Source organism: Pseudonaja textilis, chromosome 7 (genome assembly GCF_049901715.1).
Source record: "Pseudonaja textilis isolate UNSWEBS1 chromosome 7, rPseTex1.2, whole genome shotgun sequence".
NCBI classification, from domain to species: Eukaryota; Metazoa; Chordata; class Lepidosauria; order Squamata; family Elapidae; genus Pseudonaja; species Pseudonaja textilis.
This window is the reverse complement of record NC_141996.1, coordinates 40650805-40722893: the sequence shown is the minus strand read 5'-3', so window position 1 is coordinate 40722893 and position 72089 is coordinate 40650805.

Here is a 72089-nt window from a genome sequence, read left to right as displayed (position 1 = left end):
TTCTTATACCAATCTTCTTTTTAAACCCAATCAGGACTCTATGCATACTCAAAGCAATGATTTATTAACTTTAGAAAATCTCCCTATCTGGCCCCCTGTTCCTGTTTCAGAAATTAAATCCATTATTCGATCATTAAAAGCTAATAAGGCATCTGGTGAAGATTTTTTGCCCCCAGAATTATTTAAGACTTATATGGACTGGTGGGCGCCTTTGTTAGCAGGGCTATTTACCTTTATAAACAATACTGGCCGCATACCTGTGGGTTGGGAAGTGGCCATTACTGTTCCCTTACATAAAAAAGGAAACAGAGGCAATCCAAATAATTACAGACCAATAAGCCTAACTGGAATTGTTGCTAAAATGTGTGCAAAGCATTTGTTGAGCAAAATTGAAATCTGGGTTATGGAGAATAATCTATGCCTAACTGAACAGTTAAATAAGTTCCAATTTAACTCCTGGGTCAGTCAACTCCACAGAACCATCTTAAGACATGGGTTTTCTACCCAATTTTTATTGACAAGGGTTTCCCAGGCAAGGGAAATTTTTAAACAGAGTCTTGGATATTAGTGCCCAGACTGACATGGAATTTTTAGCAAAAAACAGATCTATAAGGTGATTGGCTAAGAATAAAAACATCTTCCAACCTGAAAAATACCTTTCAATGGGTATGCCACAATTACAGAGAAGAGCCTATACCAGAGCCAGATTTGAGTTACTGGATTCCATGTCCAGACATGGGCGCTTCCACCATGTACCATACCATGAGAGAACCTGCTTATGTGGTTCATCTGCCATTGAAGATATTTCCCACATCTTGTTCAACTGCCAAATATATGCCCCATTAGGCTTAAATATCTATCATTTCTACTGGAAAGAACAGCCCATTGGGAATCAAACCACAGATTGTTATATTTCTTCTGGGTCTCTAATGTACACATCATCTGTAGGACTGCTAAGTTTATAATCAAGGCAGCGGTCCTAAGAACCCAATATATTGAACAAATTGGTGTATCCTGCAAGGGTGATCTATTATCCGATTTTTGACTCCCTGGTTTTCCACATATGTTTTATTACTGTATTCTTATATATCTAACATCTGTATTTTGTCTTGTTATATATTGATGTTATGCTACTGATAAGGTCTTATGACTATTCAATAAACCTCTTACCATATTTTATTTGTCAATCGCTTACAAGATAATAGGTATAAGTATAAACATAGTTATGAATACATGAAATGGATACATATAAGAAAAATAAAAGAAACAATAGAACAGGGACGGTAGGCATATTGGTACGCTTATGCATGCCCCTACAGACCTCTTAGGAAAGGTGTGAAGTTTTATATCTTATAATTGGGACCAGAATTTCCATTGCTAAATTTGTGGTCTTTATACAAAACATCCTGTGATGTATCATTTAGCAATGACAGTTCCACTAATCCCATTTGTGATTGTTAGAACAGAACACCATTGTTACAAAAGAATGTGATGCTTCTGCTCTGCCACGTTATTTTTGCTTCAACTCCCCTAACCCACTAACTTCCCTATATCTCTGCACTTTAGGATGCCCTGCAATCTGCTGCATACCACTGCCACATAACCTTGCTGTTCCCTGCTACTACATAGCTGATTTTTGTTATCCTCTTCCTCCAGGTGCTGGGCAAAGGGATATACATAGTGGGAAATACACAGTGAGTGCAGAGAATGGCCAACCCTGTGATATACACAGTGAGTGCAGAAGGTGGCCAATCATCATTTGCCAAAGGGAACCTAGTTAGACCCAGCCAGTGAGAAGACAATAGAACAGCAAGGCATGGGACTCTGCATTCAAGGGTGAGCCAGGATAGTTGCCAGCAAAGATGGAGGTTGTGTGGGAAACACTGTTTGGGTGGGGGGGGGGGACTGGTAGAATTAGAAGAAGTGAAGGGACTCATACTTTGTGGAGGTGCAGAATGCACTCTGCAACTTTTGTTGCAAGTGTTCCAGGAGCAAATGGATAATCTCTGCTCTGGACTTTAGTGCACCTTTATGAATCTCTCTCTGGGTGTCTATATATGTCATCATCTTGTTCTTCTCTGAACTTCTATCCAGATTTCTAGTATGTTCTAAACTTCCATTAAAGAATCACCTTAATGGTACATTTTGTTCCTGGTTATAAGCATATCTCAAATTTGTATGCAGTTCAAACAAAAGAATATCTTTATACATGACCACCTCAATGAAATTATGCAAATTTAATATTCTGTTCTGAACTTGCCTGTCAAAGTTATAAAAATAACTACAAAGAGGAATGAAAGATACCTTGTTAAAAGAAGTTATTCTTATCTTGTAATAATGTGGCATGCAACTGCATTACTATGTATTTCCATATAACCACTATTGTTTGCAATGGAGGTACTATTTCATTACATGAAGTTATTTTGAAATAACATGCTATATCTCACAATAAAAAAAGAAATATTCATCATTTAGATACTGAGAACAGTCAAGTTTGGCTCTTATATATCATAACTCATACAACTGCCCAGATTTATATTGCTTTTTAAATAATCATTGTTTTAAAAACAATGGATAATAATTACTTGATTAAAAAGATGTTAATTGTTCCATATATTTTGTAAGTCTAACTGTGCAGTGTATTTTAGGGTATCAGTTGGAAAAGAACACAAAGTAAATATAAACTGAATTTTCTACTAATTTCAAATATATAAAAATTTCCTTAAATAGAAACAAGTTATATAAATTGGGAAATAAGGAAATATTCTTATTAAAATGATATTTAATATTGCCAAACCTGGTTTATATTGCTGTTTATATGAGTTCTGCTTATTTTGAACACAACAATTTTTGCATGATTATGAAATTGCTTGATAGATAGGAAAAATCATAACTATCTATGGGGCAAACATGGCAAAGGATGTGTCATGCAATAGTAATGTGATCCTATCTCTTTAGTACTTATGTCACAATATTGCATATAAATGTGTCTCTTTCCTAATATTTATGTAACCAAACATTCAGGATATTTATCTTAAATATATATGGACTTAAGCCTGCATTTAACTGGATCTGATTGACATATTTTTTCTGTGTATAAGATGCTCCCATGTAAAGGACACCCCACCCCACATTATTTTATCCAAAATTTATAAATCAATAGTTTAAACATTAAATAGAAACCATTTATTTTGAAGAGTAAGACATTTGCTACTGGTACCGGTATTTATTTTTTTGTTTACTGACATTTTTATGGGCTCAGGACACTCTAACATTACCACTCCCTGTCGCATCTGGGCACTGGCTACACGCTCTCCATAGCATCAGCAGATGTCAGTTACCTAAGGCTCATAGAGGAAACTTGTAAGCTTATCTCTGCAATCGGGAGTTTTGCTTATGAGACTAGTTTGCAGAGATAAGGTATCAGCAGTTTTACAACCACGGTTCTGCTCTTGACCCCCATGTACAAGGTGCCTCTCCATTTTTAGGTAAATGTTTTTAAGAAAAAGTATCGTTTTATACATGGAAAAATATGGTAACTAATAATAGTGTACTATTACATGAATAGTATAGTATAGTATAGTATAGTATAGTATAGTATAGCATAGCATAGCATAGCACATGGAGTACAGTATATTATTATATCTTTGCATTATATACACAGTGGAATAATTTAATCCATCGTAAGTAGAGACTCTAGTATTGACTTCACCTATTAGTTATATTGCTTACTTAGATTATTAGATTACTTGATTATCAATAAGGAGATGCAACGACAAAACAATGATAATCAGCCAATACACACACATACACACACACGCACATTATTTATAGAAATAGAATACTAGAAAAACATGAAAAACAAAGACTTTCATAGTCAGGAGAAGTATAGCAAGAACAATATTTGGTTATAATGTATTCAATGATCAAATAATATCAAACAGATTTTCTGGACATCCCATTAATATGACAATTATGCAAGTATATGCTTCAGTCATTAATGCAGAAAAAAAGAAGTTTTCTGATCAAGTTCAATTTGCAATGACAAAATATGCAACCAACATGTGCTGCTTGAAGATTGAAATGCCAATGCTGGAAATATCAAGGAGAAAAATGTAATTGTATGGCTTAAGAAAACAAAACGAAGCAGGAAAATGGCTTATCAACTTCTGCCCAACCAATATTTTTTTTTGTTATCAAACAACCAAATCTATGCCTGCATATTTAAGAATTGTGGTGGCGCAGTACTGCAAGCTACTTCTGCTAACTGCTAGCTGACTGCAATTTGGAAGTTTGAATCTCACCAGGCTCAAGGTTGTCTCAACCTTCCATCCTTCCGAGGTGGGTAAAATGAGGACCCATATTGTTGAGGGCAATATGCTGACTCTGTAAACCACTTAGAGATGGCTGTGAAGCACTGTGAAGTGGTATATAAGTCTAAGTGCTATTGCTATGCTATTTATATGGACTTTATCAGATATCAAATTGACTTTATTGTTGATTGAAGGAACTGGAAGACTTCAGTTGTAACAGCTAAGATCTAGACAGCTAAGACTTTGCATGTGAACAATCAATAACTGTTCACAATCACTAATTGTTCACATGCAATTTCTAGGTTATACTAAAACAGTAGCAAAAACAGTTCATGTGATATGATCTTGAGAATATAAATCAACATTTGTAAGGAAAACATCAAGAACAGTTTTGAAGTTCTGAACCTCTTTGATTGTAAACTAGAGGTTCTGTAGAATGAAATCTAAGATGTTGTTCAGGAAGAATATAAAAAGAGACTGCAAAAGATCAAAAAGCAGAAGAAAGCAAACTGGATAAAAGAAACTATGGAAATTGCCAAAAAGAGAAAACAAAGACAGAAGAGAGAAATCTGAAAGCAGTTTCAACATGAATTGGTTAATTAAAGGACATCAATGGGCAGTTAATAACTGATTCATAGACGATCCAACAAAATTGGAAGAAAATTCTGTACAATAGAAATGTCAACCTCTAAAATAGAAGATATTTCCAACTTAAAAGAGCTTCTATTATTGAAAAAAAATGAAGTTACAGCAATATTCTGTCAATACCATCTGGTAAGGAATTGGTGTATTATCTACAGAAATATGGCAAGCAGAAAAAAAAGAATCCATACAGGTTCTAATCAAGTTGTGCCAGAGATTGGCAAGATGACAATTTATATCCCAAAGAAGAAGAGTTAACAAAGAATACAAACTATTGTTAATTTCATATACTAGCAAAATAACATTTAGGACCATCCAACAGTAGGAATTTACATAGAAAGGGAGAATCCAGATGTTCAATCAGGATTTAGAAAAGATGATGGAACAAGATATTTATTATTGATGCATGATAATTAAGAAAGCCAAAGAATATGAAAAGTCAGTATTGCTTTGGTTATAAAAATGTCTTTGATTGGGAAACCTATGCAATATGTTTTAACAAATGAAAATCTCAACACATCTCATTGTCCTCATGCAAAATCTATGTACAATCAAGAACATGACAGCATGGACAGATCATGTCTCTAAGTTGGTAAAGGAGTAAGATAAGGCAATATACAGGGGTGGGATTCTACTGGTTCAGACTGGATCTATAGAACCGGTTGTTATGATTCTGCACAGTTTGGAGAACCAGCAAATCGTGCCCCTGGCTGGCCCTGCCCTTCTCCACCCACCCCACCCTTCCCCAGCCAGCCCGTCCCTAATGTACATGCATAACATCGCTGACTTCAGTTCCCACTCCCACTCACTCTTTAAGATGTTTCTTCCCCCCCCCCCCGATGACCAGCTGTTTGGATGATCAGCTGTGTCGGGATTCCATTCGCTGTCTTACTGTTTCACCAGGAAACTTCCCTGAGGCCCAGGAGGCAAACAGGGGTGAAGGGAGGGTGGGGGGAAGCTGTGCCCCCTGCATTCCAGTTTTTGCCTTCCTGGGTCCCAGGGAAGCCTTCTGGGAGCAAAAACAATCCCCCAGGAGGCTTCTCTGAACCTAGAAGGCCCAAAAACAGAGTGTGGGAGGGTGCTGTGGCCCCCAGGCTCCATTTTTTGCCTTCCTGGGTCTTAGGGAAGCCTTCTGGGACCCAGGAGGCTTCCCTCAGGCCCAGGAGGCAAAAGTGAGGGGAGTAGTGCTGCAAAAAAAGAGAAGAAGCTATGCCTACCCAATCACATGGCCATACCCATCTAGCCATGCCCACAGAACCAATTGTTAAAAAATTTGAATCCCACCCTTGGCTATATACTGTTCTTTTGTTTATTTAGCGTGTATGTGCATATATTATTTAGTCTGTACTTACCCACTAATCACAATCTCATAGTATCAACTGAGTTTAATTTACCTGTTATGTTAAGTACAATAGCTTTCTCAAATATTTCATTACTTACATGCATTGTGCTGCATAGTGGTGTTCAACAACATTCTGTGAGATGAATTCCACTGTAAAGTGCATTATGCATTATGATATAGTACAGATATAATGTAAACCAAATGTAAAATATGTTCATGTGTATATGTGCACATATGAACACATTTTATATTTAGTTTAATTTTATACAAAAAGTTAAGCAATATTTTTAACAAAAATTACTATGCCATGAATTTCATTAAGCCTTTGTTACACAAGTATGGTTCTATTAATCTACACATTAATAGTTTATTGTATTATATTAATGAAAACAATTAAGCATTTACTTAATTAAAATTGAAATTAGTATAACTTCAGTGTGATATGTTTATTGACTTGGATAACATATTTAATAAGTAAAATGTTAATCCTAAATTTCTACAGTATCAATCTATGCCACTAATACAACATTGCAATTAAGATATGCATATGACTATAATACTATGTTTATATGCCATTCTCTTCCTTTGGGAAATATTATTGGGGGTCCAATTGCATATGCTTTTAAGAGAATGGGTGGAGATCAAATATTGTGCCTTGTCCATAGTTTATTCCTCAAGCTTTGAAACATTTACATTCCAAGATTTTCTTGTGTTTTTACAGACTATTTTTGTCCTTACTTTTCTCCTGAATGTTGGGATTCTTAGTCTGAATTTTCTCTCTATTTGAATGTGCTTTTCCTAATTTTATTATTTACAGGTTTCCTATTTTGTGAACCATCTGAGTGCTGTGGAAATGTGTGGCTTGTAAAACTGTGCAGTCAGTGAATAAATGCTATCTATTGCACGACAGATTAACATTACATTAATTGTAACCAAATAATTGCTTCATCCAGTTCAAAAATAAGACTCTAGATTTCTAGAGCAAAGAGAATAAAAATCAAAATGCCACCAAAATTGATTTCTAACTGTACTGTAATTCTCAATGAACAAATCAATATAATTTGCTTCTTCATAATGATGCAGTACTACGTACATCTGGCTGAACTCTATGCTCATTGAGTTTCAATGATCATTTAAAATTGTCAGAAAGTATAAAACAAGTTAGATCCTTGACATAAATATTGATGCCAATTTTTAATTTTAGTCACTTTTTAAAAATACTGTGTGTGTGTGTGTGTGTGTGTGTGTGTGCTTGTGTGTAGGAATATGTGCCTTCTTCTTAAAAAAGCTATCCACTGCCATAGCTGAATCTCTAAGCATAATCTTTGAAAAATCTCTCAGGACCAGCTCCTTGTCTAACCTATGGTCACTAGCCACAGTCATCCCCATCTTCAAAAAGGGAGACCCTAGTCTAGTTGAAAATTACAGACCAATCTCCTTATGCTGCGTCACCTGTAAAGTCATGGAATCAATTATTAACCAAGCCATTACCCTCCACTTAGAGACAAACAACATACTCTCTAATAAATAATTTGGTTTCAGAAAAAAACTAACCTGTAATCTGCAACTCTTACATTGCAAAAACATATGGACTACACAACTCGATCAGGGCAAAGCAATAGACGCAATCTACATAGACTTCTGTAAAGCCCTTGATTTAGTGGTACACGACAAACTTCTCCTAAAACTAAAATCTTATGGTATCTCTGGACACCTGCATAACTGGATAGAAACATTCCTGTCAAACAGACAACAAATGGTCAAACTGTGAGCATCCTATGAAATTCTGTACCTGTCAATAGTGGTGTCCCCCAAGACAGTGTTCTAGGACCAACTCTCTTCATACTCTACATAAATGACCTCTGTGATCATGTTACGAGCAACTGTGTTCTCTTCGCTTATGATCTAAAGCTATTCAACACCAAAGACAATACTGCTACCCTTCAAAAAGACCTTGACGATCAGAATGGTCAAACAAATGGCAACTTCAAATCTCAACAAATAAATGCTCTGTCTTACATATTGGCAAAAAAAAAATCAGAACATAAAATACAAGCTGAATGGTTAAGAACACTGTCAAGGACCTTGGAGTACTCATCTCTAATGATCTAAGTGCTAGAGCACTACATAGCCAAAAAGGCATTAAGAGTTGTTAACCTAATCCCACATAGCTTTTTCTCTGGTAATATCACACTACTAACTAGAGCATACAAAACATTTGCTAGACCAATACTTGAATACAGTTCATCAGTCTGGAACCTGCATTACGTATCTGACATTAATACAGTTGAGAAAGTCCAGAAATATTTCACAAGAAGAGTTCTCCACTCCTCTACTCGTTGCAAAATACCTTATGCCACCAGACTTGAAATTCTAGACCTAGAAAACCTTGAATTATGCCATCTTTGGTCTGATCTAAGTATAGTACATAAAATTATATGTTGCAATGTCCTACCTGTCAATAAATACTTCAGCTTCAACCATAACAACACTAGAGCACACAATAGATACAAACTCAATGTTAATCGCACCAAACTTGATTGCAGGAAATACGACTTCAGCAACAGAGTGTTCAATGTCTAGAATACTCTACCTGACTCTGTGATTTCTTCCCCAAACCCCAAAAACTTTCACCTTAGACTGTCTACTATTGACCTCACCTCTTTCCTAAAAGTTCTGTAGGGGGCGTGCACAAGTGCACCAATGTGCCTACCGTCCCTGTCCTATTGTTTCTTTTTATTTTTCTTATATATATCCATTTCATGTATTCATAACTATGTTTATACTTATACCTGTTATCTTATAAGTGCTAGACAAAATAAATAAATAAATATTCAGAAATGTTCCAGAAGCAAAAGGTTGACAAATGTAAAAATGTATTGGTTTTTATTCAAGTGAACAGGATTTATTTCAATGGCAATGGATAAAATCAAAATATTATTTACTATGTACTACTAAAATTATTGAGTCTATTTGATACTTTGTAACCTTCAATTGTGGGAACTGGTACATCATAGAGAAACAATATATCACAAATGGGCTAACTGAGACAATGAATTCAATATATGGGATCCATTAAAGCGAAATTGAAATTTGGCAAACTTATGGCCACTTTAGAATCATCACAAGTTACAACTACTCTTCCCAGAAACCAATAGGTTGTGTGGTACAAGAGAAGATAAGAAGGGCACATCCCCATTCACTTCTCTCTGTGTCCAATTGGCCAGTGGCAGTGTGGTAGGTAAGCAGTAATTGGCTGCTTTGGAACAATTTGAAATTTATTTATTCTGGTGGATGGTCAGGAAATAACAAGGGAGTGACCCTGGATATCTTTTGGCAAGGTTGGATTGGCCATTTTCCTCTCTGGAGACAGGAAACCCTTGAGGATACACCAGAATGAGCAATGGAATACAGTTTTCCTTTCAGTCTGTGAATCATTTGGTTCCCCTTTCTCCCACAATAGTGATAGGAGTTCTGTAAGGCAGAGGCAGCAACTGAGGGGAAAAGCAAGAAAGAAGAGGAGGGGAGGGGGAGAAGGAGGTGTTTTCACTGGGGTTCTTGATCAGGTAATTCTCTGTTAGGAGAATGAGTGCAACCAGGGAAACGTAGTGAGAGTAATGTTGAATAACACACACACAGCACACAGCTACACTGTATAGTAAAATGCAGGTTTTACTTCCAGTAAACAGTTAAGCAAAGTCCAAACACAGTCCAAGTCATCACAGTTAAAGCAGTCAGTTTTCAGTCCAGGGATAATCCAATAACAAAGTCCAGTATCATAAACAGTTTAGTAACAGACTTACATCAAATCCAGGAAGAACTATGATCAGCAACATTCAATAGGGAAAAAATTCAGGAACCAAAAGCAGCAACATTCTCAGCAACAACAGAACAGAACAACCCAGGTTTCTGGCTCCATCTTATGGCCGTTTGAGGAACCACACCCAATTACCATTTTAGCATTCCCTTAAAGAGACAGTATTAAAATATCTATCCTGGTTTATATATTTTCCAACCCAACTGTGAGGTGACTTACATTCCTAACATTCTCCCCTTTGGGTAGGACAATATATACAACCTTATATTCTAAGTCGATAATCCTCATAGCAAGTCTTATGCTTTACAGCAGTGGCCCCCAACCTTTTTTGAACCAGGAACCGGTTTCACTATTATTTATTCTTCCACGGACCAGTACCTGAATAACGCGAGACTCCACCGCCATCAAGACAGCTCTTCATTTGAAGCCGCCCCCCCTTCAACGAAACTAAGGCACGAGCACACAAACGCCGCCTTCCAACCGAAAACCCGGAAGCATCGCCTGGTGGCAAGTGCCGCCAACCACCGCCTTCTACTACTAGTCCCTAAAGCAGCGTGGAGCTGCTTTAGCCGGGCTTCTCTCTCCCTTCTCAGTCTCTCTTACCTTCCTCAGTGACCCGTCACCCTTTTTCTTTCCAGCCTCGGGCAAAAAAAGAGAAAAAGACTTGACACAGCCGGCTAGAAAGCACACCCGAATTCCTCGCAGCTTCCCGCCCCCACCTGCAAGGAAGTGGGTGGCAGGGGGGGCGAGGGGTGCAAGCATGGGCCGGGAAGTGCAACTGGTCAGGGAATGACCTTCCCCGGGAAAGTCGGAGGCGCAGACGTTGCCGCTGCCGCAGCTGCTGCTACTTCCTTGCGCTCTGGCGACCAAGCCTGTGGCGCTCCTTCAGTGGCTGTGCTCAATCTGTTCCTCTGGGTTGTGGTGCAGCAGCAGCAGCAACAGCAACAGCAACAGCTTTATCTACGCCCGTGTGTGTGCGTGGTTGATGGGAGAAGGAGAAGGAGAGGAAAAGGGAGACTAGCGCTGGGCATACCGTAGTGCTCTTTTCTCCCTCTCTCTCCCTCGTGGCACCCAAGCTTTGCGGCCGGGTAAAAAATGATCCCCGGACTGGTACCGGTCTGGGGACCGGTGGTTGGGGACCCCTGCTTTACAGAGCCTTGGGCTTTTCTAAAATGATCTGCGATGTTATTTTCTGACATACAGTATTCCAGCTTAATCATCTTAATTTGCACACACTGTCTCACATTTAAATATCTTAAATCTGTGTGTTTTGATCTTGTCTTAACAGCAAGATTTGAAGCCATCTGTATTGCTGATTGGTTATCTTCATAAACAACAATAGAATCTCTTACATCAATTTCCATATCAATTAATAGTTGCTTATAACAAATTAAATCTGTACATAGTAAAGACAAACATGAGAATTCAGCCTCCATTGTTGACAAACTTAGATGTTTCTGTCTAATAGACCTCCATCCAATAAACAATTTTCCTAATAATACTACAGTACCTGATGTAGATTTATGTGTATTTATGTCTGTAGCAAAACTTGCATCGGCATATGCAGTTAGATTTAGTTCATCTTTAGGTTCCAAATACAATGCATAATGCATTGTTTGTTTCAGATATCTTAACACACATTTAGCAGCTTGCCAGTGCCTTTCAGTTGGCTCAGCATTAAATCTCGCTAATTGGTTAACACTGTATGCAAAATCTGGCCTTGACCAATTACTGAGATAAGATAAGCTAACAATCAAGGACTGATAAATATTCTTATCAAAAACAGGACTTTGAACATCACTGTGGCTAAACTCCTGGCTCATCGGTGTTTGAGCCACTTTACAAAGTTCCATTTTAAAATTCTTTAGTAATTGGTTAATTTTATCTGCCTGTGAGATTTTGTATCCTCCCCTAGTTCTATCTATCTTTAAACCAAAATATTGTTAATTTTACTTAACTGTTTTATTTTAAATTTCTTGTCTAATAGTGAAATTATTTCAGTAGCTTCTTGTTCAGTTTTGGTGATTAATGCTATGTCATCAGTAAACAATAGCAACAATGAAACTACACCATCACTTTCCTTTTTAAATAAACATGGATCAGCCATGCGAGCTACAAAACCTATCTTAGTTAATTCCTTAACTATACACTGGTTCCACTCATATCCTGATTGCTTCAAGCCATAAAAATTCTTTTTCAATCTCCACCAATCAGCTGTATTATCATTTTTGATACCTAAAGGTTTCTTTAAATAAATAGTGTGTTGCAACGGTGCATGCAGATATGCCTTCTCTATGTCTAAATGATTTATAATGTATTTCTCCTTAGCTGCCCACACTAATGTTGCTCGTAATGTAGTACCCTTCACACTAGGCGCAAACACCTCATCATAGTTGTTTGCTGTCTGATTGAATCCTTGTGCTACTAACCTGGCTTTATGGGTAACAGTCCCATCCACACTTGTCTTAAGTTTATAAATCCATTTACACCCTATGGCATGTTTACCTGGTGGTAACCTAACATTTTCGTATACCTCCAACCTTTTTAAGGATTTTAGTTCCTTATCCATAGCTTCCTGCCAAGCAGCCTGATCCTTAGCAGGATACAGTTTCAGTTCATTATAGTTACCAGGAACTGTATTCACTTGGCATACAACACTAGCCTGATATCTATCAGGTGGTCATGTTACACAGGTTGAACATCTTGGTAATACAGGGCTTACTGGTGAACTCATCTGTTCCACCTACTCCTGTTCTACCTCCTCCTGTGCCTGTTTTTCCACTTTAATGGCTATTTGTGGTTTACTTATTTCATCTTTAGGTACTACTTTGGTGTTAATAATAACATCATTGCTTGATTCCTGTTCCAGTTTATTCCACCCAACATGCTCAAGAAATTTTGCACTAGCGCTGCAATAAACATGAGCTGTGTCTAGATCCCAAAATCTAAACTATCTATGATTGGCTTCATAACCTACAAAAAAGAATTTCTTAGCTCTATGTTGCCCTTTCAGTCTTACTTGTGAGGGAATATACACCCATGCTGGAGCTCCAAATGTGTATAGGTAACTTAAAGTTGGCTTTCTGCCATGCCAACAAGTGAATGGCAATTCTCCAGTTGTGTTCACTACATTGCTTAAAACATGGTTACTACACATTATGGCCTCACCCCCACAGTGTTTCAGGCAAACCTGAATCAGATAACATAGTGCGAGCCATGGCTTGTAATGTTTGCCCTCTTCATTCTACAGAGTTGGGTTGTGGTCTGTAAGGTGCAGAACGTTTATGCTCGACACCAGCCAATTTCGACATAGTTTGGAATCTCTTGTTAATAAACTCAGTCCCGTTATCAGTAACTAAAGTAATTACTTTACTCCTCATTTTTCTCTCAGCAAATCTTAGCTAGTTAAGGAAATGTTTCTGTTTTGTTTTTCATGAGATAGCAGAAACTACTGTGAGTAATGGTCCATTATGCTCAAAACATAGCAGGCATCTCCCAAATTAGGTTTTTTAGGACCAATTACGTCAGCAAACACAACCTCTAAAGGTTCCTTGGTCTTAAACCCATTTAGTTTGCTGGAGTAACCTTGCTTTTCTCTTTGCTACAGGCATTACAGTTTAAATACTTGCTATAGGGTTTCAATTTTACTCCCTCTGACAATTCAACAGTTTGTTTCAACATTTTGAAATTAATGTGCCCTAGACGTCTATGCAGGAAATGTATACATTCATCATGTGGCATAACATTGTTATAAACTGAGTTAGCCATCTTCAGCTGGTCATCATGTATCACATATAAATCATTCTCTAAAGTAGCAGTAACACTTTTACCCTCTTTCTCTATTATACAGTTATCTCCCCTATAGGTTACTACATAACCAATATTAACTAAAGCCCTTACTGATAACAAATTAAATTTCAGTTTAGGTACATATAACATAGTTAAATGCTCATTTACACAAGAACAATATGCAGTACCTTCACCAGACGCTTTCATCTTCCATCCATTTGCCAATGAAACATGTTGCTTACTTGTAGACATCGTTACAAACGTCTCTCTATTTCTAGTAATGCACTGCGATGCTCCACTATCAACAACCCACAAATCATGGTTTACAGTTGAATTGCTAGACACAGCTAAACTAACATTCTTCTTAGCCTTCTGCTGATTACCAGTATTCTGTTGTTTTCCCTTCTTACAGAATCTAGCTATATGTCCCCTAGCCCCACAAGAAAAACATTTCCTAACAGTATAGGTAATTGAACACAAATCCTCTTCTTGTGGTTGTTCCTTCCTCAGTTGGACCCTAGCCAGCCGTCTTCTTGCCTCTTCTAATAATTGTCCGGTTATGTCAGTCAATGTCAGTTCATTTCTGGTCAGGACTTCCAGTGAAGATACATAATCATCATAACTTTCATCCAATGAGGAAAGAATGATGTAAACCTGATGCAGCTCTGAAAATATCAGTTCCTTTTCATGTAGCTCTTGAAAAGTTATTTTCATGAAGTTCAAATGAGCTACCTTATCTCCACCTTTCAGAAGACGTCCTCTAGACAGTTTATGTGTAAGATGTATGTGTGCACCTACACTGTCTCGAACATAAATCCCCTTCAAATTCTCCCAATACTTAGCAGCAGATTCTTCTCCATGAATATGAACTAGCTGCTGGTCAGTCAGTGTTAGTCCAATTATACAAAGAACTCATTCGTTGTTCTGTTTAAAGTCAACTAACTTCTTGGCATCGTCCTCATCAACTGGATCCCAAGCATTTACATCCAGTGGATCTTGAACTGTATTCCATAACCCTTATCTACGCAGAAGTAGACTGCACTTCATAGACCAGGAAACATAGTTTGTTCCATCCAACCGGGTTAGCAGTGATAGACTTGTTGTCGGGTCTTGTGCCTCCTTTACCAGGACAGTAACCCACAATTGAACAGTAAACAGCTGTCTGTATATGTTACTGTGTGTTCACACCAACTCCCAGTTATCTGAGCCTGGTATGGCCCGGGCCCATAACCAGTGTTGAGGTAATTCCCTGTTAGGAGAATGAATGCAACCAGGGAAACATAGTGAGAGTAATGTTGAATAACACACACACAGCACACAGCTACACTGTATAGTAAAATGTAGGTTTTACTTCCAGTAAATGGTTAAGCAAAGTCCAAACACAGTCCAAGTCATTCATGGTTAAAACAGTCAGTTTTCAGTCCAGGGATAATCCAATAACAAAGTCCAGTATCATAAACAGTTTAGTAACAGACTTACATCAAATCCAGGAAGAACTATGATCAGCAACAGTCAATAGGGAAAAAATTCAGGAACCAAAAGCAGCAACACTCTCAGCAACAACAGAACAGAACAACCCAGGTTTCTGGCTCCATCTTATGGCCGTTTGAGGAACCACACCCAATTACCATTTTAGCATTCCCTTAAAGAGACAGTATTAAAATGTCTATCCTGGTTTATATATTTTCCAACCCAACTGTTAGGTGACTTACATTCCTAACAGTTCTTCTAAGGGTTGTGATGGGATATAAAACAGTCCAAATCTATATTATATGTTGAAGGATGTATCATGGGTTGTCTAGTATAATAATAGGGATGAGTATTTGAAAACAATTGTTACATTTTAAGGACAATTTTTGTTTAGAATTAAAGCAATTAGTCCTGCACAATTGAAATTTGAAGTGGCATTTTTCCACTATGTTTCAATGTAGATAGGCGAAGTTCAACTATTTCAAAATCTGTATTTCTCCCAAAATAAGACTTGTTTAAAAAGGTCAAAAAAGGCACCAGGTCTTATTTTGGGGAGGGGGATGTTGTCCAGTGATTCATCTCACTTGTGCGCATCACTCCCAGCCTACTTTTCACTGTCAGAGACCTTCTGGAACTTCTTTGGCTGATAAGGAGCCAATTTGGAGGTCTGTTATCAACTACAGAGACCTTCAGGAAAGCCTTGCTGACTACAGAAAAAAATGAGCCAAGGTGTGTGAGGCCTGGCTGCAACTATCTGAAGGTAAGTAGTAGGGCTGCTCCACCCCCATATCCCATCCTAGCTTAATTTTTACCTTGGAATCTGCATTATTTATGGTTTATTTTTTGGGGGTAGGACTTATATTGAGTACATATGTAAAAATCAAGTTAGGACTTACTTTCTGAGTTGTATTTTTGAGGAAACACAATATTAATTCTGTTCTGTATTAACATACTCCAAAAGGTAAATTCTGATTGGTCCGCACTAACTGCAATCTGATTGGCCGACTCAACAACTGTGATTGTTTTACTTAGAAACAACTGTGATTGGCCGAGCTGATCACAGGAGATTCAAAGTACTGTCATTGGCTGACGAGCCGGGAGCGATCCCTATATGAAGGGCTGCCATGGCTCCAAGATCTTGTACAGATCTTAACATAAAATAAAGAGCTTGAAGTGCACTGGTCTCGCGTCTCATTTGTACCCGATCTAACACTGGCAATGAAGGTGGGATCGTGAGACAAAGAGACCAACAGTGCACGTGGTGAATAGATGCCGAAATCCCGACAAGATGGCTGGCAACAACTCACCACCCACAAACTTCGACCAGGCTGCCGAGGACTGGGAATCATACTGACCGATTCCTAATGTTCCTCGAGAGCAGCAATCTAAAGGATGCCAACGGACAAAAGAAGAGGGCCGTGTTCATGACATACTGCGGGCCCACAGTGTTCAAGATAGCCAAAGACCTAGCCAAACCCACAGACGTGAAAGAGATGGACTGGCCCGACCTTGACCGACTGCTGCGAAGCCACTACACCCCTGCCGTGCCCAACCTCATCAGACGGCACGAGTTTTATTGGAGAGACCAGAAAGAGGGCAAGAGCATCAGCGACTTCGTGGCCACACTCTGCGACCTCGGAGGCATGTGCGGGTTCACTGACATGGACGAGGCCCTGCGAGACCACGTGGTCCTCGGGCTCAAGGACCCCATCCTCCAGAGCTGGCTGATGGCAAGGGCGGACCTCTCAGTCACCACGGCCATCGCCGAAGCAACAGCAGCTGAAGCCATCAAGCAGTCCACGGCCAGGATGCGACAGATGAACGCAGACCGACCTATGCCTGGGAGATGGCGCCAACCCTGGAAGGTCACCTGGAGACCAGCCACAAGACCGCCACCGCACACCACGGGGACCTCGACTCCTTCTCCAACACCGAGGACGAGGAGGAGGAGATCCACCAACTGCACGCAGAACGGGAACAGTGGGAATGGCGAGGCCGTATGTCGGGGTTCCAGTGCACCGGGTGTGGGGGCGATCATCCTCGCTCAGAGTGCCGATTCCTCAATGCCATCTGTCGGCACTGTGACAAATGGGGACACATCGCCAAAGAGTGCCAGAGGAACCATAGCCCCCGGCAATGAGACGGCAGCCCCCGGCAATGAGACGGCAGCCCCGGTGATGAGACAGCACTCCCCCAGGACCAGAGACTGACACGCCGAGAGTTGGTGGAGCCGGGACAGTAGGAACAAGCAGTTTGGCGAGGCCCGGTGCAAGGAAGAGACCCATCAGATGGTCATCATCAGGCACTCAACTACCTGCGACGCCCAAAATATGCACATGGAGGTAGGCATCGAAGAACAGCCATGCGAGATGGAGGTCAATTCCGGATCCTACCTCTCCATGGTCTCCTGGAGCACAATCAAGCACCTGGTGCCTACCATCCACAGGTGCGAACTGGAAAACCAAAAGCTGACCCTGAAGGACTATCAGGGAAACCACATCCCCGTGGTTGGCATTGGACATTTTAAAATAACATTCAAGAGGCATGCAGAGGTGCTTCCGCTCACCATTGTGGACAAAGACCACCCAAGCCTGCTGGGCTACAATGGTTCACACCATTGGGGATCGAGGTAATGGGCATCAACCACGTTGCCGAGGCAGACTGGGAAGAAATGCTCGTGAGGGACTTCCAGGAGGTCTCCAACGGTGACCTAGGCAAGTACCAAGGGTCCCCAATATCTTTTAACATAAACCCGAACAATCCGCCTTAAGCCATGGCAAGTGCCATTCACGCTCAAGCCCAAAATCGATGAGCAATTAGATAAGCTCATCGCGCAAGGGGTCTTAGAGCCGATAGACCATGCCCGGTGGGAAACCCCTATAGTCACCCTGATAAAGCCGGATGGGTCAGTGATGATCTGTGGTGACTACAAGGCCACCCTCAATGATGCCCTGCAGCAGAGCGCTTACCCCATCCCAGTGGTACAGCACCTTCTGCACTCACTTGGGGGAGGCAAAGTCTTCACGAAACTCGATCTGGCGCAAGCATACCAAAAACTGCCAGTCGACGCCGAGACAGCAGAGGCGCAAACCATCGTAACCCACTGGGGGGCATTCCTATGCAAAAGACTCCAATTCGGAGTCAGCGTGGCACCAGGGGTATTCCAGAGTCTGATGGAGAGACTGTTACAAGGGATAAAAGGGGTGGTCCCCTATTTTGACAATGTGCTTGTGTCAGCTACAAATAAAACCCAATTAGAGAGCCGCCTAAGGGAGGTCCTACAGAAATTCAAAGACACCAGGCTAAAAGTGAAAAAAGAGAAATGTCAACTTTACACAGAGAAAGTTAGATTCCTGGGGTACCTCCTAGACAAAAACGGAATCCACCCCACAGAAAAAAAGGTTAAAGCCATCAAAGAAGCCCCTAGACTACGAAATAAAATGGAACTGCAGGCTTTTCTTGGACTTATAAACTTTTACAACGTTTTCCTGCCGCAGAAGGTGACCACAGCGGAACCCCTTCATAGGCTACTGGACAAAACAGACACCTGGGCCTGGGAGAAGTGGGAAGAAAATGCGTTCAAACAAATAAAAGAGCTACTGACATCTGATGCAGTCCTCATGCAATACAGCGAGACCCTACCGTTGACCGTGACCTGCGACGCTTCACCCTTTGGTGTCGAAGCCATCTTCAGCCACACACTGCTAGACGGGAGAGAAGCACCCATCACCTTTTTCTCAAGAACGCTGTCCAAGCCGGAGAGAAACTACAGCCAGCTGGACAAGGAGGCCCTAGCAGTAATCACCGGCGTGAAGCATTTCCATGAGTACCTATACGGTAGGACCTTTTCAATTATTACCGACCACAAACCGCTGCTAGGGATACTGGCAGGGAAAAAGGCCACCTCGAAAGTACTGTCACCAAGGATGACAAGGTGGTCCGAGTTCCTTGCCGCCTACAGCTACCAACTGACACACCGACCCAGGAAGAACATCACGCATGCAGACGCGTTGAGCCACTCCCCCCTGCCCGACCTGGAGGACGACCCATCACCCACAACATCAACACTGGACATAGAGACACTACCCAATCCACCTCTGACCGCATCAGACATTGCCTGGAAAACCAATAAAGACAAACGTCTGGCGCGGGTCTTGAATTGGGTTGGAAAAGGGTGGCCGGAAACTGACGGTGGTGAGCATTTTAAACTCTTTTGAAACCGGCAGACCAAACTGTTCACACAAAAGGGTTGCATACTTTGGGGGGACAGGGTTGTGATTCCTGAAACTTTACAAGAAAGGGTATTCTCTATGTTGCATGAGGGGCACCCGGGCATTGTCAAAATGAAAGCCCTGGCCAGGAGTTACACCTGGTGGCCAGGAATGGACAAACAGATTGAAACTTGGGTGGCCTCATGCAGAAAATGCCAGGAATCCAGACCAAGCCCACCCTCCACCCCAATCCTGGAATGGGAGACCCACAGGGGCCCATGGTCTAGGATCCATATAGACTTCGCTGGACCTACCAAGGGGCACACATTCCTGATAACGGTCGACGCTTACTCCAACTGGCTGGAGGTGAGCGCCATGAAATCCACCACCACAGAGGCCGTTATCAAGGAATTAAGCAGACTATTCACCACCCACGGCCTACCAGATGTGCTAGTGTCAGACAACGGTCCACAATTTACCGCACTAGCATTCGAAAAATTCCTGGTGGAATGGGGCTTATGGCATGCCTTGACAGTGCCTGTTCATCTGGCGGTGAATGGGCGGGCGGAAAGCATGATCCAGTACACATAGAAAAAATCGAAACCGGCAACATACAAGACAAAATAAATAAAATGCTATTAATACAACACATAACACCCAACACAACGATCAAAAAAAGCCCAGCAGAACTACTAATGGGAAGAAAATTACGATCCCAGCTAGACAGACTGCACCCCACGTACAACTCCGAGAAATCCCCAGACTCTTCTGGCAAACACTGAACATTTAACCCAGGAGACATGGTATATGCCAAGAACTTCAGAGGGGACCCGCTCTGGGTACCAGCAAAAATAACCCAAGTAACAGTTGGAAGCGGCACATCGACCAACTAAGGTCAAGAAAAACCACTGACGTCACACAAACACCACATACAACCACTAAGAAAGAAGCCAGAGAGCGGGGAGAAACCACATGCAATAAACAAAGAGGGGAAGAAAACTCTAAAACACAAACCGGACACCCCCAAACCAAAATAAACCAGCAATACTCACCAGCAGATAACGACCTCGCAGCAGACGAACAACCAGGAGCTTCACCTGGAAGGAGCAGCCAAGCCAGTTCAACCAGCCTGGAAAGACTAGGCGGGAACAGCGGAACCGGCAGCTCAACCAACCCGGGTAGACCGGGTAGAAGCTACCACAGTAGGCCCAGCTCACCCTTCCAGGCGGTTCCATCAAGAAGGACGAGAGCGACAGAGAGTCCATCCGAACCAGTCAAAGACCAAAAAACAACTGAGCTGCACAGGTCAACTAGACAGGTACGGAGCCCCGCCTACCTACGGGACTACATAATCACGTCCTGTAGGACTGAACCAAGAGGGGAGGGGTGTTCTGTATTAACATACTCCAAAAGGTAAATTCTGATTGGTCCGCACTAACTGCAATCTGATTGGCCGACTCAACAACTGTGATTGGCTTACTTAGAATCAACCACGATTGGCCGAGCCAATCGCGGGAAATTCAAAGTACTGTCATTGGCCGACGAGCTGGGAGCAATCCCTATATGAAGGGCTGCCGTGGCTCCAAGATCTTGTACAGATCTTAACATAAAATAAAGAGCTTGAAGTGCACTGGTCTCGCGTCTCATTTGTACCCGACCTAACAAATTCCTAGAGTTTATTTTCAAAATCTTGCTCTAAAATGTTAGACAAAATAAGAAAATTTACTATTCCAGTTTTTTTTTAAAGCTAGAGACATAGAAAGAGAAAAGGCTTATTTCTTTTAAATACTTCCTTCCTCCCATACTTTAAAAAAACAAACATTACTATTTAGAATTTCAAGTAGTGTTAATATCCATTGTTAGTACTGCTAATAATATTATAAACATTTATTTCTGATACCTAATGAAGTACAATTATTGATAACTGGCATTTTGGCTGTGTTTCTTTTCAACAGATGTCCTGAGGCAGGTGTGAATGGAAGAACTTCCCTCTCCAGGTGGCCCAGTACCTGCAGTTTGTGATATTTGCTTGGTTAAGATGAATCCATTTGCTGGCACCAAGAGACTGATGTTCCTGTTAATCCCTTTTGCACTGCTTTCTTATCAGAAGCTTATGATCTGGGAGATGATGCATTCTTTTTCATTACAATACAGCAGGCTTCTGATCTCTTTTCTCAGTTGCATTTGATATGAACTCTGTTGCCCGGTGACAGATCATATGAGCCTTTGCTTGTGTAATGTAAAAAGGTTTATAAACTCCTCTTGCCTTTTTAAATCACACTTTGCCACTTTTCTAAAGCTTGGCATCTCTTAGATCTTTTCCAAGCTGGAACAATATTTCTCAGTGACCGTTTTTCTAAGATTTGGTCTGAATTACACCCAGACAATATTTAAAATGTTCTGATCTGAGTAAGCAGTAGGAGAGAATCTAATTTTGGAGTCTTTTATTCCACTTCAAAATGTTTGGCTGTATTGTTTGTACTTTAATAATTTAAGGAGAGAAGAGAAGGCTTTCAGTGAATTGAGAGTGAAATCAAAGTTTTAAAAAATGTAGTTCAGAGGAAAAACATGCATTCTATGTTTTCCAGATTCGAAAACTTCTTCAGATACCATACAAAATATTTTAAGTCAATTACTAAGCTATATATAGACCACTGATCTAACTATGACTAAAGATACCATCTTCAAAAACAACATGTATCTCTCAGATCTTTATTTTTTCCATATAATACCACATTACTTTGGAACCATTGTTGCCATCAGTAGACTTTCTTGGAAATTCTGATTAAATGTATAGAAGAAATTGGTGCTGATTTGAATGAAAACAAAATGGAGATAATAATATACAGAAGCCGCACATCCTATTCATAAGTTCATCTTGATTCAAATTTCTCATTATTTTCCCTAAAGTTCAGAATTAGTTAACCACAACATTCTACATAGAAAATAGTTGAATTAGGGTAAAAGGAGGTTGTGGAGGAAGACACTTATAATTTTGTCATTCTAATGCTTCTTCCTTTCCTTAGATATAGACATCTTTTAGCATGTGAGAAACAATATTATGGCCTATCGATCTATCAGATCTAATAAGGACCTAGAATGGTAGAAGGCCCTAAAATCAAGTAATATGAACCAAAGTATTCAGCTGAGATGATTGTGTAACGATGACATATTTGCAATTTAAATCTCATTTCCCTCTAAACTTCATTCCTGCAATATTTGTGGTAGGCAATTCATCTAATAAATGGAAATTCATGTAAAATTATATACTCATGGACATCTTTGTGAACCAAGCACAGAATCCTAGTTATATTAAAATCCTAGTTTTTTGCACATTAAACTGTGTGTAACCTGCAGGAACTGAGTATCTTTGGAGCAGTTTTTGGAAGAGGCACGTTGCGGCTTAGTAAGAGTTTTTACCTGTTCAATGATCATGTTACAATAATATTGCAATTAAAATATGTCCCTTCCTTCCTTCCTTCCTTCCTTCCTTCCTTCCTTCCTTCCTTCCCTCTTTCTTTCCCTCCATATTTCTAATTACATACACTTTTCTGACATACTATAATAAGCCTTATATAATGCAGTGCCAATGGCACCTAAATGCTGTCCACCTTTTGGCAACACCTGTCAGGCCCTTATGTTACTTGCTAATCTGTTAAGATTCTTTTAATTAGTAAAATAAATTGGTAGATTGACAAAGGGAGTTTAGGCTGACAGCCACTCTAAGAAAATAATAATAGGAAATTTTGACTGGAACAGTGCCACTGATTCAGGAGGGAAAAGGGAGGGGGATAATGTTGTGAAATCAACTTCATATCAGTTTGATTTTCAATAAATAGAAAGCTTGTGACTGACCATGCCTGTTATGACACCAATTTTGTGAAAGTGTCCATAACAAGTTCTCAAAAAGTCCAAACTGTTATTGTTTTCTATTTATATCATGTCCTTCTTCCCATGTGGCTCTTAAAGGTGTCTACTGGCTTTAAAAAAAGAATGACTATTTGTTTGCTATAGTTTCTAATATTTCAGAGAGAAAGAGACGTTCATAATTTACCAAGACTAAAGCTTTGATGCCACAAAGCAGAACAACAAGGGAAAACAAACAAACCAAAAGCAAACAATAAACAAAAAGTCATATTGGAACAAAAGAGAATGAACCCCCTGGACCTAATATCAGATTACCAATATCCTAGGGCTGTCCTCTAACTATTCTGCCATAACAGAAGAGAATTATTTTTTCATATCTTAGCTTTTTCTAGTGGAACAGTGAAACAGCCGTTCAATAGAAATATCTTTAAATAAATAATTGGCTTTTAAAATTGCATTTTAGTCAGTTTCAGATTGTTCTATCCTTGCTATTTTACCACTTGAAATTCCATTCTTGCAAGTTATCTTCCTATAATAATTTGAATTCTGAGAAAATTAATGCTTGGCCTATGTTACTAAATTAATGCTCACTAGAGAAATTAAACTTCATTTTTCCCCTACTAGTTGTCATTAAATCTGATTCCTTCTTGTGCTTTTATTTCTCCCAAGAGAGACTTGATGAAGGAACTCTTCTTAAGAAGCTTTTTCCAAAACTGATGCTATTGTCAGTGCTAAATAGGACTTCTGCCAGTGAAAGATAGTTAGTTTCTATGCTTTCAAAGTGGCTAATGTCAAAAGTTAATTTCTAGAATAGTGCTTTACATTTAATGTAAATTGAACAAATAATTTACTTATTGTAAGGGGATAGCATGAGAAGATACATATGATATTTAATCTGTAGAACCCTTATAAGCGGTTAAATTTTCCTTCCTATAACTGCTACCTTTTAGTCATGCTGCGAAAATTTGGAAATTTGGAAAGTGTCAATAAGATGAATTTCAATACAGACAAATGCAAAGTCCAGGGAGTAGTGTGGTAGCCTAGAGGTGGAGCTCTTGCCTCTTGCCTTTGATCCTTGGTAGTGGCAGATATTTCCCTGGGCACACTGAGAATATATTTTTGGTCCCAGAAGGCTCCCTGGGACTCAGGAAGAGGAATCCCGGCACAGCTTATCATATGAACAGTTGATTGTTGAGAGGGCAAAAAAAGAAATACCTTAAGGGACGAGCATCAGGCAGGTGGGTGAGCGAGCATCAGGCGGGCAGGGCAAGCGAGCCAGTGGCGACTGGGTGACCAGCTTGAAGGCATGGCCAACCAGAACTTACTACCAGTTGGCGACCCACGCCATATCCTTTCTACTCGTTCACCCGAAACAGTGCAAACCACTGTGCTAATGGGGAAGGAAGGGAATCACTGAATAGTTTGCTTTTAAAGCCTCACACTAATATTCCTCATACCATCTATACAGAAGGTTCAAACAATTTTTGCTTTTTCCCCAAATGCAGATTTTAACTAGAGCTCATGGAGAGAATGATTTTTTTAATTCTTTTCTTTCGGTTGAAGCAGACAATTTCCAAGGCTTAATTTATATGTAATTAGGGGATTGTGGAAACTTCACATCCCCAAAATTATTCATCATAGTAATACAGAATATCTGTAAAAAGAAGTTATATGTTTTTTCTTACCTCCATCCATTTGTAAACTGATAGTGTCTTACAGTTTTATGAAGGCTTCTATGTATTTATTTATTTATGAAATTTAGAAGCTCCATAAGACTGTGTGGTTTAAAAAGTTAAAAGCAATAAAACAATAATAGAATAAAAATACAAAGGTTACGTGTTCAGGGGAGATGAAACAATAAAACAATTTCACAATCCAACAGAATTGTGCTTGAATAGAGCTTCAGCATCCATCCTAATCCAAGGCTTGAGAAAATAGCTAAATTTCAAAATGTCTGGCAAAGATAAAAGTCATACAAATATAAGCATGGAATGGGATATGGAAGTATTGTTCCATAGAATAGGTACCATGACAAAGAAGGCATGCTTCCTGGGTCCTCATAGCTGACATTATTAACTGAAAGAATCTGGGGTACACCCTTTCTACCTCTACTTGTCCAGGACAGGGAATAGTATAATTTCCACCATGAAGCCAATTGGTAACCAATGAAGTTTGTGGAACAGTGGTGTCACATGGCATCTAACAATGTTATTGCCTGCACCATTGAATTCTAGCCAGCTATAGCTTCAATGAATGGACTTCAAGGATAGCTCTATATAAAGTGCATTGCAAAAATCTATATGTGAAATAACTATGGCATGAATGGCCACCTTCATATTCTCTTGTTTTGGGTACAACTGGTGCTAACAGTCTTATAATCACATATATGCATATGTCTGCCAGTGTCACTGCATTCCTTTTACTGTGTGTTCTCCACACAAGTAGGATCTTTGTGGTAGTGGGGGCTGGTAGCACGGCAGCTCAATAGATGGCTGGATTAGGCACTGAATTTCTGCTTGGAGAGCACAGATTAGAGATTCTAGATAGGTAATCTGTCCATGTAGACTGGTAATTTTTTTACAAAGAAGACAGTATCCAAGTTTGAAAAGAGTACTGTGAAAGACAGCTGTAAAACAAGTATTACACTATACTAAGCCGGTCATTTTTAAATAAAAAAAAAATCACAATCTCAAGCGCACTTACACTAAATGTATTATTGGTATACTTGGTTTATAGTTATATGATTCGCACTGTTAGGCACACGGGCCGCTATCTTTCTCTTTTCTACTGACCCTCTGCTTCCTTCACAAGCAGCCAGCAGCTCCTCCCACAACCTCTGAAAATTTGAAATGCAGTGGAAGCAATTCAAACTGCCTCTCTTCTTTCTACTCACCATCTGCTTCCTTCACAAGCAGACAGCAGCTCCTCCACAACTTCTGGGAATTTGAAATGCAATTGTCTTCTGAAGACAGGGTTTGTGTCCTTCCTTCCTCTCCTTTTTTTCTATCTCCCTCCCTCCCTCCTTCCATGTACAGGTGAAACCTGAAAAATTAGAATATCGTGCAAAAGTTCATTTATTTCAGTAGTGCAACTTAAAAGGTGAAACTAATACATGAGATAGACTCATTACATGCAAAGCAAGATAGTTCAAGCTGTGATTTGTCATAATTGTGATGATGATGGCTTACAGCTCATGAAAACCCCAAATCCACAATCTCAGAAAATTAGAATATTACATGCAATCAATAAAACAAGGATTGTACCTAGACCAATATCGGACCTCTGAAAAGTATAAGCGTGCGTATGTACTCAGTACTTGGTTTGGGCCCCTTTTGCAGCAATTACTGCCTCATTGTGGCATGGCATGGAAACTATCATCCTGTGGCACTGCTGAGGTGTTATTGAAGACCAGGATGCTTCAATAGCGGCCTTCAGCTCTTCTGCATTGTTCGGTCTCATGTCTCTCATCCTTCTCTTGGCAATGCCCCATAGATTCTCTATGGGGTTCAGGTCAGGCGAGTTTGCTGGCCAATCAAGCACAGTAGTCCCATGGTCATTGAAACAGGTTTTGGTGCTGTTGGCCGTGTGGGCAGGTGCCAAGTCCTGCTGGAAAATGAAGTCAGCATCCCCATAAAGCTTGTCTGCGGAAGGAAGCATGAAGTGCTCCAAGATCTCCTGGTAGTCGGCTGCATTGACCTTGGACTTAATGAAGCACAGTGGACCAACACCAGATGATGACATGGCTCCCCAAATCAACACAGACTGTGGAAACTTCACACTGGACTTCAAGCATCTTGCGTGTGTGCCTCTCCATTCTTCCTCCAGACTCTGGGTCCTTGGTTTCCAAATGAGATGCAAAAGTTGCTCTCATCAGAAAAGAGGACTTTGGACCACTGAGCAACAGACCAGTTCTGTTTTTCTTTAGCCCAGGTAAGACGCTTCTGATGTTGTTCGTTGTTCAGGAGCAGGTCGACAAGAAGAATACGACATTTGAAGCCCATGTCCCGGATCCATCTCTGCGTGGTGGCTTTTGATGCACTTGACTCCAGCCTCAGTCCACTCCTTGTGAAAGTCCCCAACACTTTTGAATGGCCTTTTGCTAATAATCCTCTCCAGGCTGCGGTCATCCCTGCTGCCTGTGCACCTTTTTCTTCCACACTATTCCCTTCCACATAACTTTCTATCAATGTGCTTTGATACAGCACTTTGGGAAAAACAACATATTTGATTGTCTCTCTTGTCTACTCCCTCTTTTTTTTCCCACTGGAAACAATAAAATGTTCATTTAGTTCATTTAGATCCTGTTGCTGCCACCATGATTTTAATTGTTTCTCTTTGTCTTCTCTAACTTCTCTTTCTTTTAATCTTTGGGATGAGCATTTTTTCTTTATCCTACTGTCTGAAGGGCTGGAAAAAACTGTTATTATTCAACAGCCAGTGGTAACAGTGCCACCAATAAAATTTATACTTCAACATGTATTAGCTACAGATTTCCAGAATATTACATTACTTAACACAGTGCATCACATTTTAAATAGACATAAAAAGGGTTCATTTTATGAGTCTACTTACACATATAAAATTTAAAACATGAATTTAACCTGGAGTATAAAAGATGGAAATAGTGCTAATATATAATGTGCAAGAGATATGGATGCCTTGATGATTCCATATTGCATTTTTTACACATAATTAATAGCAAACACTACATATTTAATTTAATACTGCAATATTAGTTTCGGTATTTTTCTGAAATACGTTATTGTGGAAGTTGGACTCAGCTTCCTGAGGATGGTATACATTTGCCTTTTTTGACAACATAACAGAAATCCCGCCCCCCTTTTATTCCTAGTTAGACAACAAGAATTCCAACTGTTCTCCCATCTAAGTACTGCTTAGCTTCCAAGACCTGCCATATTCAGCTACTTCTTGCTGCCTGCTGATAGGGTAATGGAGAAACTAGGCAAAGATAAAGGAATCCCTGCTGATTTTATTCCACTAGTCATTGCCAACTATAGGGGCAGTGCTTCTCTCTGTTTCAAGGGTCATTGAGCCAGCGCTGTCTGTAGACATTTCTGTGGTCATGTGGCTAGCACCTTAGCCACTAAGCCAATGTGCCATCCCTAGTGTAGCAACTAGTCAATGTTAGTTATAAATATTCTGCAATTAAGAAAAAGCAGTTAATTTTCAGTAATTTGTAGGAAGCAAAAATATATATACAGTGTAGCTATAAATTCTTTCAACTATTTTGAAAATGTATCATTGGTTTAGTGATTTATTTCAGAACTCCATGTAAACATAACTCATCAACTACCCATCAAACTAGAAATAGTGGACACCAAAGTACAATAAATATTTTAACGTTTCTTTCAAAAAACATTTATTGAAATGACAAAGAAAGCTGTATACTGATAAGGAACTAAGGAAATAATCAATGCCATTTTTCAAAAAAAAAAGTCCTAATCTATTCAAAACTTTTCTGTATCTTGTCTTTGGGAAGCAGATACTACTTGATGCTACTTGCTAGGAAGTACTTTATAAAGACACATAACCTGCATTTAGTCATTCTTTGAAGAGGAAGAAGAAACACTTCAAACACTACCTAAAATCTTTCATACATTTTTACAATATCCTCATATAAAAAGGTACTCGGGCATATTTTCTTTCTCCCTTTTTTATACATTGCATTTTTAGATTATCTTCATTCTTCCCAGATAATATTCAAAAATTGTGCTGGGCTATTCTTGTAACTAATGGATCCCTGATATGGCCTGAATCTCATATTACGTTATTCTATTTATTTTGTATATACAAATATGGACAAGAACAAATCTGAGAGTCTAAATAACCATGTGCAAGATACATAATATATAATAGTCATATATTGTAAAATATATTAATGTTATATTTGTTGAATGGAATGTGAGTAGAATGCAGTTATATTGTACATTGTAAATAAAAGACAGCCTTTCTAAGGGGTTATATTAGAAAGAATCAATTAATTGAGCAGGAGATTGTTCATCAGTCCTGCTACATCAGCCAGAATTAATTAACCTAACTGCCCTACCATGCTAAAATTAGAGAATGATAGTAAGTAGCAGGAATATTTGCCCCAACATATTATTAATAAAAATACTGGACTGGTACATTATGATAATTTATGAGTTTTGCATTGTGGGAAGTTACTAAACCATGCTTACTTTTATTAAATGACAGCCCATTGCTTCAGGTACGTTCAAGTAACTTGCAACAGAAATATGTAGAAAATCAAACATACTAAACAGTAATAAGGAAGATAAACATTTTGTTCAAGAGGCAAGCCAGAAATATGGATTTTAAGACAGAGAGAAGCCCTAGACATAGCACAAAGGCCTGATGCTTTAAGTAAACTGCTTGTGCCTCAAGGTGACCATCACAAATAGGTAAGGGCAGCTTTTTAAGAAAAATTGTAAAAGAATCACACTAATTGCTAGGCAATATGGTGTGTAACTTACTTAAACCATTTAACAAGTCTGTTAGTTATGAACTAGCAAAAATGAAAGGTAACTCAAGATGACAAGTTAAGTCATTCCTTGGGAACAATAACAAAATGGTTTGTCACTGCATTTTACATTTTTTTTTTTTCAGTTTCAAGTCTATAATCCTGGAATTTTTTGGTCATATTTCACCCAAATATTTAATAGGACTGAGCCTACTTAGCTTTTTCAAGATAAAATAAAGTGTTATAGCTGTTGATGAATTAAATATTAAACAATTTACAATTCACATGAGAGGTAATTTAATTATGAAAGAAACAACAAGAGTTCATGGGACAATAGTAAAAGGTTTAAATGGATGGTGAAATATCAATAAAAAAATCCTGAAAACTTCATCTTCCGGTTTGCAGGGCTTCGGCAGTGGCAGGAATCCGTGATTGTGCATGGTTTCTGCTGCGCTCGACGCTGGAGTGCCCTGATCCAGCTGGATTTAGGGCTATAGTTACCCCATAAAGGTAACTGAAGACAGGGGAGATCCGGCAGGGGTCCGGGGGAATCGCAACCCTCCTTCTCAGCTGGCTTAACTCCCTTTTCCGAAGGCGGTGGAGTGGCGGTCAGCAATGGCCGCCACAAAGAAGCTCTCATCCAGATAAGAATGTGCAGGAGGAAGCTGAGTAGTGAAAGTTTTGGCTGACCGGGATAACAAGTAACATTTAAATACCCTGGAATTTAAATTTCATTAAAGATATATCGCTCCCAAAGAAGACCCGGAAAAAGCGGCGAATGAAAGTAAAAAGGGAAAGTGTTTTTTCTCACTCTCCTTCCTTACAGTGACAGCAGATGAATGAGAAATCCAGAAAACCTGCTTTGGCATCAGCAGGTAATTAAACTGGAAAATTAAAGCCAAGGGGACAATAAAGATTTCTGAATATTGGAGAAAAAACTTTTCTTGCTGTAAGTGGGAAGGGAGAGGAAAAGAATTAATATTAAGACTTTGCTGGAGGGGGCTGCTTGGAATTTACAAGACTAGAGCTAAATTGTAACAAGACTTCTAAAAGATAAATTTTAATTGGAACTTTGTAACTGAACTGTAACCCCAGGAAGAGAAAGTAGAAAAAGAAGAAAGTGTTAAATGAAACAGTCTGTGTGCATTTGGATTGCTTGGTGATTTTGGGACTTTTGGAAATTATTATTTGAAAGACTAAAAACATTTGGGTTGTTTAAAAAATTTTCCACAATGGCATTACTTGTTGATGAACTGAAAATGGAATTCAAAAAGTATAAAGAAGAGGAACAAGAAGGGAAGGGCTCTTTTGGATCTGTTTTCCATTTCTTAGAAATGGCAATTTCTACTTATGAGAAACTACAAGAACAACAAGAAGATTGGGATGAAGAAGAAGCCATCTTTAATGAACAAGCAACTTTAGCTGGGGAAGAAAGGGGAAATGGGGGAAAGAGAATAGAGAATTTAAGACTTAAAAAAACAACCAAAAAAAGGAAAAATAAGGTGAAAAATCGATACAATGTCAGAAAGCAACAGAAAAGAGGAATACAGAAGAGGGTGGAGATCAAGAGACAAGGGGGTAAAAAGGCTAGATTGGAGAAGCAAGGAAGGGAAAAGGGGAAGAAAAGCTACAAAGGTTTGAAACAAGATGTAAAGAAACAGGATTTTTTCAGAGATAATGGGTAAAAATATAATTAAAAAAGAGATTCTGCAAAAGTACATAAGACGGTATTGTTGTATTTGTATTTGAAATAATGCTAGAAAACTGGAACATTATATGATTATAAAATGGAATAAAATATCAAAAGGAATGTGTAAAATGTTTAAGACTTAACGATAGAGTTTAATTGCTATGGATTATTGTTTCAATTATAATATAAACTTATTATTTTTTCTTATTTTAAAATATAGTATGTAGCTTTAGAATGTACAAAGCAGAATCCGAATGAAAATTATATACTATTTTAAGTGTTATATTTAGGGGAAAGATAGAAAGGTGTCATACTTCAATCAGTGATTACAGGAGAAATTTTGTGTTAATGAGAAAAGATAATAGATAACTGACAGAACAGACAAAAGATATAAGCATAATGATTTAAACTGAGATGAAATAAAATAGAATTAAGAGAGTGAAAAGAGGGGAGAAGCTATATAGAAAATGCAGAATGGTAAATAAGATATGAAATGGTATATAAAAGTGAGCATGAATTCGAATTTATGTCTGTACAAAAAGATGTAACCCGGGACTAAGCCGCTGTCCAAAAAGAAGTTTTATGTTTTCATGTTTTGTGTTTTGTTTGTGTATGTTTGTTTATTGAAAATTAATAAAAAAATTATTAAAAAAAAACTTCTGAAAACTGAAAACTTCACACATCAATGTACTGACTCTGAAAACTTAAAAAAAATAAAACATTCTATAAAAATTGTGTAAAAGTGATAGCAAGACTTTGAACAGAGCAGAATATAAATAAAATATACAAATTGTCTATGCAAATAGGGCAGAAAGAAGATAGTGGCTTATAAAAATAAGCCCAGTTAAGGTATTTATTTCTAATTAGTATGTTTAAGGTAAGGGGTATGTTAAGCTGACTTTGAATGATCTGAAAATCTAAGCTAGATCTATCTATTTACTTCTCAGTAACTATGTCCATGAAGTCATCGGGAGTTGAGTTTATCTTAGAGGAAACTTTACTTAACCAAACTATTGCATAGAAAGCATATGCACATTGCAAGTTCCATGGTACATCATGTTTTTTTTAACTATAAATAACCAAAATTGTCATTCAGATTTATTAATGATAGTTAACTGTATAGATAAGTTAAATTACTCATTAGCTTAAGCTTCAACCAGTCCAACAGATTTGGAAGCAAATGATTTAATGAAATGGCAAATTCACTAAATTCATCAACACAAAGAATCAATAGAGCCATAAATTCAGCAGGAAGTAAATGAAAATACAGCAATAATAAAAATATAGTTCAGTAGTTTTTATAACGATTTTTTGGGGGGAAATTACAAATTATGTGAAAACATGAGATTATGGTGTCTACATCACACATAGAACATTTGATAGGCATCATGGCTGCTTTTAAATACAGCCACTGGAATTTATAGGTACTTACAATTTTTTGACTTTTTTTTTTTTTGGAAATGTTTTTCATTCAGTCTTGAAGAGAACTAACTGTGCCACACAGAGATGGACTTCTGTTTATAATTCTATGAAGCTGCCAATCAGAAATATCTAGGACATTCAGAAATAATAGTCCTTTCACATTTTAAAACCTCCCTTCAAATACTCTGTAATTTTATAATATGCTTCAGGGTGATAAATGATTTCTAATATTCACTCATGAATTACTTCAAACTGATCTGAGGCGAAAGCAACTTCCTGTGTGAGATTTTCTATAAATAGATGGAAAGATCGTAGAATAGCTACAGATTTTTTTTACACTCAACCATAATCTAAACCAGATTAGTATGATGAGTGACTATTAAAATGAACAAAAGCACTGTAGCAATTTTTTTTTCATATCTTCTGGTTAAATCAATGATTTTAAAACTCAAATCATTGTCTGCCAAAATATTAATGATACAAGAAGCAATAATGTGACGTTAAGAAAAGGAATGCTTGTGAACTGATAAAATTATTAAATATTATAAATGACTATGCTGAAGCAATTGGTCATACACGTGTGCGCACACACACACACGCATACACATATTATGCAGATCTTGTGATCGGGAGAAAATGTAATGCATTTCAGCTACTATTCTAAGGCAATTGGTTAATTTCAATACATATATCACATACAGTACACACACACTTACACAAAGATGTTGGTTGAGAAATCAAGAAAACTGGGTTGGAATAGTGCCCAAAATGCAATGTATTTCAACACTGTATTTCAAGTGTGGTAGTTGTTTATGGGATTGAGGTAGAGTGTGTGCTTCTTTTGTATGTTTCTAGTGACATGGTTCTTGTTTCCTTCTTCTTTCTAAAGAGAATTTTTAGGCAAGTTTTATGAACTTTCTCGTGTCTGCATATGTGCTGCTTCATTTTTACATTATGAAAGTCCATCCAACTTTCACAACTGGAACAAAGTTTTATTGCATCAGAATGAAGAAGTATTGAACTACTTCAAATTAGAAATTTGGTGATTTCTCGAGTCGGAAAAAATATTTACTATTTTGTGACTAGTTCATTAAGTCACTCAGAATCACTTGAACTGTGAGATGGGCAACAAACAAATTATTTGTGTGTGTATGTGTGCACGTGCATGCACACACACACACATACACACACACTCACATACACACACACATATACAGATGGTATTCAGTTTTATTCGGGTATTTTCCCACGTCATTATAGTGCTTTTAAAGTTGTAGCAAAGTTTCGGCAGAATCATCTGCCATCTTCAGGCTTGTGTGGCAGATGAGATTATGGCAAAACATTGCTACAACTTTAAAAGCACAACTCTAATGACGTGGGAAAATATCCGAACAAAACTGAATATCCATACATATAAATACCTAAAAACCGAACACTCTCACTAATGTACTAACAGCCAATGGATTCCAAAGAAAGAAGATTACCCACCTAATCCAAAAAGAAACCCCAACCAAAATCCAAGACAGAGAACAAGAGAACGGCAAAGCCCTCCTCCCATATATAAAAGGCACTACAGACAAAATCAGCAAGATCCTCCAAAAACATAACATTAAAACAGCATTCCGCACAAACAGAAAAATATCCACCATCCTAAGAAACCCTAAAGACAAAATCGAGCTAGAAAACCAAGGAGTATATGAAATCCCTTGCACCGCCTGCCCCACCACATACATTGGACAAACTAACAGAAGAATAAGTGCATGCATTGAAGAACACAAGAACTCAATCAAAAAAGAAGAACCGACCTCTTCCCTGGTCCAACACCTCAAAGCCACAGGACATAAAATTCACTTTAAAAATACCAGAACTATCGCCAAAACCAAACACTTCAACAACAGAATAATCAGAGAAGCCATAGAGATAGAAAAACGCCCACACAGCATGAATAAACAAGATCACACCTCCCGCCTACCAGCCATTTGGAAACCCACCCTCATGAACAGACGAGTACCTAACATGAAGAATGACACCAGACCCACACCCATGAGGGCCACACAAGATGCTACCACCACACTTCCACATAGAAAGCAGACTCACACCCACACAGAAGATGAGACACGACCACGGACCAGAAGCCGCACCGCAGCTGCATCACTACCCGCTTCAAACCCCTCCGACCCATACATGAAGCGAACTGACGCCCACCATGAAGATGCGGCACGACCACGAACGCGAAGCCAAACAGCAGGATCACAGCTCACCAGCTCAAGTCCCCCAGCAATTAAGACTAACCTGAGCACAACCAAGCCCCCACCTGAAGAGAACACACCCCCAGCCAATCGGAACACAGCCAACCCCCCAACCAATCAGAATACAGCCAAAAACCCCAACCAATGAGAACACACCCCCACCCAATCAAGTCACACCACTAGCAGTTAAAAGGAAGAAGCAGCTGCAAGCTCACATTACTCTGAGAAGCACAGAGCCGAAGACACAAGCCTGAAGATGATGAATGAGACTTCATCAAAACGTTGCCTAGATACTTCCAATTTTATGTGGGAGAAAACCCGAATAACCAAAGATATATATATATAGATAGATATAGATATATAGATATAGATATAGATATATGGCATTCAGCTTTGTTCTTTGTCCATGTCATTGTAGTTGTGCTTTTAAAGTTGTAGCAACATTTCGGCAGAATCTCATCTGCCATCATCAGGCTTCTGTATAGTGTTCATCTACAGAAGCCTGATGATGGCAGATGAGATTCTGCCGAAATGTTGCTACAACTTTAAAAGCACAACTACAATGACGTGGGAAAATACCCGAACAAAGCTGAATGCCATACATGTAAGTACCCGCGAAAACTTAAGAACACACACACACACACACACACACACACACACACATATATATTTGTAGATTTTCACAGGTACAGGTATGCAGATCTTGGTGTGTTCGGGTCTTTTCCCATGTAAGATTGAGAGTATCTTGGCAACATTTCGACGAGGTTCCACTCGCCCACTTCATGCACAAGCACGAAACTGAAAGCACCAGCCTGAAGATGGCGAGTGGGACCTCATCAAAACGTTGCCAAGATTCTTTCAATCTTACATGGGAAAAGACCCAAACGCACCAAGACCTGCATATATATATATATATTGTATCTTGTGGATGAAAATAAACATGTCCTGTGGTATTATTAAAACAATATTACTATAATAGTTTAGCAAATTAATAAATTAACAAACTTTAAGATGTACTGTTTAAAGAAGGACAATATTGGTTGGTTTTAATATACTAGTAGATTGGTTTTACAGTGCAAAAGATATTTAAACTGAAAAAGATATTTTAAACTTTTAAAATTATTAAGTAAGCTATATGAAGTTATGTTTAAAAAAGAAGTATACTATTGTAAAATAACAACACAATGCGGGCAAGCAAAGAAATCATATATACCATTAACACTTTTTATAAATTAATTTCAGTGCAATCCATAGAATTTGGAAATGGGAAATCCTAGAGGAATATGAAAAACTCTAATTTGGGTCTCTGCAGGTCATAACAAGTTGAGTCTGAGTTGAGATAATAAAGCTTCTGTCTTTGTTTATATGGGCCAATAAACATTCAGGCATGGTTTGCCCGTGTTAAAAGTAATTCAAAGTTGGTTATTTATTGAATAGAAATATGCCAGTGTGTTACTCTTTACATCTATAAATAGTCTGTAGATAGTCACATTTTAATTGCTTTTCTTAAACAGTACCCCTGCCAGTTAAAATAAATTGCATGTTGAATGGCCACTGTTGAGAGATATTAAGGAATATTTATCAGTATGATTACAGCAGTTGTTTTATAAAATGCAATGTTGGGATGTTATCATCTAAAATGTTATTAAACCAGTGGAGTCTAAGCTCATTGAATGCTGGATAAAAGGGCATGAAAGGAAATGAATATATGTGTTTTATCAACTAAAAAAATAATTATATTAATATTACTGAAAAATGAAAATCATATGATAGAACAACTATTTTAGTAGCCAAACCAGTGTCACAAAATAATTATGAATTATTCACATTCTCAAGGCTTTTTATAAGCTGTACACTATGAAAAAGAAGAGGTGAAAAAGAGAAATGATTTGCAATGATGGCAAAAGTCAGAATTTATTCATTTCAAAATCAGTGAATAGGAAGAAATGCAGACATGTCTGCATTACACTGTATTAAGTTGATAAGTAGGTTTCACCTAGTAAAAGTTAATTTGCAGTCCCAGACAAAGATAAATATTATAGAACTTCCAAAAAAAAAAAGGAAAGGAGAATACTCCCTTTGTCTTTCAATAATATGGTAAGAGAACTTAACTTGAAAGATGTGTGGAGAGAATTAAATCCAAATAAAAAACAATATACCTTTTTTCGAACACCCACCACTCTTGGTCCAGAATAGATCAGATATGGATGGACCCTGGGTTAATGGAGAATATTGAAAGGATCGAGATTTTGCCAAATCTATGGGCTGACCATAATCCGATTCAAATTAAATGGAAAGGAAAGAGAAAAAATGGAAGATGGACATTTAACAATACCAGAGATAAAAAATATATTGAAATGATAAAGAAAGAATTGAACGTATTTTTTGAAATAAACAAAAGAGAATATACCTCTCTACAGAATCTTTGGGATACGTCCAAAGCCTATGTGAGAGGTCTAACTATTGCTTACAGTATTAAAAAGAATAAAGAAAAAAGACAGCAACAAAACATATGGAGGGAGAAACTGAAAGATTTGGAAACAAGTAGACAAAAGGACCCAAACAATTCAAACATTAAGAAAGAAATTGATCTGGTAAAACATAAGATAAGTCTAAATGTACAGGAAGATTTGGCCCGAAAAATTAAATTAGCAAAACAAAATTATTTTGAAAATGCAAATAAGGTGGGAGAAGTGGTTAGCCCATAAAATTAAAAAAGAACAAGAAAAGAGAACAATCGTAGCTCTCCAAGATCAGGAAGGGAAATTATGCACGCAGACCCAAGAAAAGAAATTGCTAAGGAGTTTTTTTATGAAATTGTATAAACAGGAAGAAATATCAGAAGAATCTATTGATCAATATTTGAATGAAAAGAACTTTTCCTAAATTACTGATGAAGAGAAACAAAATTTGAATAATAAAATATCTATAGAAGAAATTAGGAAGGCAATTGGAACACAAAAAGCAAATAAGACCCCTGGCCCAGATGGAATTCCTTCAGAATTCTATAAGGAATTCCAAGAAACAATAGAAGAGATATTGGTGGACTTGTACAATGAAGCCCTGGAGAATGCTAACATGCCTAAATCATGGTTGGAAGCATATATTACCCTTATTTATAAAGAACAATCAGACTCACAAAAAAATTCAAAACTACAGACCAATATCACTTTTAAATGTAGATTACAAAATAATGGCTACAATACTGGCGGAAAGATTAAAGAGAGTATTAAGTAGAATTATCCACACTGATCAGAATGGCTTCCTCCCCCATAGGCAAATAAAAACAAATACAAGAACCATTATGGATATATTAGAATATTATGAAGTATACTCAACGAAGACAATGACATTGATATTTTTAGATGCCCAGAAGGCATTTGACAACCTGAATTGAAACTTCCTTATTAAATAACTGATAGGCATGAAATTTGGTGAAAATTTTATAGGATTTATTAAGACAATTTATAATAGGCAAACCGCAAAAATATTAATAAATGGGGAAAATACAGATACCATAAAGATAAATAAGGGAATAAGACAAGGCTGCCCCCTACCTCCTCTATTGTATATATTGGCAGAAGAGGCTCTCTTAGTACAAATTAGGCAAAAACAAGAGATTAGAGGACTACAAATTAAAAAAGAGGAATATAAACTTCAGGCATTCGCCAATGATATGGCATTTATAATAGAAGAGCCCTTAGAAGTGAGCCCTATACTACTAAGAGAAATAGAAGAATACAGAAACGTGGCAGGGTTAAAAATTAACAAAGAAAAAACAAAAGTGTTAACAAAAAACTGTACAAAGGAGCAGAAGGAAGAACTATCAAATAAATTAGGTATGCAGGTGGTAAATAAAGTAAAATACATAGGGATCTGGTTGACTGCTAGATGTTCGTCGATTAAAAAAGATAACTATGATAAGTTAATAATGCAAATAGTTAAAGATTTAGATAATTGGGCCAAATTGCAGTTATCACTATTGGGACGTATTTTGATAGTAATACGTCCCAATAGTGATGAATATTTTGCCAAAATTGTTCTTGTTTCAGACAGTGCCAGTCAAGTTGGAAAATAATTTTTTTGTAGAAGTAAACAAATGTATATCTAAATTTATATGGCAGAGGAAAAAACCCAGAGTGAAATATAAATTATTACAGGATGCCAAGAAAAAAGGAGGATTTGGCCTTGCAGACTTTGAATTATATTATGATGCTGCTATAGTAAACTGGCTTAAGGATTGGGTTAAATTAGAAAATAGAAGGTTATTAGTTTTAGAAGGTTTGGATCTCCAACTTGGCTGGCATGCCTTCATGTGGGATGGAAAATCTAAACAACATTCATATTTCCAAAGGCACCATGTAAGAAATGTGTTGTTCAATATCTGGGGAAAGATTAAAAAAACCCACTACCCAAAGGTTCCATTGTGGCTATCTACATTGGAAGCAGTGACACATCCAAATGTATTGGATTATGAAAATATTGTCAGATATAAAGATTTATTATATGATACTGGAGAGCTTAAAAATAGGAACCAAATACAAATTCAAGGAAAGGAGATAGCATGGTGGCCCTTTGCACAAATACAAACCCATTATAAAAAAGATAGAGAACAATTTGGCTTTAATATGATCCCACAAGAATTAGATAAAATATGTCTAGGAGAGGAAAAGAAAATGGGCGTTGGTAGAAGTTACCGTGAACGCCCTTTCTATTTATGCTGCGAGAGAGCCCAGGATGGGTTGATTCCTTCTTATGACGTCATAGCTGAATCTGTACTAAGATATAAAAGCCAGCCCCCGGGAGAGACCCCAGCTTTGGCGAAGATACTTGACAGACTGAAAGGTGTCTCTGAAAGCCCAAAATAAATACAGAAATATGTCTTACCCTCTCCGGACGAATCAAGGGAGCGGCTGGGCTCTCTCACAGCATAGATAGAAAGGGCATTCACGGTCACTTCAACCAATGCCCATTCTCCTCCATGCTGCATCGAGAGCCCAGGATGGGACATACCAAAGCTTGCATGTCCACGGGCAGGTCCTCATCTGGCTCATCACACCAACTGTGAAACCACTTGTGGAAGCACCCGTCTGCCGAAGGCTGCAGTCGCCGAGGCAAAAGCATCCAGACAGTAGTGTCTGATGAAAGGAGATGGGGATGTCCACGTGGCCGCACGGCAAATCTCCTCCAAGGATGCTTGGGTCACCTAGGCAGCAGAAGTGGCCATGCTGTGGTCAGACCTCGGGGAACTGGAAGGGCTGCAGCTTTGTAGGCCTGCTCAATGCAAGACCTGACCCACCTGCTAATAGTAGAAGAGGCCTTGTGCCCCAAGTGAGAAGGGAAAAAGGAAACAAACATGGCTTCCAACTTCCTGAAGGAGGAAGTGCGCTTAATGTATATTCTAAGAGACCTTCTTACGTCTAGCGTGTGCCACTGCCGCTCTAAGTCATGGTGCGGGAGAGGACAGAAGTCAGGCAAAACAATGTCCTGGGACCTGTGAAACCAGGTGTTAACCTTCAGAATAAATGAGGGGTCCAGACAAAGAACAACTCTATCATCATGAAAGGAACAAAGGTCCTGTCTGATGGAAAGAGCAGCAAGCTTGGAAACCCTCCTGGCAGAAGTGATGTCAACAAGGAACACTACCTTCAGAGTCAGGAAACAGAGAGACACTGTTCTAAGGGGTCCAAAGGAGGGCTTTGTAAGGGCATTAAGGACCAAATGAAGGTCCCAGGAAGGATACCTGTGAACCACCGGAGGGTGTAGGTTGGAAGCCCCTTTCAAAAACCTCCTGACTGAAGTGTGATGGGATAAGGAAGGAAGCGAACCCATGAAAGGACTGAGGAAAGGACCACAACCTGCCTGCATAAGGTGTTGGGGGCCAAACCTTTCTCCAGCCAATGCTGAAGGAAGTTAAGAACTTCTGCCAACTGGGCTGAAGCAGGAGAAAGACCATCCCTGAGGTACCATTGGGAAAAAGCCTTCCAGGTGGCATCATAGATGCACCTTGTAGAAGGTTTGCGAGAAGCCAGGATAGTGAGGATGACCCTTTCAGGAAGATCAGCCTCCTCTAGCTGCTGCCGCTCAAGTGCCACACGGTCAGCTTTAACCACTGGGGCTCTGGGTGGAGCAGGGCCCCTTGGTGAAGGGAGATTAGATGGGCAGGGATCCTCCAAGGAGAAGCCACCAATGCGTTGACCAGGTCCGCAAACCAGGGCGTCCTTGGCCAATAGGGTGCCAGGAGGAGCTCCGCACATTCCTCCAACCTCTTCCGAATTACTGCCGGAATGATGGGAAGCGGGGGAAAGGTGTAGAGGAGACCCTCTTGCCATCTGCACTGAAGAGCATTGGTCCCCTCCGCTCCCTGGCAAGGAAACCTGGTGAAGAATCTGGTGACTTGGGCATTTTGAGGAGTGGAGAAAAGATCCACCTCCGGTGTTCCGAATCTGAGGGAAAGATCCCTGAATAGAGACAGAGAAATGGACCATTCTGCCTGGTCGACTAGGCTCCTGCTGAGCCAGTCAGCCTGGGAGTTGTCGACCCCAGGGATGTGGTCCGCCGAGATCAATAACAGGTGTTTCTCTGCCCATAACCCCAACTGTAGAGCCTCTCTCATGAGGGCTTTGGACCTCATCCCCCCTTGCCAGTTGATATGAGCCTTTGCGGCCATGTTGTCCGTAAGGACTAGAACATGAGAGCCGGTCACTGATTGCCTGATATACTTGAGAGCCAGAAAAATGGCTCTGAGCTCTAGCCAATTTATGGGAAGCGTCTGTTCAGATTTGGACCAAATGCCCTGAGCTATCTGGTCCTGCACATGGGAACCCCAACCCAGGAAGCTGGCATCGGTGGTTATCACTAGCCTGTCTGGGTCCCCGAACAGGGTCCCCTTCAGATAGATGGGGAATGCCACCAATTGAGAGATCTCCGGATTTGTGGCGGGAGTGAGACCTTGATGGATGAGTGGCTGGTTCCTGCTCGTTGGTAGGGAAGCAGGAACCATTGGAGGGCTCGGGAGTGGAGCCGAGCCCACAGGACGATGCCAATACAGGAAACCATCTCCCCCAGAAATTTGGATAGCAGTGATAGGGGGACAATTTGATGTTGCTGGATCTGGCTGATGATCTCTGCAAGGCTCTTTCCACGAGCTGGGGACAGGAAAACCTGGCACGATATGGTATCGATGACTGCTCCCAAGTGTTGCAATTTGGTTGTAGGAGAGAGCTGGCTCTTTTTGGTGTTGATGGAAAATCAATGGCTCTGAAGACATGACAGGGTAATTTGCAGATCCCGATGGGTCGCAAGGATGGAAGAGGAAAGAATCAAAATGTCATCCAAGTAGCATTGGATCCTCACTGGAATAGAATGCAGAGATGCCACCAATGCTGCCAGGGTGAAGACCCTTGGAGCCGATGAGAGGCTGAAGGGAAGTGCTCGATACTGGTAATGGGTATTCTGATAACAGAAACAGAGAAACTGGAGATGATGAGGCCAAATTGGGAGGTGGAGGTAAGCCTCAGTGAGATCAATGGAAGAGAGGAGGTTGCCCTCCCAAACGCTCTCTAAAATAGAATGCAGAGTCTGCATTTTAAATCACCTGTATTTTACAAATTGGTTGAGAAATTTTCGATCAAGTATGGCTCGCCACCCCCACCCCCACCCCGAGGCTTTGGGAACGATGAAAAGGTGAGAGTAAAGTCCACGTCCCCGTTGAGACGGGGGAACAGGTTGAATAGCCCTGATTTCAAGAAGGTGCTGAATGGCCTGATTCATGAGGGCTTGCCTGGAAATGTCCCGAGACACAGGACAGATAAAAAAAAATTTGTGGGGGTGGGGTTAGGAAGTCCAATTGTAACCCTGACTTAATAGTGCTGAGCACCCAGGTGTCCGTCGTTGACTCCTCCCATTTGGAGGCAAAGAAGGCTAGGAGACCTCCGATGGGTGGGGAGAACGAGGGATTACTTAGAGCAATGGAAGGAACGACTCCCTCCCCCCCGAAAGGGCCATTTACCAGCAGAAGGTTGTTGCCTGCCAGATGTTTCCAGCTGTTGGTCTTGGCATTGGGAGTATGGCCTGTGAGAGCGGGGGAAGCGAGATGAGGTCTCTGCTCGGAAGGCAGAAGGGCGATAAGGAGCAGGGCGATAGTCAGCTTTCTTCCCAGAGGAAGAAAGAATTTTACGTTTATCTCTGGTTTTGATGAGATAAGGTTCCAGAGCATCTCCAAAAAGCTTATCGCCTGCAAATGGAACTGAAGCCAGCTTCCATTTTCGGTGTGACTCCGCCTGCCAATTTCGGAGCCATAAAAGTCTTCTTGCTGTTACAGAAGATGCCATGGCCTTGGATGCAAATTTGGCGGAATTGAGAGTGGCATCCTCAGTGAATTCCGCTGCTGCAATAATCTTATTTAGGTCTTGGTGAGACCGAAGGTCAGAAGCAGGTAATCTGTTCTGGAGTTGGTGCAGCCACCGTATGGATGCCCTGGTGAAGAAGGATGCTGCTGTTGAAGCCCGAACAGCCCAAGCAGCAGCCTGGTGATTGCACTTGAGGGTCTGTTTGGAACATTTATCATCCGGTTTCAGGATATCTTCTGCCTCCGTGGGAGTGCCAGAAGATGAGAACGAGGCCAGAACTGGGATGTCAACAGAAGGCACTGCCAGGGCATTGTCCAGAGCTGTGCTGACAATGTAGAAACGCTTATCTAGAGAAGATGGGCGAGGACCTGCCGAAGGAGAAGCGCACTGTTCCTTGACCATGTCCAGGAACAAAATGGGAGAAGGCAAAACCTCTGCATGCACTACAGGCTTGGAGAGGAGCAAATCCCCTTGGCGAGAAGGATTTCCTTGTGGCTCGGGAGCCACTTCCTCTGGCGACAGCTTGGCAGTGACCAAGGCCTTGCTGAGTAATGGTTTGAAGACCAATGCAGAGGATGTCTGCTCTGGGCGAGAATCCTCTTCCTCTGAAAGATTTTGGTCAAAAATCTCACCCTCTTCACACTCTGAATGAGAGGAGTAACTGTGTTCAGATCCCTGGGAGCTGCTTGAAGAGAGGAAAAAAGTACTGAAGATCACTGGTGATTGCTATCTAACAGAACGCTTTCAGAGACACAGCTACTGACTGAAAGGAGCTGAGTCAAAAGCTGGGGTCTCTCCCGGGGGCTGGCTTTTTTATCTTAGTACAGACTCAACATGGCATCATAGGAAGGAGTCAATCTATCCTGGGCTCTCGATGCAGCATGGAGGAGAACAATTAGTAAAACATATATTTATCTTTTGGACTACAAATTAAAAGAACAAACAGTCACAGAATCTATGATAATTTGGGCTAAAAACGTGGGTCATAATATTGAATTAGATAAGTGGGAACACATCTGGCAAACAAATTACAAATTAACCATGTCAGTCTTGTATAAAGAAAACTTATGTAAAATGGTTCATCGCTGGCACCTGCGAGACTGGCTAAGATGTTCCCCAACCTACCACCCAACTGTTGGAAATGTAACTACGCACAAGGAACATATTTTCACATGTGGTGGACATGCCCATGTGCTCAGAAGTTTTGGAGAAATATTAGAAATTGGATTTTAAATATAACAAAACAAAATTTAAAACTTGAACCTGAAACCTTTCTGCTAAGTATGATAGATTTAAACATGGAGAAAAATATCAATATTTAATTTTGCACATCATAACTGCGGCCAGAATAACCTACACACAAAACTGGAAACTGCCTTCCATTCCTTCAGAGGATATTGTAATTAAAAAAATACATGAATGTGCTGAGATGGATAGCCTAACCAAATTGTTAAAAAATAAACAAGATAAATATTATGAAATATGGAACATTTGGTATGAGCGGTTAAAGAAAAGGTAATATTTGATATTTGGATAAGTTATGGAAATGACAGAAGACATGCATTTAATCATAAACCAGACAGAGAAATTAAAACATTAAAAGAACAAAGCAATTATTGTAACAAGGCAGATCACGTCAATGATTAAAAAAAAATTTAACCATTGCTCAATATATGTTGTAAAATGTGTGTGTATTTATGTATGTATGTATGTATGTATGTATGTATGTATGTATGTATATATGTGTGTGTGTGTGTGTGTGTGTGTGTGTTTTCTTAAGTTTTCGCGGGTACTTACATGTATGGTATTCAGCTTTGTTCGGGTATTTTCCCACATCATTGTAGTTGTGCTTTTAAAGTTGTAACAACGTTTCAGCAGAATCTCATCTGCCATCATCATCATACAGAAGCCTGATGATGGCAGATGAGATTCTGCTGAAACGTTGCTACAACTTTAAAAGCACAACTACAATGACGTGGGAAAATACCTGAACAAAGCTGAATACCATACATACATACATACATACATACATACATACATACATACATACGTTGATTTGTCTGTTTTAAATGTATGTCAAATAAATGTTTTTTCTAGAATAAAAAATATAAAAAAAGAAAAAAAGAGAAATATGCCAGGGTGTTACTCTTTACACATATAAATAGTCTGTAGATAGTCACATTTTAATTGCTTTTCTTACAGTACCCCTGCCAGTTAAAATAAATTGCATGTTGAATGGCTACTGTTGAGAGATATTAAGGAATATTTATCAGTATGATTACAGCAGTTGCTTTATAAAATGCAGTGTTGGAATGTTATGGTCTAAAATGTTATTAAACCAGTGGAGTCTGAGCTCATTGAACACTGGATAAAAGGGGACGAAAGGAAAGGAATATATGTGTTTTATCAACTAAAAAAATAATTATATTAATATTATTGAAAAATGAAAATCATATGATAGAACAACTATTTTAGTAGCCAAACCAGTGTTACAAAATAATTATAAATTATTCACATTCTCAAGGCTTTTTATAAGCTGTATACTATGAAAAAGAAGAGGTGAAAAAGAGAAATGATTTGCAATGATGGCAAAAGTCAGAATTTATTCATTTCAAAATCAGTGAATAGGAAGAAATGCAGACATGTCTGCATTACACTGTATTAAGTTGATAAGTAGGTTTCACCTAGTAAAAGTTAATTTACTATGCTACTGTGTTACAGCAACAAATAAGTGATTTCCATTCCATTTTTGAACAGATATAATTAGTTATCTAAATACAAGCCTATATAAAATGGATAGCTTTACACAAAAATATGTTTTATATTTGTTTAACTATAGAGGGTGTGCCCTTTGATAATTTAATACCATAGTAGCTTTACCTGCTTCTGAGAGGGGAAAGTAAATTAAAATGATTATGCTGAAAAGGTTGTCAGGTATTATTTTCTTCTTTACCTTTAGATACAACCTGAAATCCATATAACACCTTGTCCATTTTAATCTAATTAAATCGTTAATAACCTCCTAGATTTCACAGGCTTTGTAGCTTTAAGTTAGTTTTGCTTGTTCATATTTTACTTAGTATGAAGAGTAATTAAGATTGCTCACTGTTTGGAGATATTTGGATGGTCCTAATAATGTAGATCTGGACATTTTCTTTATAAGCCTAAATTATATACATCAGTGGTCCCCAACCTTTTTTGTACCACGACCCAGTACCGGCATCACAAAATGATCCACGGACCGGTACCGGCATCAGCACACACGACCAAGGCAAGGCGAGCCAAGTGACTGGCCAGCCAGCCGTCCCCCGCTTCTCCCCGCCACCTTCAACTCCTCCTTTGTACCTTCTCACGGTCGAGGGGCTTTTCGGGCTCTTTCTTAATCTCCTCCTGAGTAACGCGAGACTCCACCGCCATCGGGATGGCTCTTCGTTCGAAGCCGCCCCCCCCTTCGACGAAACTAAGGCGCGAGGATTCCTTCAGCACCCAAACACCGCTTTCCATCCAACTGATGACCGACAAGCTCACCCGGAAGCACTTTCTCAAGCGCTGCCGAAACAAGATGGCAGTGCCCAAGCAAAGTAGGTGGCCTGGTACAAAATGATCCACGGACTGGTACCAGTCTGGGGCCCGGTGGTTGGGGACCCCTGATATACATGACATTGTCAATATCAACTTCTAGGTAATAAACAGGAAATAAATTAAGGAGGAAAGTGATAAAAATGGAAGTATGGCTATTATGAGTAACGTTCCAACATGTAAATTTCATGTAACTATCCCAGTGAATGTCTACTGCTTAAATAAGAGCATTGAAAAATTTATTTATTCATTTTTCTAGCACATACTTTTACATCTCTTAGAATTAAATATAATTTTCCTCAAATGTTTGTATTAAATGTAAGAAGTTGCTAAATGCATTTTATTAAATAAAAAATAAATGTCAGTTTTTTAGATAAATAAGGGTTTAGAAAGATACATGAATTCCCATTAAGTTATTATTTTGGAGGATAAATTATCTTTTATTGACTTTTTAGTTTTAGCTTGGTTTTATTTTTCATGGTTACTGCATAAAAACTTTGTAAAGATAAATAATATAGATTAAATATATTTATGTTGGATTCAATTTAAGAAGTTGGGCATATTATTTTTGGGTCATGTGATACCCAGTTGAAAGTGCCTTATTTTTGCCCAATGGACAGTATTGATGTATCATTGTCAGGAACAACAACTAATTCCACTTAGTTTCTGTCAATCAATATAATCCATTTTTTGCAATACGGCCAGATGGTGTATGCTTTCAGGAACAGCAATGCATACAGATTTGATAATATTCATTTAATATTATTGATAATAGTAAATGTGTACCTCAATGATAAGAAAACAGAATATTATTATCTGTTTGGAAACTATTTAATATAGGACCTTTGTTAATGCTAAAGTTCCTTAGCATCTTTCTCTATTTTATACTCATGAAGTTCTGCACAGAATCAACATTTCATTTTTCAGATTTCTGGATTTAAATAATAATAATGAGGGCAAATACCAGTAATAAAATAACAATAACTATGATGACTTGATAGTAATTATTAACTACCTAATATTAGGTTCTGTTTAATATGATTGTTTTATTATAACTTGATTAACCCACTTTTCAAAATATAAGGGCTGACACAAATCTAAAATCTTCCAAAACTTGGCTTCCTTTGGTTTATAGTCACATTAGGAATTAAATGTTTAATATAACCATACTAATATTCTCTTTTAAGATTGTTTTTGTGATGGGAAATTAAAATATGAATCCTTCCATTCCAATTATGGCCATGAGGTGATAGATAAATTCAAATCTGTTCTCTTTTATATACTTGGAGCTTACTTTCCATATTATTTCTAAAATAATACTTTAAAAAAACTTTAAAATTAAGGTTTTAAATTAAGGATAGGGATGGTGTTATTGAAGTGTTATTAGGAATATAATACAGTACAGAAATATGATAAACCAGCACCAAACCATGATAATTACGGGATCGTTTCATGCATTCATTAATTCATATATAACCCTTATAATTTTTTTTTTTTGTGTGTGTGTGTGTGTGTGTGTGTGTACAGTGTAAATAGTTAAGCAAGTTGTTTAGTATTTTGGTAGTAAATGATTATGTCAACAAATTAAAATTCTTAGGAATAATGCGTGCCCAATAAAAAAATGGGGAAGAAAAAAAAATTCATAAAGTTTTGACAGTTCAAAATGAATGGAAAACACCGGCAGAAGGAAGGTAGAATAAATAAAGTTCACAACAGAACAAATGAAAAAGGTAATTTAGTGAAATAATCATTATACAAAATACAAGGGTCTTTATAAATCAAGCATTAATGCCGTGTGCAACTGCTATAGGTCATGCAGACACATATATCTACATCCAGAAAAACAAGCAGGCCTTAGTTATTTTAAAAGAAGTTTTGAAATAATGAAATATTTCCTTACTTTATATGTCTGGCATGAATTGAAGAATTATCAAGTTTACATACATACTATTTAACATTATATCCAGAAAGTTTGAACAATCATAATAATTTCTTTCTAGAGATCTAGTTTGGTGTGGTGGAAAAGGAACTAAGCTGGGAAATTGTGATCTCTACTCCTACCTTAAGCACAAAACTCTAAGAAGAAAGCAAAGGCAAGCCACCTGTGAAAATATTTCCAGGAAAATTGCATGGGTTAATCCAGGTTGAATCAAGATAACATTGATTCAAAGGTAAAATCAATAGAATAAAACAAAACAACAACAAAACCCTTGTCTATTCATAGTACATCTCATTTCTCATCTCATTTCCTATTCAGCTTTCCTTTTCCTGTTTTCCTCTGCAGATTGTATACGACACACAAATACACACACCTCACAGTAATATTCAAAATATTGATGGAAATATTAGTCTTTAATGTGCCACAAAACACATAAACTTTACAATATGAGAGAATAGCAATAGCACTTAGATTTATATAATGCTTTACAGTGCTTTACAGCGCTGTCTAAGTGGTTTACAGAGTCAGTATATAGCTCCCAACAATCGGGGTCCTCATTTTACCGACCTCGGAAGGATGGAAGGCTGAGTCAACCTTGAGCTTGGTGATATTTGAACTGCCAAATTGCAGGCAGCCAGCAGGCAGCAGAAATAGCCTGCAGTATTGCATTCTACTGCACCACCAATTGCCTGTTCTTGCTGCTAAATATATATTTTCTATTTAGGGGAATATAATATATAGATAACTAGTTTCAAGCAATGAAATGTTAAAGTAATAAAGACATAAGTATGCATCCACAGCCTAGAAACAGCTATTTTTTTTAGTTGTATCTATGCAATATACTTCTAATAGGCTCCACTTCTAAATGGTTAAGCTTTAAATAAAATATACTGACCTTTTCTTATCATCACAATTATTACTTCATTCATGTGATACCTCATCTTTTTCCAGATATTACAGCTTCTGCTTTCTGTCTATGTTCAGTTCTATGTCTTGTCACTATCATTCAAATTTGTTCTTGTTTTCACCATGCATTTCTAAGTTAATTAATTTTTGTTTTCCACTTTTTCCATTTTTGTTTTTGCACTTCCTAGGCTTTGTTAGCTGAATCTTACATCTTGACATACCATATTTTTTTTCTGGTGTTATATAGTTAAAGAAAAATAACAATTTATGCTAATATACAAAAGAAGCCAGAATTAAGCACCTGCAGTTGCATTTTTTTCCCTCTTGATCAAACAAAATAAAGAATGCTGTGGAAAAAAATCTTATTTTCAGGAAACCACTTGTTCCATTATTTGAGAACAAAAGAATAAGACTAAATATAAGTGTTGTGTCTATAGAACTGGCTGGAGTTCCCAACCAGGTCCGCCGTTCGAGCGGGAGCGCCGACCGCTCCCATTGGCTGATACCGTTTGACAGCTGGCTATAAAAGGGAGCTGTCAAACGGTATCAGCTGTTGCCGCCAGCTGATCTGCCGAGTTAGCCTGGCAGACGCGGCAACCCTTTATTCAGCCGAATAAAGCCTTTTAAACGAACGCTCTGCCTCAGCCTCGTATCTCCGCCGCTCTACAACACTGGCGACGAGGGCGGGATGCAATAAGAGGCTACCAGACGTCCGATCGCAGAGCTGGTCACTGAAAAAAGAGCGAAGCCACCAGGCACTGAAGCCGCAGCCGCCGACGCTCACCAAGAGCGCGAAATTTAAAGCCTCTTCAGCCGAGGAGACAGACGCCGCCTGACAGGCGCAGCCGCAAAACGCTCTTCTAAGAGCGCGATTTTCGAAGCCGCAGCAGCTGAGGTGACAGGCACTGCTGCCTCAAGATGAACACCAACCCGACATTCCCACCCTTCAAGCCAGCCGAGGAAACGTGGGAGTCATACAAAAACCGGTTCATCTACTTCCTCGACGCTATCGACCTAACAGACGCTGCTGAGCACAGGAAAAAATCCTTCTTCCTCAGTTACTGTGGGGCTGCGGTTTTTGACACCGCTACAGCACTAGTTGCCCCTCGCTCTGTAAGAAACATCCCTTGGGAAGAGCTCCAAGAGATTCTTTCAAATCACTACTCACCTAAACCCTCCCAGATAGCTAGGAGGCATGCCTTCAGAACCAGAAGGCAGGCTGAGGGGGAGTCAATTAGTGAGTATATGGCAGCTCTGAGGTCAGCTGCCTTACAGTGTGGGTTCAGAGACTACCTAGAAGACATGCTATTGGATCAGATTGTCTGTGGGGTTAGGGACCTTAGGCTTCAAAGACGCTTGCTAGCCAAAAAAGACTTAACTCTAGCCTTAGCTATAGAAGAAGCCCAAGCTGCTGAGCTCTCTGCTCAATCAGCAGCTGAGATTCAAGGAACTCCTATCAGACCTAGCAGCTCCACTATTCACTCAGAGGAAGTTTCCCTTGAAGAAGACCCCATAGGCACAACAGACATTAACCGCCTTAGGCAACAAAAGCCCTCACAAGAAGGAGCAGGGCAAAGAAACAACTTCACCCCCAAGCAACCTCCCATTTGCCTGAGCTGTGGGGGTTCCCACCTTAGAGCATCCTGCAGGTTCAGGAATGCCATTTGTCTAAACTGTCAGAAGAAAGGCCACCTAGCTAGAGTCTGCCAAGCAGGGTGAACCTTCCCTCAGAGACCTCAACCTACTGCTAATTTCCAAAGGCAAGTGGAAGACTGCTATACTTGCTACCACGCAGACCACACTTCCAAAACCTCTAACAAAATAAGTATTTTTGTTTTCTTAGAAGGTAAGCCTTGCAGAATGGAGGTGGACACGGGATCTGCACTTTCAATCATCTCCTGGGAGACCCTGAAGAAGATTCACCCCAGAATTTCAAAAAAGAAGCTGCAGAAATGCCACCTGACCCTGTGGGACTACCAGGGCAAGAACATCCCTGTCCTCGGGAAAGGCAAGTTTTTAGTTCAGTTCCAAGGTTTTAAAGGCCATTTGCCTTTGGTGGTTGTTAATGGTGCCCTCCCCAGTCTGCTGGGACTAGATTGGTTCCCTTCCCTCGGCCTTAGCATAACTGCAATCCATGCTGTCTCAACCTCTGAAGTAGACACCCTATTCACAGACTATTCTGATGTCTTTAGCAATGAATTGGGCTGCTATTCTGGCACCCCCATCTCCTTCACTGTGGACCCCCAGGCAATTCCCCTTCGCCTCAAGCCACGCAGAGTACCCTTTGCCATCCGTCCAAAATTAGATTTAGAATTAGATAAGTTACTAAAGCAAGGGGTATTAGAACCAACTGATTTTGCCAAATAGGAGACCCCCATAGTCACCGCACTCAAAAAAGATGGCAGCGTGAGAATCTGCGCTGACTACAAGACCACCCTCAATCGTTTTCTGCAGGTCAGCGCATACCCTGTCCCTGTTATCCAACACCTATTACACACTTTCGAACCTGGCACCATCTTTGCCAAATTAGATATGTCCCAGGCATACCAACAGTTCCCTGTTGATGATCAGACAGCTGAGCTGCAAACCATAGTCACTCATAGGGGAGCATTCAAATGCAAGCGCCTCCAATTTGGTGTAAGTGTAGCCCCAGGTATTTTCCAGTCCCTCATGGAAAGGATTCTCTAAGGTCTCCCAGGGGTAGTCTCTTACTTCGATGACATTTTAGTTTCAGCAGTTAACAAACCTCAGCTCATACAAAGGATCAGAGCAGTCCTAGACAGGTTCAGGCAGCATGGCCTCAAACTAAAAAGGGAGAAGTGCACCATTGCCACTAAGCAAGTGGACTTTCTGGGGTACAGGATTGATGCCTCTGGCATTCACCCAATTGAATCAAAAGTCAGGGCTATCCACGAGGCACCCACACCAACCAACAAGATGGAGCTCCAAGCCTTTCTGGGGCTCCTGAACTTTTACGCTTCATTTCTTCCTCATAAGGCATCCATTGCAGAACCCTTACACAGACTATTAGACAAAGAATCCCCCTGGCATTGGGGACCCAGGGAAGCCCACGCTTTCAAATCAGTCAAATCTTTACTAACATCTGATGCAGTTTTAATCCAATTTAATCAACAACTCCCCCTGGTCCTGGCTGCTGATGCATCCCCTTTTGGTATTGGGGCAGTTCTGAGCCACAGGCTCCCAAATAGTTCTGAGGCACCAATTGCCTTCTTCTCTAGGACTTTCTTTGCTGCAGAAAGAAACTACAGCCAAATAGATAAGGAAGCCTTGGCTGTAGTAGCTGCAGTAAAAAAGTTTCATGAATTCCTATTTGGGCACCACTTTGAACTCATTACTGACCATAAACCACTCCTGGGGCTTTTGTCAGGGGACAAGCAAACTCCACAGGCTCTATCACCTAGAATGACCAGGTGGACCTTGTTCCTGGCCGCTTACTCATTTAAATTAGTGTATCGCCCTGGAAAAATCTTGAGTCATGCAGATGCCCTTAGTCGCTGCCCCCTGCCAGTTCCAGTCGAAGACCCAGCACCCATTCATGCCATTTTTGAAGTAAATGAGCTTAAGCTGCCTGTTACAGCTGAAGACATTGCAACGCACTCAAAAAAAGACAGGGTAATTGCCCAGGTTCTGGACTGGGTGGGAAGGGGGTGGCCTGAAACACAATACACTTCTGACTTCACTCCTTTCAAAATTCGCAAGCAAGAATTGTCAAGCCTACAGGGTTGTCTGTTGTGGGGGACAAGGGTGGTCATCCCAGCCACTCTCCATGTGCCCATCCTAAAGGTCCTTCACGAAGGCCACCCGGGCATCGTAAGGATGAAGGCCCTGGCCCGCAGCTACGTTTGGTGGCCAGGCATGGATGCCCAAATTTCCAGCTGGGTAAGCTCGTGCCAACCTTGCCAATCTACCAGGCCTGCCCCACCAGCAGCCACTCCTACCAGGTAGAAAAGTGCTGGGGGATCTTGGTCTCGCCTGCACATCGACCTGGCTGGACCAGTACATGGAAGGACCTTCTTGGTTTTAGTAGACTCATATTCCAAATGGATAGACTTGGCCCTACTACCTTCAACAACCACTCAAGCAATTGTTAAGGATCTAACCCGTTTGTTTGTTACCCATGGGCTCCCTGACACACTGGTGTCTGACAGTGGCCCCCAGTTCACATCTTGTGAGTTTAGTATGTACGCTGCCAACTTAGGTATCAGACACATCCTCACAGCCCCTTTTCACCCAGCTAGCAACGGGTTGGCTGAAGGGCAGTCAGGTCAGTAAAAGAGGCACTTGCTAGGTTTGGCCAGGAAAACTGGCACTCCAAACTGTCACGTTATCTTCTGAACCAACATACAACCCCATGCACCACTACAAATAAATCTCCTGCGGAACTTTTAATGGGGAGGAGCCTTAGGACCACCCTGGACAGGCTACATCCCCATTACTGCCCAGACACCCCCTTAGGATCTGACAGTTTGGTCAGGGACTTTGCCCTGCATGACCTGGTATACGCCAGGAATTATGCAGGGGACCCTCTGTGGGTACCTGTACAGGTTGTGTCAGTTGCAGGGCCAAGATCCTACAGAGTCCTCCTAGAAGACGGATGCCTGTGGCGCAGACACGTGGACCAGCTGAGGAGGCGGTGGAGAGGCACAACTGATGGCTCCTACAACCAGCCAAGCGACCCGGTCTACCCAGCAAACACCAATGATCCAGCCTACCCAGCAACCGCCAAGGGACCGGTCTACTCAGCCCAGCCATCCAGCACCGAAGGCTCCCTGCCGGGTCCGATCTACCCAGCCAAGAGTTCCCTGCAGGGCCCGATCTACCCCAACGACGACGAAAGCTCCCTGCAGGGCCCGGTCTACCCAACCAACGCCGAACGCTCCCTGAAGGACCCGATCTACTCAGACGATGCCAAAAGCTCACCACTGGCCCCGATCAACCCGAGAGACACCGAGCACTCCCAGCCGGGCCCGGTCTACCAACAAAGGACTCCGAACTCACAACCAAACGAGCCGGTCTACCGCCCTGGCCGAACGACGCACCAGAAACAAACTGAACGGAGAGGCCTACCTGATTCACCGAAGGGCCTCGCTGACTAAGCCTGCTCTCCTACAACCTCCGAGACACTCCCCGGGGCCGAGGACTTTGTTCCAGCCATCGACTTGCCTGGACTTCGACAGTCCTGCCGCCATCGCAGACGACCGGCCTATTTGCGGGACTACGCATGCTCCTGGCCGGGGGAAAGGAGTGTTGTGTCTATAGAACTGGCTGGAGTTCCCAACCAGGTCCGCCATTCGAGCGGGAGCGCCGACCGCTCCCATTGGCTGATACCGTTTGACAGCCGGCTATAAAAGGGAGCTGTCAAACGGTATCAGCTGTTGCCACCAGCTGATCTGCCGAGTTAGCCTGGCAGACGTGGCAACCCTTTATTCAGCCAAATAAAGCCTTTTAAACGAACGCTCTGGCTCAGCCTCATATCTCCGCCGCTCTACAACAATAAGTATAGTGGATATGGAAGGGAGGGAGGCAGAGGGGAAGGAGGAAGAAAATCAAGATTACAATTTAGAGCAGGCTCCTCAAAGGGCTGGGCCACAGGCCAGATATGTCATGCACAGGCTACACACATCCCAGCTCTGCAAAGACAAAAAACATTATGATATATCCAGACCATCCATGTAGCACTACTTCTGAAAAATGTTTTCAAGAAAATTGCATAGGCTAACTCATGTAATCCCCAGGAGTGAAGGTGCATGTCATGCTCCTGTTAGAATCTGACTCCGAGGGAGAGGAGGAACAGCCGACAGGGAGTGGGAGTATGGCTCCGGAGGCTGTGGAGGAAACTAGGGAAAGGCGCAGGCCGGCTGGGCATTCAGAGGAAGACACAGGCCTATCCCCTCTTCATCCTAGGACACAGAGTTAAGCAATGATATACAAGTGCTTTTTTGTTTGTTTGTTTGTTTATTTTTTGCTGTTGTGGTTCTTTTCATTCTTTTCCATTCACTTGCACAATCCTGATGCTCTTATTTTATCGAAATAAAGAATCATGGGCAGAGAAGAACAGGAGAAGGAATTTTAAATGACACTGGTAACTTACTTAAGAATATTTCAGAAGTAAAGTAGTTAGTTTTTGAATATCTGTACTATCAGCACCTACTAAACTTTTCTAAACTTCCACTGAATATCCTTCCTAATTTAATTATTGCATATTTTATTCAGAGGTGTATAAAAACAAAAATAGCACAGGCTCAATTGAGGCTATTTCTCTTTCAGTAACAAGTCCCATGTCAGATTTCCCTACTGTATCTAATCTCTTGGGAGATTATAGAAAATAGGTGCACCTCTGAACAACACTTCTAAATCTATTTTAAGAACCAGGTAACATATGAGCTTTAATTAAGTTCTCTATATGCATTGTGGTTGTATATGTAATTTGCGGTACACCCTTAAGAGCTATGTATTGTTTTTGAAGCCATCAGACTCTTTTAATAACATCAATTTAAACATGTATTATATTATTAAGAAATAAATAACATTCTACTAGACCCTCAAAAGATCTTTGAACTGAGCATATATACTGACTATAATAAATAGTGCTATGATATTAAGGCTGTCTTTGTACATTACCTCATTTATTCTTCCAGCAAGTATCTTCTTGTTTTGCATTTTTATTGCATTTTTGGGTTTTGTTTGTTTGTTTGTTTTTCTATTTAGACGAGATAAATTTGTCTGCTGCTATGAACAAAGTGTCAAGGATGACTGAAAAGAGCCACAAGAAAGAAAAAAAAGATGATTACTATGAAGAATGAAGGACCGGTGAATAGACTGGACCTTTGTAATCACTAAGGAAAAGGGACAGAATGGGAGATCACAAGCAATATGAATGGCAGCTCCTCATCATGAGCCCAAAATAATGGTCCTGCAGGCCTCAGAGGGAGAAGAGGGAGATGACATCTTTGCTTTCAGCAATGGCAGAGCGTTTAATATTAAGCTAGCTAAATTTACTTCCTAATCACATTTAATTTAGCTAGAATAATATACAATTAACAAAAAGAAGAAAGGAGCTTGATTTAAGAAAGTTTTAAATAGATGGGAAAACTTTGAAATTTGCTTCATTTTGCTATAATATTAATTAAATAAATAATATACCAGTAAATAATATTTACTAAAAGGAAATTAAATCAATATTACAGACTGAGACTTGATGAGAGTTGTAAGTGTACACTAAGGGAGGGAACTGAAAGAAAGGATTGGAAAAAGTCAAAATGCGTAAGATAGTTATAACTTCTTATGTTCAATAGATGGCTTTAAAAAAAACAGACTGAAATATTAATAACTAATATCTCAAAAAACAACAAATTGAGATTACCAAAGTGGGAATAAAAGACAAATCAGAAAAAGGATCTTGTCATAGAACAGCTGCAATAAGAAATTCTGGAATAATGTCTAGTGAAATCTTTGAAAATTCTTCTTGAATGCCAAGGACTAATGAAAGATAAAATCCTGCAAATCCTGCAAATCATTGGAATGATATAAAGATAAAGATTGGGAAGAACAAAGAGAGGGAATAAATTGGATTATCCAATCAGAAAAAAATATTTGGTTAATATTTCTGGCAATTCCTAGTGGACTTTTTGCTGAACAATGTTTGAAAAGATGACAATTTTTGGATTGCACATATGTTAAAGTAAGCTTGTAAGAAGAAAAGATTTTTTTTTTATTTGTAATTTTAAAAGAGAGTGAAAAGTTATTACATTAGCCTATGTTTGCTGTGATGATGGCTAGAAGACACTTACTGTTTACTTTGTTTCATTTTTCATTTCATTTTCTTTTCTTTTCATTTTTCCTTTTTCTCCCTTTTCCCTACACCTTCTCAACACTTTTAAAAACTTTTATTTTTCCTTCAAGTTTAATTTATATTAATTTTTTATTATTTGCTAAAAACTACAATAAAATATTTTTTAAACTGATTTTCCTCCCTCCTGTATATTTTGCTCACTTTTTCTTTTTAATTTCCTAATACATTATAATTATTCCAAACATGCACAGTTCAGTTGTGTCATTTTGAACTTATTTCCTATTGTAAGTAAACAAGCAGGTGCATATTCATCACTCTGCTACTCCTAGGGTAAACAAGATTATACAAAGGTCAGAAAAAAAAGAAATTATAAAATAAAATTATGTGATAAAAGATAGAAAATATGGCTAAATCTAGCTTTCATCGATACCATTCAATAAACTTCTCTCCTTGCATATCATCCTTGTTTAAGTCAGATCTAGACATCAATTTCAAATTTAATTTTTTTTAAAAAAAATTATCTGTTTCTGTAGATCTCTAACTATAACGTATAGCTACGACCACAATATTCTTTATCTTCCTGTTTCTTCTCCATTTGATTCCAATTCATTCTATCTATATGACTAGATCATTTTCATGTACTTCTTTTGTACTGATAACTCATGCACATTCATTCTCTCACAAGTAAATTCTTGATCCCCATATTGCCTTATTTTTCCATATGCATTTCTGGGGAACATATTTCTACTTCACACAACTTTTGTTGCTTCTATTTTATGTCATAAAAAAACATACTGTAATATGACTTTTACAAAAAGGATGGAGCTGGGGTAGCATAGTTTTTTTTAATGTATTCATTTATACACACACACACACACACACACGTGTGTGTGTGTGTATGCATGTGTATGTGTCTTACATAAGCCATGCATTTTTTTCTTAGAATATAAGCCATCAATAACCATTATCATTCATATTTACAGTAGTCCTTCAGATAGCACATCTTTTTTGAAAATTTCTCTTTCATTCCACCTCATACATTCATGCCATAGTTAAGATACTGACAACGATGAATATGATTAATCCTGGATCATATTCATTCAGAACATTGCACATTCTTTCTCAAACATTATTCCTATCCTAATTGTAAGGCTAGTGTCATCTGATCACGTTGGCAATTTCAAAAGCCGATACAAAAATTTATGCCACCAGATAAAGACTGAATGCACCAATTATCACATTAAACAAGAGGAAAACCTTCTATGCACCAATTCCACCTGTGCTTTTTACAATTGTGTAAACAACAAACTAAAAGACTCCAAGGTCCATCCTACCCCTGATAGAACCTAATGGTAAAGACTGCAATGACGACACCATTAAAGCCAACATATTTAACACATTCTTCGGCTCAGTATTTGTAAACAGCAATGGAATATGCCTGGTATTTCCTAGCCGAACCACAGACAACTACAATGATCTAACACATACCGATTTTACAGAAGACAATGTTGAAAAAGCACTACGCAATCTAAAACCATCTCTATCTATTGGACTGGATGGAATATGTGTCTACTTCTTTAAAAAGCTATCCACTGCCATAGCCGAACCTCTAAGCATAATCTTTGAAAAATCTTTCAGGACCAGTTCCTTGCCTAACCTATGGTCACAAGCCACGGTCATCCCCATCTTTAAAAAGGGAGACCCCAGCCCAGTTGAAAATTGCAGACCAATCTCTTTATGCTGCATCACCTGTAAAGTCATAGAATCAATTATTAACCAATCCATTGTCCTCCACTTCAAGACAAACAACCTACTCTCCAATAAACAATTTGGTTTCAGGGAAAAACTATCCTGTAATCTGCAACTCTTACACTGCAAAAACATATGGACTACACAACTCGATCAGGGCAAAGCAATAGACACAATCTACATAGACTTCTGTAAAGCCTTTGATTCAGTGGTACACGACAAACTATGCCTAAAACTAAAATCTTATAGTTTCTCTGGACAACTGCATAACTGGATAAAAGCATTCCTGTCAAACAGACAGCAAATGGTCAAAATTGGGAGTGTCCTATCAAATTCTGTACCTGTCAATAGTGGTGTCCCCCCAAGACAGTGTTCTAGGACCAATTCTCATCATACTCTACATAAATGACCTCTGTGATCATATTAAGAACAACTGTGTTCTTTTCACTGATGATGTAAAGCTGTTCAATACCACAGACAATACTGCTACCCTTCAAAAAGATCTTGACTATGTATCAGAATGGTCAAACAAATGGCAACTTCAAATCTCAACAAATAAATGCTCTGTCTTACATATTGGCAAAAAAAATCAGAAAATAAAATACAAGCTGAATAATCAAGACCTTGTTGATGATCCAAGCTCTGTAAGGACCTTGGAATACTCATCTCTAATTATCTAAGTGCTAGAGTCCACTGTAACTACATAGCCAAAAAGGCATTAAGAGTTGTTAATCTAATCCTACGTAGCTTTTTCTCTTGTAATATCACACTACTAACTAGAGCATAAAAAACATTTGCGAGACCAATACTAAAATACAGCTCATCAGTCTGGAACCCAACTTACTTATCTGATATTAACACAGTTGAGATTTTATGATAAACAAACTGATTTAGATAAGATTTTGATGGGTACTGATGAAAAGGTGATTAAAAAATTATATGGTTACTTATTGGAAATTAAGCTGGAGGAAGAACAAGTTAAAGAAACTATGATTGCTTGGGGGAGGAATTTTGGATATGGGATTGACTTAGAGAAATGGCAGAAATTATGGTTGCAAAACTATAAAATGACAATGTCTACAGCCTATAAAGAAAATTTGTATAAGATGTTTTACAGGTGGCATTTTCCCCCGACAAGGATAGCAAGAATGTTCAAGAACAAATCGGAAAAATGCTGGAAATGTCATCAGAAACCTGGTTCATACTACCATATGTGGTGGACTTGTGAGGATGCTAGAAAATATTGGACTAAAATCCACATGTGGTTGGAAAAAATGACAAAGAAGCACATAGACTTGAAACCGGAGCTCTTCTTATTGGGAATCTTACCAGATGTTTATAGTAAAGAGTTGAAATATTTGATTGTAAATGTATTGACTGCGGCTAGGATTGTATTTGCAAAAAATTGGAAAAATGAGAAAATTCCATTGCAGGAAGAAGTTATAAAGAAAATATTGGAATGTGCTGAGATGAGTAGATTGACTTTTGAAATCAGAGAGCAAGAAGATAAACAATTTTATATAATTTGGGATCTTTTCTATCAATGGCTGAATGATGAAATACAAAAATAGAATATTTAGAATGTTAGACATAAGGAATAATATTGATTTTACTTTTCTTTTCTCTTTTTCGGTATTGGATATTATATTTATATAATGGTTTCTTTTTTCCTTTTTTCTTTTATTTAGGATAGAACTGGTACGATTATATGATTTGTTTTAGAATAAATTACTTAAAATATAGTTATCTCATAAAGGCATGATTGAATAAAAGTATAGTCAAATTTCTTTTTCTTTAATAATGATATGATGATATATAAGTTTGTATTGACAATAAGAGTTATTATATAAGGTAATTGTAATTGTGACTATGAAATGAATGCACAAAACTGATGAACCAACCGACTCACTGTTTGTATATAAATACGGGAGAGCTGATGTTTTTATGTTTTGTCTGTTTGTTTGTGTGTTAAAAAACAATAAAAATTTTATATATATAAAAAAAAGAAAGTCCAGAAATATTTCACAAGAAGAGTTTTCCACTCCTCTACTCATTGTAGAATACATTATGCCACCAGACTTGAAATTTTAGACCTAGAAAACCTTGAATTACGCCGTCTTTGGTATGATCTAAGTATGGTTTATAAAATCATACATTGCAATGTCCTACCTGTCAATGAATACTTCAGCTTCAACCATAACAACACAAGAGCAAACAATAGATACAAACTCAAGGTTTACCGCACCAAACTTGATTGCAGGAAATACGACTTCAGCAACAGAGTGGTCAATGTCTGGAATACTCTACCTGACTCTGTGGTTTCTTCCCCAAACCCCAAAAACTTTAACCTTAGACTGTCTACTATTGACCTCACCCCTTTTCTAAGAGGTCTGTAGGGGGCGTGCATAAGCATACCAACGTGCCTACCGTCCCTGTCTTATTGGTTTTTTTATTTTTGTTATATGTACCTATTTCATGTATTCATAACTATGTATATACTTATACCTATTATCTTGTAAGTGATTGACAAATCAAATAAATAAATAAATAAATAAATAAATATATATATATATATATATATATATATATATATATATATATATATATGGATCTTTGGTTATTCGGGTTTTCTCCCGCGTAAGATTCGAAGTATCTAGGCAACGTTTCGATGAAGTCACTCTGAGAAGCAAGAGCCGAAGACAGAAGCCTGAAGATGATGAATGAGACTTCATCGAAACGTTGCCTAGATACTTCGAATCTTATGCAGGAGAAAACCCGAACAACCAAAGATCCACATACAAATACCCGCGAGAACCTCAGAAAACATATATATATATATTGGAACCAAATACTGGAGGTGAGTTTCATTTCATTACATGTGTTCATTCAAAAGCTGAATAAGCTATCTGTTGAATGTTTATGTTTAAAATACTTTAAGAGGGCATTGCATCTGATGGCCTATATGGTTCTTTGCAACTCTAGAATTCTACAGTTGATGTAGTTATGAGATCGTGTTGTTTGTAGAGAGTTTATATTTATTCAGCATAATCTGGAAAGAGGAGAAACAGAAATTAGTTCTACCATCTGGTTACCATTTAATTCTTGATCTAATTTAAAGCTTAGCAGGAACAAGAAAAGACTGTATAACTTGTTGAAGTGAAACAGAGATGCAAAAACAAATGTAAAAAAAAATGCAAATTTGAATTAAAATACTGCATTGCATATACGCAATCAATATCAAAACAATTCCTTGAATTGTTTACTATTGTCAAAGAGAAAGCAACTTTTTCATGCAATATGAATTGGATTGGAACATAATTTTGGCTGTCACTTTAGTGAACTGGGTCATTTCTCTTCTGCAAGAAAGTTATACTTGAAAGTTATTAGATATCTTCTAATAATTGAACTGTCAGCCAATTCTCTTCATGCATATGTTGGCCTTTTTGTTTGTAATGAATAAATACAAGCTAACAAGGGTGTTAAAGTTTGTTATCTTGTCATTCAAGACTTTGGAACAGACTATGCCAATTTACAGCAAACAGAATTGCAAATTCATCTGTGACATATTTCTGAAATATGATCCTTTTGACATGGAATTTTCCACTACTGTTTATTCCATTCAGGGTTCTTATGAACTTTGTATCACTATAACAAACCCTGTAGAATTTTTAGTCCTTTACAATTCAACTATTTGAACTAATCAAGCCATCTCTACTTTATGATTTATTTTGTTTTCTAGTGATAACAGTATGACATATAGTATCAAACTGTCCATGAATCTACCAAGCCATCACTATTTGATAAATTTTCTCATTTCAAAAATTCAGACTTGCTGGTGTTAAAAGAATTCTGTTATTATTATTTTCTGACACAAGCCTGCCAAACAGTAAGTTTCATTGAACAGAGTTATTAATAATAATAAATGTTCTTCCAATGCTATATCAGAGGTTATAACTATTTACAGATGCAGACAGGAAGTAATCACTTAGAAGTTTATCAAAGGGATCATGAGATATCACAAAAAGAAATGTTTTTATTTCCTCTTCATTCAATCCATACAAAGTGACATATGGACTAGAAAAATGTTGTATAAGACTTAAAAAGGCACAATTTCATTTGCAAAAGAGCTATTCATACATATGCATATGCATACACAGACACACACAGAGTTCTGAATTGTAACAAATGACCAAAGAATGTAAGATAAAGGATTTTTTCTGTCTAGTCTCTGATATTTGTTACTTTTCATTTCAAAATTGTATAATCTTTAATTTTTTCCAATTCTTTGAACACTGCATAAACAACCAGAATGAATGCCTGCATTCCACATTTTCTTTATCATATAAATTGTGAATACCTAAGCTGGTTATATACAGTAAATTCAGATTTTGTTTCCTAAAAATATACATTGCGTCTACTGTATAATTAAAAATAGTAGATCTGATCCTCAAATCTGAGTTTGGGGAGTTAGCTATTTAAGAGTGTTTTTCCTCATCCTAACTCAGGAGTTAATTAATAATCACTGAGATGTCACAGAGATGCTATAAAACATAATGAACTAAAAAAGGAGTATGCATGCAAACTGAACTAAAATGTTATATTGATAGTATTGATAATGAAAGTTGCATTATTAGTGAGATAAATTTTGAAAAGAGATATTTATTTCATGTAAAATTACATTCTATTTAGGAATATCAAAAACTTTCCAGTATTTCTTTCAAAGTTTCTGTCTTATCTGAAAGATGATGATGATGATGATGATTGTTATTGTTGTTGCTATTGCTGTTGCTGTTGTTGTCATACATTTATTCATTAAACATGAAACTCAATCAACTGAACATTTAAAAATGTATCACAAATATTATTGACTGGCACTGATGGTTGATAGGGTTGCTGCCAGTATCCTAGGTATCAACCAAGTATCTTCTTAAAATATACAATGTTCCGAGTAGCACAGTGTTTTGTAGTTCTGCTTATGTTATTTCAGGAAGCTGCAATTTCTTGATGTGTTTTGTAAAATTCTTGGACATGGTACCAAGTGCCCCAATGACAATGGGTATCACTGTTACGTGTTTCATCCATAACAGTGTAATTTTGATGGCCAGGTCACAATATTTCATGACTTTTTCCAGTTCTTTTTCTTCTACTCTAGCTCTCCTGGTACTGCAATATCAATAAATTGTACATTTTGGCCCTCGACAATCTAATATAAGGCGTATTGTGTTCCAAATGCTGATCCATCTGTATTTGAAAGTCCCACAAGATCTTAACTGTTTCGGTTTTTTACTTTTTTTCACTTTATGTTCCCATGACTTTTCAGATACAGGGAGGGAATACTTTTTACATAATGACGAGTGGATTAATTTGGCAACAATCATGTCTAGCTTTGTAGTCAGTTTGCATGATTTTGCTGCACTCACATATTAAGTGTGGAACAGTTTCAACTTTGTCATTGCAAAGTTGGCAGTTTGGATTGTCAGTGGATTTTTGTATCTTGGCATTATTCTTAAGCAGCAAGTATTAAATCTTCCCTTTCTTTCTTGATGGTTCCTTTCTTCAGCCATGCCCATGTCAAGTTGTTATCACATTTTCCTTCAATGTTTTTCAAGTGCTGTCCATGCAAAGCTTTGGTTTTCCATCCATTTAATCTGTCACCCAGCTGTTTTTCCTTATATTCTGTCTTTATTTCTGTTGTTTTTATAGTGTTCTCCATTTTCACAGCCTGCAGAAATTTGTCTGTACTTTTGTTCACATGATCATTCAAACTTCATTTTTTCTTCTACAATTTGATGGATTTGCAATAGCCTTCTGCCCCCTATTCTTCTTGGCAGTTCATGGATGTAAAGCATGGTACATATTCAAAAGTTTATGTGGAGGTTTTCCACTTCAGCCCCAGTCCAGTTGATAATTCCAACTGGGTAGCATATCACTGGAACTGCCCATGTATTAATGGCTTTAATTATGTTTCCAGAATTCAGTTTTGATTTTAATATTTTGTGGACTCTCCTGATATATTCCTTTTGCACTGACTCTTTGACTTTTCCATTCAAGATGTTATATGGTTCCAATATGCCTAAGTATTTGTAACCATCATCCTTTGCTAATGCTTTCATGATGCTTCCTTTTCCCCAATTCTATTCCTTCTATTTTTTTCCATTTTTCCTTGCTGCATTTATAGTATAGCATATTTTTCAAATCCAAAGTTCATTCTGATGTCATTGCTGAACAGTTGAACTGTGTTGAGTATTGATTCAAGTTCAGTGGGCTTTTTGTATACAGTTTTAAGTCATCCATGTATAGTAGGTGGTTTATCTTACCAGGTTGGCTTGAAATTTGATATCCCAGTTTTGTGTTTCATAGGATTATTCTCAGTAGAATTAATGTGATGTTGAACAGTAGTGGCGAAAATGAGTTTCCTTGGAAGATTCCTTGTCTGATGGGGAGAACATTCACCAATGTTCTCCCCATTTGCTGTTAGAACTGTTTTCCATTTTTGCATATTTATCAGCATAGTATATGTAATATTATTTAAAAATAGAAAAATCTATTAAAAGAGTTATTATTTCTGATTAATTTCAATGTACTAGTACTGACTGGCAGTCACAGCAAATATAATATTCATTTGATAACCACTGCGAAGCCCAAATTCAAGTTATATTAATTGGTTCTTCTGAGACAGTCAGTATGTTTTACACCAAACCATATCATAGGGTTGGGTTATTCTTTTAAAAAAAAGACCTTAGAAGTGTGTGACAGTGGAAAGTGGTCCATGGAAAAAGATCAAGATTACATTAAAAAGTCATTAAATATTGTAAAAAATGCTTATTTGTTTAGATTTTCAAAATATACTGTAGAGTTTGAGAGATTTGTATTTAATATCAACGTATTTCTGTTTTATGGGAATTTGTATCAATAGAATCACTATGGTAGGTACCATTCCTTTTCTCTGTCTTTCTTTAAATTTCTAATTGCATGACATGCAGTGAAAACCTTTGATAGATAGATAACTATCTGTGTGCTTTTTATTTCATACTTTATTTTTCTTCAGTCTAAAATCTGAACTTTTCAGAAATTATTCAGGATATATTATCCAGGATTATATGAATATTTCACATTTCACAAATATAATTTATATTTACATGTTTCTTTGTAGCATCATAATGTCAAACCACTGGGATAGCACGAGCTCGGAAGAGATATGTAAGGATATATAAGGAAGCCTCAAAAATGTGTTTTTGTAATCTCAAATACTGATTATCAAATAAATGTTATCTTTATAGATAAAGTACGTGAAGTTCAAAATATTATTTTATGAATTAATTAATGCCATATGTATCTAAGATATTTTTTCCTTTTTTATTTCTCTTTTTAAGGACTGCAGCGTTTCACAAAATACTAAAATTGCTATTACATTTTGTTTTCATTATATGATCTATTTGTAATTTATTAATTGTGGAACAAATTACATAGCAAATGAATTACATTTCAGAAATTTCATAGATTGGTCTAGATTATAGATATTGCCTTTCCACTTGTATTAAGTTCAATCTGCTTTATCATCAAAACTGACAAGAATATAATTAAATTGCTAAGTGGAAATAATAAACAATTAATACACAGTATTAAAATATATAGAGAAATGCAATACCATTAGTAAGGCACTAACATTTGAATATAAAGATCCTGGATAGTAGTTTACAAGCAATGTATAAAAATATAGCTAAAGCTAATTTCTATAAAATATGATAATTTATTTCAGTAACCAAATAAATATGATTATTTAATTTTAGCATCTAATGATCCATTACAAATTGTAGGCCTAAAACAACTTGATAGGAATAAGACAATATATGAAGATAACTTGTGAACCCAATTTATTTTCCCCAGGCAACTATTACATTAACAGAAAAAGACTGGCTTTTCCCCAAATAATTTACCCTTAAAACAGGAGTATCAATGGTTGAAGATAATTATTTTCCTGGCTAATCTTTTCTATAGAAATTATAATTCTGTTTGGATTTGTCTGTCTTCTATATAAACAGCTTGGTGTGACTTGTTGTTGTTATTGTTCTTGTTCTTGTTATTATTGTTCTTGTTGTACAACATGTGTACAATGAGATTGGCTGAACCTCTCTTCGTGCACGTGCCCCCCAACACAACTCACAGTGAGGACAGAAGTCCTTAACCCAGTCCCAATCGTATTACACTATGTGACCTTGTTGTACAATGCACTGACCCTGCAAGTCTATCATGCTGTGTTGATATGAAGTTATTTTCCATTCAGAAGTCTGACAGCCCACGGGTAGAAAGTATTCTTCAGCCTGTTGGTGCGGCTGGCTATGCTTCTATATCTCCTACCCAATAGTAGGAGAGTGAATAAGTGCTGACTGGGATGTGAGTAGTCCCTGAGAATTTTCCTCACTCACTTTCTGGCCACCTGGGTTGTGCTGATTTTCCAGGAGGAAACTGTCTCCACACAGCCCCCCTTGATGTAAAGTGGGGTGAGTTCCCCTCTCTTCTTCCAGAAATCTAACACCATCTCCTTTGTCTTGCTGATGTTTAGGTGCAGGTTGTTTTCTAGGCAACATGAGGATAATTTTTGAACCTACCCCCTGTACGCTGTTTCATCTCCACCTGTAATGAGACCCAATATTGTAGTATCATCTGCAAACTTAATGATCACAGTGAATGAGTCAGACTATACACAGTCATGTGTGTACAGTGAGTACAGGTAGAGACTGAGCACACAGCTCTGTGGGGAGCTAGTGCTAAGTTTCAGGGAGGTGGATGTGACAGACCCAGCCCTCGCTGTTTGTGGTCGATCCCTCAGAAAGTCTGATCCAGTTGCAGATGGAAGAGGGAAAATCCAAGTCAGACAGCTTTTTGATAAGGATGCTTGACAAGATAGTATTGAAGGCTGAGCTGTAGTCAATGAAAAGCATCCTGACATAGTTTCTGGGTTTCTCCAGATGGCTTGCTACAGAATGTCAGGCAATAGCTATGGCATCATCTGTTGACCTGTTCCCCCAGTAGGCAAACTGATGTTTGTCAAAGTCTGGTGGGAGGCATGTCCTAAGGTGTTGGAGAACCAATCTTTTGAAGCATTTCATCACTAATGACATTAATGTGATAGGTTTGTAGTCATTTAGAGCAGCTGTTGCCAACTGGTGGGCTGTGAAAATTTTTGGGTGAGCCGCAGAGGAATCTCACCCTCAGAGCACCCCCCCAAAGCAATTAATCCAGGCTGCGCAGAAACACAAGGCTGCGCCACCCACATGGCCCACCCACTCACTCCTTACCCAGCAAACTTGCCTGCTAAGTTGCTATTTTTCTCACTCCCCCGACCATCAGCTGTTCTGCTGTGGTGGCAGATTTAGATTAGCTAGGAAACAGGAAATGGTTGGATTTCTTGCTTTCTAGCTAGTCTTTAGATCATAGTCTCTGATTTTAAGCACAGCTGTAACTCCCTTAGGACTGAAGGTTCTATTATTCAGTTCAGTCTCATGGCAAGCAAATTTTATGTGACAGACTCAGGTAGCTGATGGCAGATAGATAGATCACTGAATGATTCTATGAGCAACTCAATCTGCCTGCCTGCTTTGCCTGATTATGGACAAAGGTTCCCCTTTTTTATAAAAAATTCAATATTTATATAAATATTTATAATATTTACATACAAGCCATGCCCAGACAGTCACATGACCACCAAGCCACACCCACAAATTAGGCCATGCCCACAAAACTGGTTAATAGTCTCTGGGATTTAAAATTATGAGTTTGGTGGTCCCTGAGGTTCAAAAGGTTGGCAACCCCTGATTTAGACAGTTAATTGCTGTTTTCTTGGAGACTGGGACAATAATGGCTGTTTTCAAGCATGATGGAACACAAGCCATTTGCAGAGAGATGTTAAAGATCTTTGTCAGAACCCCTGCTAATTGATCGGCACAAGTCTTTACTACTATCCTCAGCACCCCATCTGGACCTGCAGCTTTACTGGAATTTACAGCCTTCAGTGCAGCTCTTATTTCATATTCATATAGGGTGAATGGCTGGGACTCAGTAGCCTAGCAGGCAGAGGCTACAGGGTTTGGTCTTTTCACCTTGTAGCAGGCAAAGAAGATGTTCAACTCCTCTACCAGTGAGGCATCAGCATTGACCATGTTCCTTGTGTTGCCCTCATAGTTAGTTAGGTACTGCAGTCCCTGCCACACTTTCTTAATGTTGTTATCTGCTAGGTGGTTCTCCACCTTATATTTGTATTGTTGTTTTGCTATCTTAATGCCTCTTCTAAGTTTTGCCCTGACCTCTCTATATATATATATCCCTGTCCCCTGCCTTAAAGGTAGAATCCCGGGCTCTCAGAAGTGTCTGTACCTCGGCAGTCATCCAAGGTTTCAATTCACATAGACTCTGATGCATTTGTCTGTTGTTACAGTGTCAGTTCATACTTTGATGTAAGAGAGTATGGCATCAGTGTAGTCATGCAGGTCTTGATGTTCAAACACTCAGTGGTTTCAAAACAGTCCTGCAGCTGACTGAGAGCACACTCTAGCCAGATTTTAACCATTTTCATGACTGGCTGAGTTCTTTTCCTGAGAGGGACATACTTTGGGCATGACAGAAATGAAAGATAGTCAGATGTACCCAGGTGGGGAGGGGGATTACTCTATATCCCTGTTTCAGGTTAGAGTCCGCACAGTCTAAAGTGCTCTTCCCTCTGGTGGAAAATTGCACGTACTGCACAAACTTAGGGAGAACTGTCTTTAAACAGCCTTGATTGAAGTCCCCAGCCATGGCAAAAGTGCCCTCTGGGTGAGTTTGCTGCTGCCTAGAGATAACGTCATATATCTTAGAAAGTGCCGCACTGACATTGGCATCAGATGGATTATAAACAGCTATAATAATTATCACAGTGATTTCTCTAGGCAGCTAAAATGGCCTACATGTGACAGTCATCAGTTGCACATCTGGGGAGCAATACATATAAACTATTCTACTGTTAACACACCAGTCACTGTGTATATAGATGCAGAGTCTTCCTCCCTTGATCTTACTAGAGTCACCATTTCTATCAGATCGATAAATGACTCAGCTTGTCAACTCCACTGCCGCATCAGGTATAGCTGGGTGTAGCCAGGTCTCTGTTACAACACAGCTTTTGTGGAGAAGCCTGCTTGCTGCCATCTGCAGCTCTAATTCATCAATTTTGTGGATGAGGGATCTGGCATTGTTCAAAAAGACACTTGGCAGCACTAGTCTATAGGGCTGCTTTCAGAGCTGATCTAACAGACCAGCTCTTCAGCCACGCTTTTGTTTCCACTCCTTTAATTTTTGCTTTTGTCAGCACCTCCCCGACCCAAAGACAGTTCATGGAGATCCTGGAAGCCTCTCTCTTCAGTTGGGTATGTTGTGGGACTGTTGAAAATCACTGGCAATCCCAGATTGATTTGCGAGCCCAATGTTTAGCTGCTCTATGTGTGCATAGACAAATTTTTCTCCTTGCTTTACACTAAGCACACACATCGATACACACATCATTCCGAACACCACACACTAATACCAGGAGTTTGGGACCACTGTATGTGAACGTGCCGTCATCTTGGTGGCAGAAAAGCAGAATCAGGAATGGGGAGAGGAAAACAGCCTAATTGCCTGTTTGGTGGCAGAGAGTCAGGATCAAGAATGAAGGAAAGGAGCCTAATTTAGAAGCAGTTCCTGTGATTAAAAAAAAAGCTTTAAAAAAATAAAGGTCTGTCTTGGTTTGCTTTCCTTAAATACAGAGAAAGTTGGGCACAGGGACAGTGCCTAATTTACTTATATGGGTTTATAAAAGGTACACTTGGTATAAGATTACATTCCAGTTTTCCTACCATAAAATCAAGGAACAACAGAAATCAAATCCATTTTGAAGACTTTAAAAGTATAGAAATGGCTTTACGAAATGACATATTAAATTAATATGAGTTAAAATTAAATCATATTCAGTAAACCCTTATCTTTTTCCTATTGTTATTATTCATAAATTACATTTAAAATTAACAACCTATGATTTAAAAAGTACCTAAAATCCTTATATTAAGAACCTGAAAAGTCTTCTTCTCCATAACCTTTATTGCATGCTAATAATGCATGGTAATAATCTGTCTTGCTATTCATCCAATTTAGCATATTCTAAACTATTCCTTGGCATGCTATTTTTTAAAAAAATTATAATTTGCACACAGAATGTCACTTTCCAGTTAACTCAAATGAGGGAAAATTGATTAAACTGATTAAAAATTCTGCTGGTCTCTTGCTTTCCTTCCCAGCCTTTCCTGCAGCTAATATCTTTTTGTTTGTTTAGTTCATTAGTCAAATAATGAAGAATGTCTGTTTTCGAAAATTCCATTGCCTGCTTCTTCTTTTCCCATGAATATTGCCAAGTTACAACAAAAGCAAGAGTCTTATATTGAAAACTTA